This window comes from Argiope bruennichi, chromosome 6, assembly GCF_947563725.1.
Source record: "Argiope bruennichi chromosome 6, qqArgBrue1.1, whole genome shotgun sequence".
Taxonomy (NCBI): Eukaryota; Metazoa; Arthropoda; class Arachnida; order Araneae; family Araneidae; genus Argiope; species Argiope bruennichi.
The window spans coordinates 67,409,976-67,463,743 of NC_079156.1; the positions used below are offsets into that span (position 1 = coordinate 67,409,976).

Sequence of the window (53,768 nt, forward strand, 5' to 3'; positions counted from 1 at the left end):
AATATTGTAATTTACATCTATTATTAGAAAAAGTTATTAATTTTCAAAATTAGAATTATGATCTGTTTGATGTTACTGACTTTGTTTTTAATTTAAATGCAGTGTGCTACTACAAAAATAAAAGAAAAAGATGGATACAGTTATGTCAGATTAAATTGATAAATTATGAATTTGTACTTTTTAACAATTTTTATACTCATTAACATGAATAATAATTATATTACAGGGTGAAATAAAAGAAGTTTGCAGAAGACAATTATTACAACGTATTCAACGTCATCCTAATGATTTTGACTCACTTGAAGTGAAAAGTATATATTTATTTGTTTTCCTCTTTCAGTTAAAATGTTTCATACTTGCAAAATAAAAATTGATGCTTTTTTGTTAGTCTGACTACTGTTAATTCTAATAACAAATATCCTAAACATAAATATTGAAGCAAATACCATTTTTCTGTTGCTTCATAAATTTCAAAATGAAACAGGATTTTATAATAAATGTTGTAAAAAATATAATATTCTTTGATATTCAAATGGAAGAAAAAAATTGATAAATGAAACCTTTGTTATTATTTTTATAAATTTTATTATTAAAAGAACTGCCTTAGTCTTTTTTGAAACTTAAAATTCATTTCTTCCTTTTTTTTATATGTGTAGTAGAATTACAACTACAAAATTAGTTATAGGATCATTTTCTATATTCAGAATGTATTTTAATTCAGGTTTTGAAATTTGTAGTCTATATTGAAAACCACATAGTAGCAATATGTTTAAGTATATCTGTATAAGTGGTTTAAGATTTCATTAATATGTAAAATATTTCTCTTAAAAATTTCATTACTGAAAACTTTTCTGGTGATTTTTTCTTAGTTCAAATCATTTTTTATAAGCATTGATCTTTATCTTATTTATAATTGTTTTTATGATTAAAACAGTTTTGTTCCTTTATAAGAATATTCAGTTATTAATTTCATAGTTTTTTCATTTACTAATTTTATAAATTAATTTAAATTTTAGGATTTAGCTAGGAGTCTAATTAAATTTTGGATGCAGAAAGTGTCCCTTTATTGTAATAATCAGTATGATTTATTATTTAATTCACTTGAGCTGCTAAATAGTCTATATTAAATTCAATATCTTATATTTCAGTTGCATTGAAGACTATTCAAATTAGAAGTCTTTTTCAACACAAAGAAAAACTTGGAAAATGGGTATGTTTGTTTCATGCATCATTATAATTTTTAAAAACTATTCCATTAAAAATATTATAATTGCATATTTTAAAATGCAATTATTAGTAAATCTTGCCACAATTTTTATGGTATTTATGATGCTTATATGTACCAAAAGTGAGCATAAAATTTAAGCAATAATTATTTTTAGCAAAGAGCAGTTTAATTTATAGCATTAAATAATATTATCCTTCAAAGGAAAGAATATATATATATATATATAATTTTTTCATGAAATATAATTTTGATAATCAGTATGGAAAATTTTTTTCTGCACATTGTTTAACTTCGCTTTTGTACTAGTAGTTTCTTGACTGAATTTGTATGCACTTAGGTATACACTTAGTTTGTCTTGTGGAAATATGATAGTTTTTTCCTTTAAAATGTTGCTGAATATAATTACATTGATCATTTAATAATTATCATTATTATAATTACACTCATGTTGATTAATCCTTATAATTACATTAATCATGTAAGTGTCATAGAGCTATAGAAAATCTTAAACAAAATATTCTATCGTCTTTCTTTGTTCCTTATAGCAAATTATGTGAAAGCATCACTTCAATACCAAAACACACACACACGCACAAAAAGATTATTCATTCTGCCACAGAATTAGAAATAACAATGATTCTATTATATATACTTTAAATATGGAAGTTGTTATTTATTACAATTTCAATGAAAATATGCGTAGATTTCAATAAATTGTCAAATCCATATTATTTGCCATTTTTTGACAGTAAAAAAATAAAAGAAATTTTAGGCTCTTTTAAAATAAAATGAAAATTAATAAAATATCTTATTAAATGTTTAATAAATAAATGACCATGGAGATATCATTACAAACTTTGTTACATATATTAACCAGTAGGAGTATTCTTCCCTTAATTTTGTTGCATACTAAGACAATGCAGTGGCAGCTTTTTGGTTCTTTTTATAAATCTCTAAATCCTAAGGATAAAAAAGGGAGGCAACAAAGAACTCACAATAGAAACTGCAATCAGGGTTTATTTCTGCCCCCCCCCCCTCAATCTTTAACATAAATTTAGTCAAGTTGCATTTTGTGCTATGCATGCATACTATGATTTGGAAAAACTGAATGAGTATTTTGGATTATTTTTAATAAATTGATATTTAAATTTGATGCATATTTACAGTTTTGGTTACAAGAGCATTACTAAATATTATTTATCTAAGTGTTTTTGAGTAATCCCATTTATAAACATGTGAATATATATAGACTAACAGAGTTAAATTATTGACAGATTTGGTCCAAAATTTAATTCAGATTTCCAATTTTGATTATAAAATTTGTATTGTTATACATCAAATCTAAATATTTGATGCAATTTATTCATTTAGCTTCTCACTTTTTTTTTTTTTTTTTGAATTATTGCAGTTGCATGCAAGCAGACAGATTTCTTTCTTATATATATTTTTTTAATTTAATAGAAATCTACATATTTGTAAAAATTACAAACCAAATTTCATCTCCCACTTAATGTATTTTTGAATTACCATGCTTTAAAGAGAGGTAAACATAATTCCAAAAGGTGTTCTGTTCTTCATATTCAAAGAGATTTAAATAGTGGAAATTCATTAAAGTTCTTCTGTCAAGTTTCTTAGTGATTACAATGTTATCTGCTTATATACTTCTTATACAAGAAAGTAAAATTATTCTTGAATTTGATCACTATTATAAAGCCAAAGTTGAGTTTTAATATGTTAATTATGTTATATGGCAGAAATTAAATTGGTATGTAAAAGTTTTCTTTACAAAGTCATTTGATGTGGTAAATTTATTTCATTGTCTCATTTTACTATAGAATAATGATGAATAAGTATAAATTTTCAATCTTTATTTTATTTTTAGGAAATTCGAAATAGTAAGGTTGTATTGCCAATATTAATTCAGAAACGAAATAAACTTCTGAAACAATTGCGAGAAATGGACAATGACAGATATTTATGGCTGCTGGAAGAATTGAAATTGTACTACAAACCAAATCCTTTAAGTGTGAAACTTGAAATGTACTGTAAAAAATGGGATCTTCGAAAGTTGACTAAAGAATACTGTCAAAAGATGATTGCTGATAAAAAGGCTGCATACCATGAGGAACTAAAAAAACAGCAAGTTGAATTCTTGGAGGAAAAGAAGCAGATATTAGCTTGGATTGAAGAAGAAGAGAAAGCATTAAATGTTAAACAATAAAATTATTTTGTTGATAATTGGTGTCTTTTATATTGGTTTCATCTCATATGTGAAATAAAATATTTAAAACTCTTTGTGCGTATATGTGTTTTTCAGTGTATCAGAGGTTTTATCATTTAGCTTTTTGTTTTAACTTTGGAATGTTTTATAAAATCAATATATGTTTAACAATTAGTTGATGATACATCATGACCTTCTACATATTTTGAGTCCGATATTTATGTATGCAATTGCTTCATTTGTCTTATAGCCTCTGCCTCTCTCAAAAATGTAAGTTATAATCATGAATATTTCCTTTCAATCTTTATATATGAGATTGAAAATTCGTTTGTTTCTTTAAATTCCAAATTTTTCGTTTGTTTCTTTCAATTCCAAGGAGCGATTCCATGCTCCTTGATGGATTTGAATGAAATTTGATGCACCTGCTCTCTATAAAAATTAACTGCAATAATATTAAAGTTTCTATGATTCTCTAATTGGGAGTTGTAAGATTTTGAATTTTTCTGCCACAACTTATTAACAAAACACCACTCAAATATTATTAGACTAGCTTAAAATTCAAAAAATTATTTTTTTCGTGACATCAATTTTATTTTTATACTATTTTTTTCTGATTTTAATCAATTTTTCAAAATTAATCCAAGCATAATTTTTGTTGATTATCTTTGTTTGTTGAAATTTTAAATTTATTTACTGTTTAATCATTTGTAACCATTTATCAATGTTAATTTTAAATTGCTTATATACATATATATATATATATATATATATATATATATATATATATATATATGTATATATATATATGCTAAAAATGCTTATCTGAAATCTTAAGATTAGTAACTGCTTACAGTTGTTGGTTTTAAAACTTCTTAAGGGTTTAATTATCTAAATATCAAACAAAAATGCTGTCAATGCCAGTGACATTGTTTATATATTTTATAGTTTTGGGATATCTTGTACTTTGATATTATTTGACATAAAGTATGCATTAGGGTAGAACGAAAATTGCCTTAAAAAAACTTTTTTTTTTACATTTTAGTTTGGTAATAGTGAGGAAAAGTTGCCTTTTACGTTCAAAAATTTGGTTACAATATTATATTATCTTAAGGTGCCGCAAAAAGCTTGAAATTTGTAAAAAAATTGAATAAACGGGAATTTTTAAAATGAACCTTTAAAAATTTTTCTTACATTTTAGTTTAGTAATAGTGAGGAAAAATTAGCTTTTAGGTTTAAAAAGAATAAAAGAAAAATTGGTTCTAATACAGCAATATCTCAAATGTCACAAAGAGCTTAAAGTTTGTAAAAAAAATTGAAAAATTTAATAAAATATTTTTAGGAATTTTTCGTTCATATAATGTTAAAAAAAGATGATTTAAAATAACTATATAAGCATTACAACTGGAAAAAATTATTAATTACAAAGTATAATAATAAAAAAATATTTTTAATGTCAAATTTTGCATTTCTTACTTCTGTATCCTTAATGATTACAAATGTTACAGCTGCAAAATGTTTGTTTTTACTTCATTGCTGCATTAAACTTTGTTTTTGATTCAATTTTGGTATATTCACACGTGAGTCAATTCTTGCTTTTATGTATACTTCTCTTGCGATTTAACCACAGACATTCTGAGCCGATTCGGCCACCAGTTTCATAGCTCTTTCCACTGCTTACATGAGACAAGGAAACCGGGGAAAGTCGATAACTGAATCCCCTATACTATTTGGTTCAGTTTCAGATGCCTTCTAAAGTCTTTCGGAGAGTCACTGGAAATATGTTTTAACAAAATAGGTTCAGTTACATCATTTTCAAGCCAGGTGATCATGTCGATTTAATCCTTTGCAACGAAGTTTATCTTTGGAACATTAAACCTCCTGCCTCTGTCTTTACTTTTCGTTCTTGCTTTTAAACACGTCGTAAACCAAGTTTTCTTTGAAATTTACGTTCACCACTTAGCATGGACAAAAGGATATTTTTTGAACAGCAAAGTGCCTATTCTATAATATAATAATCTGTCTATAACGTTCTTGAGATCGTCAGAGAGACAGCGTGAATATGAGATAAGATTAAAAAGATGTTTGGAACCATAAGTTGAAAGTTTTAACTTAATATTAAATCACTTAGGCACCGGGTAGTTTTAGCTCTTCTTGTCTATTTGGTGGATCTGGTTGGTTTGCCTGTTTTTGTAAAGAACACTGTTGTTCTTCAGCGTTGACATTGTCGTTAGTAATCATTTCTGATACACAAGTATTTTTGTTCCTTCTTTATTAAACTTAATTTTTCTCTGTAGTTCCTTACTCTTTCTTGCTTCTTTCTTCCACAAAGCGCTAGTGGTAGCAATATCAATATTACCTATAACCATTTTCCTGTTAGAGCCTTGATCATTTAGAACCTTTTATTCCATAACTGGCGCTTTTTTTTTCTTTTATACAATATCAAATAAACGTCTAGCTTCTCTAAATTCTTTGAGGTTGTAATCAAACTTATCTGAACATTTTCTGCTTTTAGACTTTAATAAATTTCTGTATTTAGCATGAAAAGCTTTTATCATTTCAGACATTCTTTTGCTAGAAGCAACGGGAATAGAAGCTTTTGACTATATTTGTTCTATTATGGGAACTAAAGTGTCACATATTTCACTTACAGAAGGATCCTTCTCTGAAGTAATTTTGAGGTTATGCCTAATATAACAGTAGCACTTTATAACAGATTTGTAAGTAGAGAGTTCAACTTCAAGCAAATCACTAAACTTCCCCAAAATATAAAGCTCCGACATTTGTCTTGTTTTCACTAATTTAGACCGAGCCATTTTTAATCACAACAAAGCACACATGCGCACAAGCTAACAAATCAGTTGCACAATAGACCAAGTAGAGATGCAAACTCAACTGAACTCGGCAAAGCTACTGATTTGAAACCAGACCTGTCCTTGTCACCGGACGCAGACAAATCTCCGCCTTACCTCGATAACAACCTCTCTGATGACGACTCATTGCCATATCAGTGCATTAATATAACTGTTTTTATATTTCTATTCATATGTCAACGCCTATTTAAAGCTTTTAATTTCATAATCAAGGCACGCAAAAATCCTTAAAAAGTTGCAAAAAAATGTATTTTTATGAAACTTTGGCCTCCTTGCGGCATCTCAAGACCTACTCCAATATTTTTCATATTTATAATTTATTTTATCTACACTAAAAAGACAACTTTTCCGCACTATTACAAATTAAAAATCAAAAACTGATTTTTTCGTTCCACCCTAATATACATTCAATGGGTATTAATCCTAAATATCCATAATAGTGTGAAATCGATTGTTGAATTTAAATTAAAAGCATCGTATAAATAAGTTTCAGTAGTCATTTTTAGTTCTACTGATTGACTTATATCTAAACATCAGGACGAAGTGCTATTTTACATAATTCTTTTGTGTGTTTTTAGTTAAAAAAAAAAAAAAAAAAACAGATCATGTATCTAAACACCACCACCAGACACACAGCTGTTGAAAAAAACTCCATTTTCTTTTTCCATCAAATTTGGATGACATTCTATGCATGTTGGGAAGAAATTCACTTCAGACACTTGCTTCCTTAGAGTCATATTTAGTTAGTCACTTTTTAAAGACGTACTATTTTCGTATCCAAAATAATTGGACTATTAAAAACATTTCATTTAAATTCGGGACAAATTCGATTCATTTGGTATTAAAAGTGTTAAATTTATTATTTATATATCAATAATTTGTGATCTGCCGAGCAATATGTGTGTGTGGCAATAGAATTTCGAGGAAGACTAGAAATTGTTTACAGAAAAAGTGATAAACACTTGGCAGTGAGTCATTTTAGATGTGAAAGAGAAGTAGAAGTATAACTTAATAAAAGACGGAGAAAAAAGGATAAAAAATAGATTTTGTATAAAGGTATGAAATTTTGATGAATATGCTATCGATAAATTTAAAAAAATCTTTGATATGGTAGTGGTAATTTTGATTACCATATTTGTATATTTTTACATGTTCACTATGTGGACCTTTTTTCAAACTAAATTTCTTTAACCTGTATTTCACTGCATTAGGAAGAAATTAACAAAACAAAAACAAACAAAAAAGAATCCCTTTGTTATGCTAATGAGATTATTAGAAATATATAAAATAAAAAAACAAAATAAAATAAAAACTCACCAAAACTTGATTGTCCTTCATTTAAAAGTTGTCCTGTATACAGAACAATGATCCAATCCAATACAGACTTTTCAACCAAACATTCTGGCTTTCATTAAATGGGCGGGAACATGTTAAAAAGTGTTATAAACTCACTTATTTTTTGTTTCCATGGTATTTGATGCCTGTGTACCATCCTACTTCAGATCCGTGTCTTCTATCCTACATCAGATCTATGTATACACAAATTACATATCGGACAAAGTCACGATGCTAAGCTCTTATTATTTAACTGACAAGTTTTAAGAAATAAATATTTATGAAGTACAAAAATATGAAATCAAAAATGTCAGAATAACAATCTCTGAACGATCTTTTGATTTATTTATGAGAATGTGTTTTGGTAACAGATTCTTACCATGAATTAATGTTGTTTTTATTGTCTCATGTTTGATGAAAGTTTCTTTTAAATTGATTTTAATTTTTAGAAGATCAAAATGATTTGCAATAGTCTCCAGTCAATGAACTTCTATTTAATGGAATTTTCAACAAAACTTTGACTTTTTACGATATTTATATGCTATTTACACTCCATTTTGGGAAAATAAGTTATATTTAAGGAAACTTTTCGAACCATTTTTTAGATAATTTTTTTCAGCATAATGTGCCTTTTTTAATTTTTTGAAATTCCAACAAAAACCATCGAGTCGCCTACCGTGGTTCCACATGCCCTTGTTTTATTACAGCAGGCACGAGATTGAAGTGTCTAATTTTCTTCACGATAAGGAAGACAACGTGATTACAACTATCCTATAGAACAAGATATATTGTAAAGTGTTACAAAAAATAATACAGACAGTAAAATGAATAATTGAGGATGATAATGAAAAAGTTATTAAAAAATTTCACTGCATTTAAAATAATACATAAGAAATTGCAATTTCAAAACTACGTTACAGATGTGTCATAATCTATACAAGTAAACATTTTTATGGAAAAAAAAAGAAAAAAAAAAAAAAAAAGGAAAAAAAACGTGTTCTTTTAAACCTGTACAAAACAAAATTATAGAATTTTTCACAATTTAGGATGTGTTTTAAAGTCAATAAAGTTTCGTTATGTTCTTTTTTCTTCTTGATTTTATAACTCAATTTGCAAATTACTATTTAACAATTTTTTATAATGAAGTGGAACAGTGAGAAATCGTTAAACAAAGACTCGGCAATATACAGTGATGGCCCAAATTGTGGACTCTTTTGAAAATCATTATGTTTTCTAACTTTGTATGCTTACAGAAAATGTTATTTCACAAAATACAAACTCTTACATATTATTTTAAAGAGAATTTAATGCTGATTTCAGTACAAAAAGCAAAAGTTCAAATATTTGCAAACAAAAAAAGTTATTCTTACTTTAATCTGAATAACAAACACAGTGATGAAGTGGATTGCTATTTGTAACTTTCCTGACAAATCGCTGTTTTGTTCTGGAAACCAATCAAATGTTACTAATTTCTAGCAACAGCTAACATCATGTTTAAAGTTGGAACAAGTCGTTGTATAAGGAAGACTGTTTTTTATGCAATTAAATTGCAAGTTAGAATTTTTGTAAATATTTCTAATATTTAGTCGAGAAGCAATGACATCAAATAAAAGAATATATTGGGCACCTAGGAAGAGGACTAAGATTATTGTATTAATTGACTATGGTCTTTCTTATGCTGAAATTGCAAGTTGATGGTTCAGCGACTACATCTGGAGTTCGAAAATTATGTTTACGATATCAGGAGACAAATTTTAAAAAAAAAAAGCAGGAAATGGCTGAAAAGGGTGCACCACATCTGTTGATGATAGAAAAAAAAAATAGTCTGTCTCCAAAATAGAAGAATGTCTTCAGAGGCCATCAGAAGTCAACTGAATGATGGCGTTTCTGTCAGTTCCAGAATAATCAAAAGAAATTATTCGGTGTTGGACTAAGAGATAGAATTTCTCGAAAAAAAGCCTTATCTCAATTTACAGTAGAGCATAAAAAGATTACAGTGGGCAAAGGAACACATTAATTGGACAAATGGTCAGTGGTCACAAGTTATTTGGAGTGATGAAAAAAAGATAATGCTATTCGGTAGTGATTGGCGAAAATATTCAAGACGTAAAATAGGTGAAGAGCTACATCTTGACTGCATTCAGGCAACTGTGAAGAACTCAGTTAGTGTGATGATTTGGTCATGTATGTCAGCAAACGGTATTGGTCTCCTTCATGTTATCGATGGGACATTCAATGCAAGAAAATACATTGACACTATTCTAGAGCCAAAACTTACAACTTTCATCAGTGATCTTTTTCCCAACAACGCATTATTTATTTTTCGGCAGGATTCATCTCCTTGTCACACAGCAAAAATATAGAAAAAGTGGTTTAGTACAAAGAGACTGAATTGTTATCATGGCCAGGTAACAGCCTGACCTCAAAATTGAAAACTTATGGAACCGTTTGAAAACTCTTGAACATATGAAACGTTCATCAAATAAAAGAGAATTAATTGAGGCTATAATTGTTTCCTGGTATCATGCAATAACGAAGGAAGAGCTTAAAAATCTCATAAGCTCAATGAAACATCGATGTGAAGCTGTAATAAAAAATAAAGGCTACCCTACTAAGTAAGTACTGATAACTCACTGCAATCATCAGTATCAAATGTATCTTGATAATTATTGCTGCGAACTTTTTTTGTATTGCAAATATTTGAATTTTCTTTATAAATTCTCACATTTCCCATTCATTCAAATTTAAAATGAATTTTAAATTCTCTTTAAAACGATATGCCAGGTTTTGCATTTTGTGAAACATTACATTTTCTATAAGCATGCAAAGTTAGAAAACAAAAAAATTTCAAAAGTGTCCACAATTTTTGCCACTACTGTATATAACATATACACACATAGAGAATTAAATGTACACTAAATTATTCAGTTGATAAAGAATTAAATAACAAGGAGAAAAAAGGAAATAAAGAGGAATGAAAAATACAGAAATATTTATTCATAAGAACTATGACATGTCAGTTCAGTAAAAAAGGGGGAAATGAAATACAACAATATTTAAAATAAAAAGAGATCAAATAACCGTACAGAAAAATAATAACAGAGATGATTATAAAAAAGTTCATAAATTTTTTATAGTTCCTTTTTTATATAAAAAAATTAGTTACTTATTACTTACTATACCAATAAAATCCAAATAAATCAAGAAAGAAAAATTTTTATTTATAAATTTTTATTAATTGTACAGTTTTAGAGTAAATGAAATAACCTGTTTTCTTTTCGAGATATTCTTAATAGGCAATTTTTAATCTACTTGAGAATCTTTACTTTTATCTTTCATTTTAAGATAAAGCTACTTCAAATGAAAATTGAAAAATGGAAACTATTTTTATGACGTTCATTTTTCTTCTAAACTATTGTTTTTCGCATTTGATTAGAGATGTATAGGTGATAAGAATTTGTACTTTAAGAACCTGACACTTAGCAACGTCTGATAGTTGTAACTCAGATGCGGAATTGCTCACTTAGTGAAAATGAGTAAGAAAAAGGTATTCGTAACACGGCCAGATTTCCCTCAATGTGGAATTAAACTACTTGAAGAAAAGTAAGCGTCTTTCTATTATATTATCAACTATATGATATATCCAGCCTTGCTCGAAATTAAAGTCATAATATCATATATAATATTTTTAACGTAAAAATTGCTTTTGTATAAAATATTTTAATGCACAAATATTTTTATCATCTAAAATCGTTATCGTCTGCTCTTAATTGAAATTATGTTATCAATTAAACCAAACGATTTTTAAAAAAACCCACCGACAGTTGATATTTTTTCCATAAATTAATATTTGTTACATTAGAATTACAAGTATTATTTTAATTTCAGAAATCAATTTACGCTTAATTTTAAGCATGGTTAAATCACTATTATAAAACTAATAAAAAATATTGTCAAAGGATTTATTAAAATAAAAAATAAAGTTAAAAAAATAGTATTAGAGCAATTCAAAATGTAAAAAAAAAAGATTAAATATCTTGTTAATAGCTAGCTAATTAAATATTTTATTAAATTTTATTCATTCAAAAGTTAACAATAACCATTCTTAAGTTTTAAATAAAAAGTAGGCAAAATTTGGTTTGATTCTGCCCATTTGTTTAGGAGAAGATGTGGAACATACTTAATATAATGTACATAATGTATATAATGTATTTAATATACATATGTAATGTATATATAATATAATGTACATGCAAAGATATAACGAGTTTCATTTACATTATACTTATAAATATATATGTTTTTATGTGTGTCTGAAGTGTTTAGAAAAATTTATCGAATCAGAAATTTGGTCATAGACAATTTCAATGATAATTTTATGCATTTGAATTCCTAATTAGAAAAAGTTTAGTAGAAATTTTTTTTATTTCATATTTTGCGATATTTTGAATGAATTTTCACACACATTTATGTGTAATATCTTTATTTATTGTGCGTCAAACAAAATAAAACAAAATTATGTATCTGAGATTTGAATAAACAATTGACCTTTAATAAAATATGGTATTAATTAACAAAATTTATTCAATTTTGAAAAATTATAGAAATGCAGTTAGTTTTTCTGAAAAATTATAAAAACTACTATTCTTGGATTCGACATTCTAATTTAATTATCTTTTCCAATACTTTTGAAACTATTATTCGTTATTTTTCTTCTCTAAATTAAAACAAGAACGATCGTATTACGTCTTTATATTATTTTTTAATCAATTGCTTTACTGAAGATTTCAAAGGTTTTTCATCTGATATCTGCTACAGAAAAAAGGGATATTTTCCTTTTTCACTGGATTTTTATTAATTTAGTGAGCCACATATCCTTCCAGTATTGATTTGTTAAGGAATCAAATCAGAATGAATGTCCCAAAAATCATGAAAATTATTTTTGCACTTTTTTAAATTCTAATTAGCTTCGTTTATAGCAAATTTTTAATTTTGTTTACTCTCAACACAAACTATTTTTTTAATCTGTATTTTCAGAGATTTGCTCCAATTTTTTACCTTCTGAAATCTCGCATCCGATATAACAGCATCGGTGGAAAAAATCTGAGAAAAATCAATTCTATTTTATTATTTTTATTTCACTTCAGTATTTTCAATTTAATTTATGGTATCGATTTTAATATCTCTGCTACGGTCAATGCCGTAAGAATAAAGTACTAACACTAGACTTCAAAACCTATGAAAAGGTGTTTTAGCCTGCTGTTGTATTTGAAAAAAATTCTACCGATAAAATTTCACGTTTCCATATGTAATTATTAATTTTGGTGGAAATATACTTGATAATTATCAGGAGTCAAATTATCTCAATAATTTGCCATCATGAAAAGTTTCTAATGTAGTCATTGAATTGAAATCTTTTAGCTTTTAATTCTTTGCTCTCTTTAAAAGAGCACCATAATAAGAAATGTCTAATTTAGTTATCGAATTTAAAAATTTCAGCTTTTAACTCTTTGAACTTTCCTAAATTTTATTTCTCGACAGCTAAGAATCGATAAAGAAACTAGTTAGGCCATTTGTATACTAATTAGTTTTTAATTGCTAACTTCTTTGTATTGCTTTGTAATTACTAACTACTAGCTAATGACTAACTAGATAACTTAGATAATAAGTAACGAGCTACAATACCCATTTTGATAGTTGTAGTTGTTAAATCAATGAAATTTAAAATTTATAAATTGTTTAACTTGACTATTAATATATTGTATATTAATTATTTTAAACTGAAATTTATGAACAAGAAATATTTATATTTTTAGAAAAAAAAAAAAAAAAAAAAAACGAAAAAGAAACAAGCAAATTTTTGACAAGTAACAGAAAACAAATATAAAAATAAGTAAAAGAAAAAATTAATTCAAGAACAATACAGTATGGAATAAAATTATCAAGCACAAAAAACAACCAAATCACCGATTAAAGTCAGATATTTCTAGTGATCTAGTAATTTGACTGATAGGCGAACCACCTCATCACCGAAAACCGTTAGGTTATTTAATGACGTAGCGAGAATAAGTGGCTCCTGGGATATAGTATAATTTTTTCGCCCCCAGTGAAACGATTTTTTCACAGTCATCAATGATACACATGTTGTCTTATACATGATATTATTTTTTTCTTCACTTCACGATATTTTGCCCAAAAAAGTAATGCGCATGCCTTTATTTTTTATTGCCGTAACCTTCGGGGCATCGATACTTCCTTGCTCCTGTGTAGCTGCGCCACTGAGTTTATACTAAGCCTATAATGAAGTTTTGGGATGGTTTCCTGCTATTAGATGCTTATCGTTTGTGCCGAAAAAAACTGTTCCGTTGTGAAATAGGATTAAAGAAATGCAAATGTATATTATGCTGCCTTTATTTTTTAGATTTAATGTGCATTACAACCCTGAACCCCATGATGTTTCAAAAGATTATTTGCTACAGCATATCAAAGGGGCAGAAGCCCTTTTCTGTATATCCACTGATAAAATAACTAAGGAGGTCCTCGAAGCTGCAGGTAAATACTTTATCTTCCTTGTTTTCTTTTGGCCCTTTCTTAATTCTTAAAATCCAGTATTTGTCAGATATAATAAATTAATACATTTGCCTACTTTCATTATAATTTATCCTATTCTTTCTAGTTTCTAATAAACTCAAAGTGTCTAGTCTAAACTTTCATATCTAAAAAATAATAATTCAAATTTATATACAGTACACTCCCGAGTATCCGGCCTAATGTGGTGGAATACCGGACATACCGGTAACATACCGGATAGGCCAGGGTTCTATGAACTCAAATTTTTGCCCACCAATTTTTCTTATAAAGCACTAAGCCCTCCATTTATCCCAAGCCATGTCGAATGTGAACGCGGCCGCGGCAAAGTGTCGAGTTAAAATAAAAAGAGCTATACTGGTAGTTTAAATATGCTTATATACTGCACTGCACGTTTCAAGAATTTATTAGAGAAAATGTAAGTAAAAGAATATAAACAGTTCACTTTTTGACACAAATTCTGTAACGACTAACTTAAATGCAGGAAACAAACAAAACATTAAAGTACATCGTAAGCTTAATTCTTAAGAAAATTGTCCCAAATTGCTTTTATTTTTTATTGATAAATGATTACACAGATATGAAAATGTTACCCTACGATATAGTTTTAGTTTTAGTTTTATATAGTTTTTAGTTTTTGAAAAACTCCTTAATAGATGGTTGCTTTTGAACGCCTTGCTTTCCTCATTTAACCCTTTAAAGGACTATTTTTTTCTAGTCATATTATGTTAAAATATTTTAAAGCTGAAATTAGAATAAGAAAAGGGATTCATTTAGATGATTAGATAAATTTAATTCCATTAATTAATTAAATTGGTTCATTAATAATTAAGTATCAAATCAAGACACATCATTTTGTGTAAAATAAAAAACTAAAGCATCTAAGTTTCTGTATTTCTAAAAAAAATTTGTCAGAACTTATGCCAACCTACATAAATTCATACAAAGATTGAAAAATTTGGTGGGAAGCATATTTCCCTCGGCCCTTGAAAGGGTTAATTACGATAAAAGGAAACTAGGCCGGATAGTCGCTTACCGGATACTCGAGAGTGTACAGCAATTTTTTGGAAATAGAGTAGAAAATAAACAGAAAAAAATAGTAAAGAAAACTTGTGTATTTTTAATCGTATGTTACTGGCGAACAATAGTTACAAAAGTATCTCTTAGCTCGTGATTCTTTTTAGTGATCTGTCGATGGGGTGCATTTACACACAAATATTTTTTTTAAAAAACGATATTAAACCCTATTTTTTCTCTGAACGATTAAAAAAAGAGAACTGCAAGGATGAAGATTCTTATGTAAATATTGACCTCGAAACTTCACAGTCATGGGTTGAAAATTACAATGTCTATTTAGAATTCTCACCACTGTTATTCATTAGAATTTGAACCAGCGAGTGTGGTTTCACCAAAACATTAACTAATAAAGAGGCTAATATGTTTCTAATAAAGGTGTTAGCCTTCCTCTCTCCCTGCATAAAGTTGTGGACCTTGGTTTAGGTAGGTAAAGACTGCAAACCAAATTTCATCCATCTAGCTCGTAGCGTTTTTGAGTTATCTTTATCACGGACAAGCAGACGGGTATCTTCCAATCATGTGTCTCTCTGAGTTCTTTCGAACTCAGGGATTTTTTAAACATGGAGATTATTCAAAATCTCGAGTTCGAATTTTTTGACGATTATAATACTTTCCTTAAACTACATATACGAGAAAATAAAAATTATGTACTTATCTCATTAAAGGGCCGCAGCTGAAGGTTGTTGCAACGATTTCTTTAGGATTCGAACACATCGACGTTGAAGAATGCAAAAAGAGGTAAATCTTTGCTTTCACTTTTAGTAGCTATTAAGTTTATAGTAGCCAGTTTTTTAATAATAAGTGAAAATATATAGGAGAAAAAAAAAACATTGAGCAAAGAAAAGAGAATTGTTTATTTATTTATTTTGCATAAAATAGAGCTATTTTCTTCATTTTATAACTCAATGAAGGAAGAGATTATATTAGGGGAAACAAAAATTAATTTTTTTATTAATTAAATGAAGAATAATTGTAAATATTAATATTACATATCATGGAAAAAATTGAAGCTATTTATTATAAAAGCAGTTTGAAAAATGGCAAAATGTTTCATTTCTGAAAACCAAAACCACTACTTTTGGATTATTGGACTATTTTATTCTGGGAAGAGGTGATATAGTGATTAAGAGCATTTTTTTTTTCGGAATTCTTTGCTAATAGCTTAAGTATTTAATCTTCCATCTTTAATCTTTTGTTCATTTTAGTAAAATCAAAGCTGACTGACGCACGTCCTTAAACTTAAAAAGTTATTAAAAAATCTGAAAAAGAAAACTTTACGTATCTTAAAAAGGATAGTACATCTGTACAGGGTGAAGTAATCGGAGTTTGAGTGATTCGTCTGGTTCCGATAAGTGGCTTGTGTTGCTTTACTACTTTAAGGCGTTACATCTGAATTTTATAATATTTCATAAATTGGGAATTTTTATGAGAAAGTTTTTCAACTCTTTCATAATCAAAAATTTTAAAATTACCCTCATGAAGACAAAAACCCATGAAATTTTTCAAAAACTTTACTCAAAAATTGGTTAAGTTTTTCTGAAAAATATTTCAGTAGTACAATTTTTTTTTTATCTTTAATTCGGTTTAATCGAGTCGCTAATTTGGTAAGCATGAAGTTTTTTTATTATATGTTACATAAAATTAAAAAAAAAATTTGAAAACAAGTTCTACTTTATAAAAGTTCCGTCAAAAATATTTTAAAAACAAATGAGTTACCTTATTTTAGCGCAAATTGCTAATTGTCCATTTATAAACCTCGAATCTTAATCATTTTCAAATATGAATCTTCTTAAAATTAATAAACAATAATACGTAAATTTAGATTTTTTGAATCAACTATATGAAATAGATCTTGTAAAATATATACATGAGACAGAATGTTCCATGCTTCGTATTCCTCTTGTAACATACCGATTTAAACATTGCATCATATTTTTGTTTGTCGCAACTACTTACTTCCCTAAAAAAATTCATAATTATAAATTTATTAAAATTAGATCATTTTAGCAATAATAAAATCAGGCAATTTGAACCAAAAATTTAAATCTGATGATTTCTATTTGACAGGAACATTCAAGTCTGCAACGCCGCCAATCCTATTTCTGTGTCTGTCGTAGCTGAGTTTACGATTGGTCTGCTGCTCGCAGTATCCAGAAAAATTGTTACAGCAGCAGGCGCCATTCAAAGGTATAGTTTTTGTTTATTCTCCATTAAATATCTTTCTGGTATAATTAGTATCTTTTTTCAATATGAAATTTTGTAATGCATTGTTTCTGAAATGTCTCAGAGAGGTCTCTGAAGCGTGAAGATTCTTTAAACTTTTGAGATCGAATTTTTTGACAGTTACAATATTTTCTCTTCGTATAAACAAACAAAAAAAAAAAAAAAAAAAAAAAACGAAATTTTGAACCTGTGCTGTTCCTAATTTTTCAGATTCATACTGACTTTAATTCTTGATATTGTTTTAATTTTCCATTCATTTTTTCTTTGCAATAGAGGAGAATGGATTGAATCTTGGACTCCGGATTGGTATGTGGGAAGAGGATTGACAAATGCAACAGTTGGTATTGTTGGTATGGGAAGAATAGGTAAATGGCATATTTTTAATTCAACTATATTTCGCTACATATATGTTGCTACTCCAAAAATACTATAACGTAAATTACTAGACTACAATATGAAATATTCATTCATAAATTTAAATAGGTTGCGTCAAAAGCACTATCAATAGCAATTGCAATTCTGAGATGCAGTTACGCAGAAGAGAAGTTTTAATCATTAAAGATAGAGCAGTTCAATTAAAGAAAATAGTAATGGTGCAGATTCGAAAATATAAAAAAAATTAGCGATTAATTTTTATTTTACAAGTAGATTTTCAATAATTATTCACTGTCGCTGCCGTTATCATTATATTTCTGGTACTGACCTACACAGAAGAAATACTAGTGAAGAATTCACCTACTTTCCAAAAACTCAGGCTGTTACTGAGGGATCCAACTTTTTGATAGAAAAATATATTTCTTCTCAGGTTGTACAATATGAAAAAAAAAAAAAAATCTTCTCGGTAAGCTGTAAGACAAAGGTAGATTCCATTACATTTGAGTTACTATCTGGCAACATAAATTACTGATGTTAGAAACAGTCAAAATTAAAGCATGAAAATCACATTTCAGCTTCTAACTTCTAAGATATTGCAGTTACCGAAAACTTTAAATACAGAAGTTGTTCATCTTAATGAAACGTTAATTTAGCTAATTGGACCTATTTTTCTATCTTCAACATTAAGAAAAATGTAGAGAAATGAAAATTATATATATATATATTCCTACAGGACTAACTAATTTTGTCACAATTTTCACTTTCAACTAATTTGTCACTTTCACTAATTTTGTTTAATATGGGCAATCAATATTGTATAGTATTTTTTTTATAAATTTCACTACATTTTACAGTATTTTTTAAATAAGTATTACAGTATTATATAGTATTATTTTTATAAATTTTACATAACTGTTCAAAATTAAATGCTCTTTGGGAATCAAGGCTCGATAAAAGAAAATATTCTACTGAACTAATGAAAATGGTCATAGATTTCATATGGAATAATATAAATATATTTGGTAGATAAAGCAAACTTTAAATTTATATTGTTAAAATTAACTAATATATATGTTTAACAATAAATCATTTTTTAGTTGTTTGATATTTAGGTTCTGTTTCTTCTTAGGGCAAGCTGTACTTGACAGAATTCTACCATTTGGCGTTTCTAAAGTGTACTATTATGATATATTCTCTCCCATTTCTGCAGGTAAATTTTCATCTTCAATTAAGTTCTCTATATAATTATTTGTCACTTTATATCAAACAATTGCTTTCCAAACATTAAAAGCCAAATGTTGTTCTTTCATAGGTGCCAAAAGAATGAATGAATTTATCTAATAAGAATCAAATAATTCTCAGATATTTTATTAATTTTAATTGAATTTTATTCTAGTTTAGAAGAATTATCTGGTAATGAATATGAGAAAAATATAATTCAAAATTCTAAATTAGTCGCCTTTGGCTACCAGTTGGCTCGCCAGAGTTATTGGCAATGTAAAATTTCAATTGAATCTTTTGTAGGTAATTTAATCTTACCAGAATATTTACAAGGCGCTTAAAAGAACAGAAACATTCTTCATACAGTTTGAATTTTTGGCCCGCACTGCATTGATTCGGCTGTGCTTATTAATTACATACAGTACTGTTTTGATGTGACACCGAACAAAGTAATCATGACATAATATATATAATTTGAATTTTTGGATGGAATAACGGGCCATTTTGACTCGTATTCTTGTTTATTTTGAAAACATTGGCTAAATTTAGGGACACAGAAAAATAAACATGGACAATTTTAACATGATAATACTTACAGAATTTTATATACAAACACAAATAAAACTAAATATAAATCTCATGAAACTAATCTAATAATAAGATAAACTAATCTAATAAGATGTTATTTTCAGAGGAAAAAACATAATGTGCTGAAAGACAGTGCATTTGAATTGCACCAATACTGCTATATCTAAAACACAAATTATTCAAAGTAGAAAATCTTGAAACAAGACTTTTATTAAAGATCACCTTCAAACATTTTTTAAAGGAACTTGACTTTCGTCCGAAAATTGACTCGTTGTAACACAAAAATCTTAAGCCTATAATGAAAGTTATATAAATATAATTATAAATTTTCTAAAAGAAATATTTTTAAAAATTCAAACATTAAGATAAAAAAATTGAAACAGCTAAAAAAGTGGAATTAAATACAGAAACGGCAAATATTCCATTTTCATATAGATCCTTCCATGGATTTTTAAAAATTACCTGCTAAATCAAGGACAATAAATCATGCATGGACAACGATAGAAGCATAAGTATAATAATAAAATTTTTCTTCCTCCAGTATGGATAAAATTAAAATTAAACAATATACAGTCTCCTTAATTCCACATTTCCTTTCAAGGTTTAATCTATGTTTAATTGTAGCAAATATTTAATTTGTGAGGAAATCAAATGGAAATAAAGAAAAATTCAGTGGAATTCAACTGACAACCAAGTGTGCAAGCATAATCTATTTACAGCTGCTAATTTTCTATGCTTATTTTTGGGATTTCTAGGCCCCAAATTCAAATTTATCGAAAAATGTAAGAAAAATTTCTGTCTTACCTTGTCATTCCGGGATCTTCTAAATGAAATAGAATCGAGGTATTCCAAGGTGAATTAGATCGTGAACATGAACATTGAAATCATTAATCCAAGTGTTCTCGTTTTTGTCATCTTTTTTATTTGCAGGACGAGAACACAGGCACAGATAATTATATACAAAATATTTACATATATTTCATTCTAAGTGCACGAATTCTTTACACAGCACAAAACCATCTTTAGTTCCATCATACACTTCATCCATCCAAACTCAAACCTAAACTTACATCTCTTACTCTGTGGGATCATGGGAAATTTTTTCCTGACGTCACCAGCGCGCATGCGCTAAAGGGTTACATGCAATTAGGGTTAAGCCAGGAATCCCAACACTTGTAAACTCAAATTCTTCTTCATCACTGAAATTTATTTCTGTATCACACATTTAGGTATAATTGATATTCCAAAATAGTATCTTTATAAATCTTATCTTTTTAATTGCTACATATCTTTTTTTCAGCTGAAGAGAAAGGAGCTCATTTTACTACATTTGACAGACTTCTAATGAATTCAGATTACGTTATAGTAACTTGCAATCTGACAGAAAAGAACAGGGGAATGTTTGACACCAAAGCGTTTTCAATGATGAAACCAGATGCTGTCTTCATCAATACCAGTAGGTGAGTGAAGAATTAATATCTAAGTAATCTGGAAAATATTACTATATCCAAATAACTACGATTGAAAAATTCAACAAGCTCGAAAACAAGAAACCATGAAAACACAGAAATAAAAACCCAATTGACGCACAAGCACAGAAACTAAACTTGCAGAAATCAATAACACAGAAGCAGCAAAATGAATCGTTATTAAACAACCGCAACAGCAGGTTTAGCCTTAACTTTCAGAAAGAACTCGCTGAAAGTTACGACTCCAAAGAGAGAATTCGCTTTACTTCTACTATTTCCTGTATGTCCACCTCCACTTTTGTAAATCCCATGACAAAGCAATAAAGATCTAAAAGGATTCTTATCTTGGTTCCTAATAGATGTCGCAAAGATTCCAGCATATTTAGAGCCTCCATTTTTGACGCCAAATGGCCACCAAGTTTGCCGCCAACATCAGGAGTCATTAACTCGGCATCCATTCATCATCCGTTGGAACTATCTGTAAAATTCTCTTCCTTACTAAAGGACTAAATGCGCAGGGAAGCTATACTGCAGATTCGAAGGATATTAATGAATGTATAAACATCTCATCGTATCAAATCTGTTAACTACAAGCCTATCAAATTTTATTAATTTCTAATGATTGCTAAAATTGATATATTGATATATATTGATAAGTTTTTAACTGGTGTTTAAAATGAATTCAGTATTTAAAGGAGACTGTAGTAGTAGATTCCTATTAACACGTAATATCGATGTTCCCATGTATGTTGTATATTTTTTAGATTCTTGCCAATACTCTACATGCCATACGATATCATTAACAATATTGCAAAATATCTGGTACCATTAGACGTGGCTTCCTAACTGGGTACTCTCGAAGCAGATAATGGCTGTAACAAGATGTGAAAAGGGTTCGAGTTGACAACAGATTTGCCAACAGTAAATAATAGGACAACCATGAAGTATGTGAATGTTAAGTGTAGGGAAGATTTAATCAGAAAAATTCTAGAATATAATCTGCAGGCAATGTTTGCCTTCGATTTTCTCATATATTTCCACAATATGGTATTTTTTAGGTTTATATATATATATATATATATATATATATATATATATATATATATATATATATATATATATATATATATATATATATATATATATATATATATATATATATATATATATATATATATATATATAATGAATGGAATAGAATATGCATTTTGGAATAGCACCTCTTATCATCGAACATCTTCTTTTATAATCTTTTATATATCTATAGTTCAAGTTTAATGCAATGATTATATATTCTCAGTTTCACATTTCTAAAGTTTTGCTTTCCCCGTTTATATGTTTTAGCGCTCACAGATCCATATTTTCCATACATGATCCATATTTTTTTCCCCAATGATATCTAAAATTCAGAGATTCTCTCAAATATCTGGAGATAATAATAATTTCGTATTGTATGTTTCGTGCATGAAAAGGAAAATAAAATAGAAAAAAAACAGCAGAAAAAATAACACAGGATGCAGGTGTCGGGAAATAGAAGGGCAGCATCTCATAGTAGGCTTTTTGGTTTATAATCAATTCTTGCAGTTTGGAAATGAACTGAGAATAACATGCATATTATAATTAAAAATTATTGTTGAGGGTTTTTTTTACATACTTAAATATATCTCTCTGTGAAGGAAAGAAAACATTCATACTCCACGAATATCTATCTGTTGTTGTTCTTATCTGTTCATGCACATCCCCATGAACAGCAGAGCTATATCAAGTCTATAAAATTGAGTATCCCGAAGAAGTCCAATACTAATTATGGATAAGATCCTACCTGGAGAGGCCCAGACAAATAAGAATGTGATCAAGAGAAACCTCTTCCGTAAAATACTTGGGGCAGATTTCAAAGCGCTAAGATCACTCAGAATATTTCTGCAATCAGGAATCAGAGAGCCCTTGGACGACTATTCTGATACCAGTGATGTACTGGTTGGACAAGACACGTGGTTTTATTTTGGATATTATACCTATCTGTATTTTGTACTTAGAAAATAATCCCAACAGCATTGGAGCTGCCTTGATGAACAGAGTCGCATCTCAGTAAATATCTCTGCCAGCCATAAAATGCATGCAAATTATTTTGCATGCGTCGAGGAATATTGATAGGAAGTAAGAGAATGACACTTTGAAAAAGATAATGCTTTTATAGTTCTTCACTTTCTGAAAAGTCTTTAAATATCGGTTTTATTAGCTTCATATACAAAATAAGAAAATTAAATTCGATTATTGATGATGGATTTAAATATTAAGAGTAAAATTTAATAAATTACTAATTAAATACATTTTTACAAAACTTGGAGACGCTATAGTTCTGTAATTCCTATATTCGACAAGCCTTGGCTCATAATCACTTGAAGCGCCGCTTGCTAAAAATTAATTTTAGTTATTAATTATTTATGCAAAAAGGAATTATATTTATCATTTCAAAACATTTTTTTTTCTATTAACAGTTTGTAATTAATTTTTATAGGGGCGGTGTGGTGCAACAGGATGCTTTAATCGAAGCCCTAAAAAATAAGCGTATCAGGGCTGCCGCAATTGATGTTATGTACCCTGAACCACTGCCAAAAGACCACGAGTTGCTGACATTACCAAATGTTGGTGAGTGTTCTTAAAGACTGATTATTAATTCTTTTTCATAAAGTATGCCATATAAAGTATTATCCATATGGATGTTGAGAAATTAGACTACTCGAATTTAATCTCATATAATACATATGAGATGAATTGGAACATAGAATTCGTTCCACAGAATATCTATAGGACGAATTAGAACGTCGAATTCATTCCACAGAATATCTATAGGACGAATCTGAATGTCGAATTCATCTCATAGAATATCTATGACCGAATTGAAACGTCGAATTCATCTCATAGGATATCTATGGGACCAATTGGAAAGTCGAATTCATCCCATAGAATACCTATAAGATGAATTGGAATGTCGAACTCTAGCTAGACTACAACGACCCACATCAGTGACAGAGCTCAATAACTTTCTTTTACATAAATAACCTACAGTTGCATTAAAAATATTCTAAAAACTGGTGGATAGTCTTTTTCACATTGTAGCGACCGTATCTGCAACAAAAGGTAATCTCACCTCATATTAGTAATTGAAACATTTCCAGAATAAACAAAGTATAAAATTAACCTGAGGCTTTTAATTATATTATCAATCAAGTTATATAATGTTAGAAGTTTAATTGTTATACAAATACAAATGAATAACACAATAAAATTTCTGTTATTTATGATAGTTTATTGCAATTATGTTAAATATTTTATCTATAAATACTATGGTGAATTAAACGTATTTCAAACATTTTACAGAAATGGATGAAATTATTCGAGTACTCAAGATAAAAGAATAACAAATTGTGGGAAATCCTCGAATTTAACTTCTTTTAGAGAAAATTCAGTTAGCTGTAATTGCTTTTGAATTTTTATGATATTCGATTGAAATTTTCGCAGAAATTGCCCTATGTATCTGGCTTTGAAATTATAAAAGGAAAAGCGTGCAATATTTAACACATATTCAGTTAAAAATTATCTAATCTTGCCATATATTTTGCCAGTTTTGTATATTTTTGTTGAAAACTCCATATTTTATTTGCTGAAAAATTTGAGAATTTAAAAAAAATTTTTTTTTTATTTTCTTGAATATGAGTATTATTTTAATTAAAATGCAAATAAATATTGCGCATAACAAACAAAAGAATCGAAGAACATTGCGCAACATTATCAGTTTTCTGTGAAGCAAATTAAATCAAAATCCGTTTCTTCTTTACCAATTTCTGGTAGGCTTCCTAAATGTTCTTGCAAATTTTTACAATAATTAATTAATTAATCAATCTTTACAACATATGAGTTGCAAGTATTTTTTTTCACCATTGATATTCAAAGTCAGCTTCTCCAGTTTTCCTGGAGAATTTCGGTGAAATCCTCAAAACTGAAAGTATCTAGATATTGTTACGGAAATGCCTCAACTAAGTTTGCAAAACTGAAAGTATCTAGATATTGTTACGGAAATTCCTCAACTAAGTTTGCAAAACTAAAAGTATCTAGATATTGTTACGGAAATTCCTCAACTAAGTCCGTAAAATCGACGGGCTCGCTTGTAGTGGGTGCGTGGCGTAACACAATCAGTATACCTCTTTAGCAAATAATTCCGTTTATTAACGCGAAGACAGAAAACACAGCCGAGACGTGCACAAGCAATACACAACAGCACACTTAGAACAAATAGCAGCCAACAAGTAGTCATCGGTAATAAACAACAACCCCAGCACACAAAGCGGCCAGGCATAATTCAGCAGGAGGAGGGAATCTACATAGCTATTCACTACACTGTTATTCTCAAATGACTCCTCGCTTTAGCTGTACCCAACTGCTGGCTCGTTACTATGCGACTGGCTTCTCCACACAAAAGTCGATGCTGCTTCAACACTTGTCTCCAAGACTCAGCGCACGGCTCAATTTCAATCTATTAATCGCTTGAGCTCCTTTCAATGCTTCCGCTTCGCTGGACTAAACCAACAAATTCGTCGTTACTCTACGATTATATATGAGTGCCTACGGCTTGGACAGCGGCCTTTTATAGCTTCCGAAGTAGGGCAGAGAAGGTTCTCAAACAATCAAGCGTAACTCGGCTCCTATAGATCCCATCATCAATATTCCTGAACATTCTAGTATCATCTCTTTTGTCGCTAAATTCGTCGCCAAATGGTTACTAAGCCCGAGGGTTATTGATCCGGCATCCGACCAGCATCCAATAAAGCTGACCATAAAACTATCTTTCCTACGATGGAAAGATAGTTTAGAATACTGTGCTGGGAAGCAATACTACAGATTCATAACAATATTTTCAATCACATAGTTTATGTTCAATTTTTTTTTCTTTCTATCATTGCTGGCAAAAAAGTTATGGTCAACTGTAATCGGCAATCGGTTTTAAACAAACCTGTTTTCTTATAAGCACCTTAAGCTTTTATAATTTTTTGATTTTCCGATACAAAAATTATTTTTCATATGTTAGTACATTAATAAAGGCATGCTTTTTAAAAACTTTCTTAATTTATTATTTGTGTATTTATTCCAACACTTTTTTCTTTCCATTAGTCGTCACTCCTCATATAGCAGCTGCTGAAGAAACAGCAATGGAGAGACTAAGCACTCTGACGGCTGAAAACATCATAGCGGTTTTGGAAGGACGAAAGCCTTTAACACCAGTATACTGATTGAGATTTCTATACCCGAAGCCAATTATTTTTTTGAATGAGTATTAAATAAAAAAGAACTTTCTTACATCGATATTTTTAATTTTTATAAAGGGTGTCCCAAAATTAATGTAAGATTTGAATTTGCCAGCATTCGTGCAGCAAAGTGTTGGCAACACTATTAAAAAAACCATTAGTCAGCTGATAGTTAGGGTTAATAAAAATGAAGCGTTACACCTCAGAACAACATGTTAACGCAAGATTTGAATTAAATAAAAAAAAAAATTCCCTTTAAATTGTTATATTTTTATTGAATTCCTACAGTACACTAGGATACGGTTAAGTATGGAATAACGCATAGGAAAAATGGTCTCCACGACTTTGCTGGCACAAACACACTCTTTTGTCGAAATTCTCCATGATCATTTTGCATAAATATGGCTGAATTTCGTTTATGCAGCGTTGAATTTCCTCCTTCAATGCACGCGTGCTTGTGGGCTTCTTGGCATAGGCATTTGATTTCAAATAATCCCATAAAAAGAAATGCAGTAGTGTTAAATTACACGATCTAGTGGACCAATTATCAAATTTTTGAACTGTGGCCGATACATTGTTGAACAATGTTTCATTTGAAATATTGTTCAACAATGAAAACACATTGTTCTATCATGTAACGCTCCATTTTTACTAACCCTAAACTATCAACAAATGGGTTTTCTTTCTTTTTTCAAAATAAAGTTAACGATACATTACTGCACGAATGTAGGGATGGGGAATATTTTAAGAGAGGTTATTACGTAACCAATATCAAAAAGTCACAAATACCAGTGATCAATACTTTTCAAACAGGGGTGTGATTCAAATCCTTGATACGATCTTACTGGTGATATTTCGATTATAGATTTTGGATCACGATCGAAAGTAACAATCGATACGATATCACTGAAATTTACCGGAGTGGTGACTTCACTGGAAAGTAATAATCGAAATGATTTGTCCAATGGAAGCTCTCGAACAAAACAGAAAAGGAGAAATCTGTGAATGGATTGAAAAGTGAACGGGCCGGTTACTGGAATTATCGTATCATTGAATTGCATATCACTGAAATTTATCGGAGCTGTGACTTCACTGGAAATTGTGAAGTCGCCGCTCCACTTCATGAGAGCAACCTTGACTTTCCGATATTCGCATTTGATGATGCACTATTCCATACAAATCATTTTTAATTCCTTGTGACTTGACTTTGCATATATTCCGTTTACTTCTGGCGCCATTTATTCGTAGAATATAGAACTAAAGAAAACAATTTAAAGAAATGACATATATATTTAATTCAAATTTTTCAGAAAATAGTTTACTCCAATAAAGAAATTAAATAAATTGTTTTTAAAAAAATCAAATTTAAGAAGTAAGCTGAAATAGATAAATTGATTCAATCACACGTTACTTAAATTAGTAAATTAAGTATTAATTACAATTAATAAATTTTATATTTAATATTAAGTAATAATTTTTAATTAATAATATGATTGAAATAACAGATATTTGGAACAAATATTTAAAAATAACAATATTAAAATTATTTGTTATTCAAAAAATCGTGAATTATGTATCTCTACACGAATGGAAGCAAATTCAGATCTGGCGTTAATTTTGGATCACCTTTTACATTACCAGCCATCTATGGCAACCACAAGACTTTCGAGATTAATGGTAATTTAAATTAAATCTCTAATCCATGACTTAATATTCATGTTTATGTCAAGAAAATATTCTTAAGATCAAATTGTGACAGAAATTACATCCGCATTATTTTAAAAGCTTTACATATTTTCTGGAAATTGTCCATATTAACCATCATAATAGATCCGTCCCATGGCATCCTAACACTTAAAAACGTAATTGTGGACAATTACGCTTTTAAGTATATTCAACTATATTCTAAATTTCTTAGTACTGTAACTTCACTTTCATATTAATCATGTAAAGTGAACAGGTATAAACAGAATCCTTCGCCCTTAACTTTGACCAATGGAAGAAAATTACATAATTAAATATGAAATAGTAAAAACTACTTGAATTTCAGTGGAAGAAATCTATTGTTGAAAATTAGGCGAAAAAATATTTTTAAAAAAATTGCCAAATGTCAAGAAAAATTTATTTGACAATTAAGCTGATATAATTAAAAATAATTTTTTGAGTTTCAAAAATTATAAAAATCATTTTTACACTGTAATATTCAAAGGAGATTTCATGGATAAACGCCAACATTTTGCTTAATTTTAATTAATTGAAATTCTAATTTCAACACAACAAACTACAGGGTGTTTATTTAGTCCTAGACCCATTTTGATGTTTAATAACTCATAAAATAATAAAGATAGATTAAAATTAATAACATAAATGGTTAAATAGACTCAAAAAGTTTCATGGCCCTTGTCAATGTCCCCCTTCGTCGCACGGAGAATATCAAGTCGATAGTCAATTTCACGCCAGGTAGCGGCAAGCATGTCAGCATCCATAGAGCCTATTGCGGTTGTAATTCTGGCTTTTAGGTCATCAATATTCGACACTCTCCTCCTGAAAACGTTGTCTTTTACAAACCCCCAAAGGAAAAAGTCCACCGACGTTATGTCAGGTGATCTGGGTGGCCAAGAAATTGAACCTCCTCGCCCAATCCATCTTCCTGGAAAATGGTCGTTCAAAGAAGTACGAACGATGGTACCCCAATGAGGTGGCGCACCATCTTGTTGCAAAAAGACACGTGGCTGAAGCTCTTCTAGTTGTGGAAATACGAAGTTTTCCAACATGTCTAAGTATACGACTGATGAGACCGTCTTTTCTGTAAAAAAGAAAGGCCCAATGACTCGGTCGTGCATTAGTCCGCACCACACATTAACCTTTGGGGAATCCCTTTGTGCCTCACGGTATTCATGGGGGGTTTCAGATCCCCATATGCGCACATTATGGCGATTAACAATGCCAGAAACATGAAAGGATGCTTCATCGGAGAACATTATGCGCTTCAAAAAATCAGCAGCATCTTCTATCCTCCTTAGAATATCTGTTGCAAAGGCCATCCTCCTAGGCCTATCGTTCGGTTCCAAAACTTGAACAATTTGAACTTTGTACGCATGCAGTCTTAATTTTTTCTTAATAACCTTGTACACCGTCGAAATTGGCATATCCAATTCTGTTGCCGCTGATCTCACAGATATTCTAGGATTGTGTAAAAATGTCTCTCTGACACACTCAACATCAAAATCACTTGTGCAAGGTCGTCCGGAACGTTTCTTATCTGCGATACTTCCAATTTCTAGAAAATTCTTTTCCCACCGCCAGATGCTGTTTTTGGATAAGAGGATCTTTTTGGTAAATTCTTCTGAAATTTTTCTGTGCTTGCACTATCGATTTCGTTTCTATGAACCACCATAAAATCTGTGCTTTCTCTTGTGGTGTATGCATTCTCCTTAATATCCGCTCGAATAAAACATCACATACAAAAGTACTACATAGAACAAACACATCAAAAGTAAACATAACATTGCAATAGTTGCCAAAAACAAAACAAGAGAAAAATGCAATTAATAAGCAGACAATATTTAGAAAAGTACAGATATTTAGACTGGAAAATGAAATTATCTGAAATTAACCACACGCGCAGACGATATTTACAAAATTAAAAATATTCAAACCTGAAAAGAAAAATATATGAGTTATTCCATCAATAAATGCCATAAGTTTGTTTATATCTTCATTATTTTATGAGTTATTAAAGCGAGTTCGCAAATTGTACAGACTAAGTCTATGACAAAGGATACCGACGTGCTCTGATTGGTTGAAGCCTTGGCATCTTTTTGGCAATGTTTTGCCAAAAAGAGGCCATACCGAAATATATTTTTATAAAAATAAATAAAATTTGTGAATTTATCTCCCTCCCCCTATTTTTCACGGTTTACATGTAATATTAGTCTGGAACATATATACAGCAGAAAAGATCAAATCCTGAAACCTAAATTCAGGAAATATAAAAATTACAATTTATTAAAAATATTTTTGGTGTGTGTTTCTTCTTAATATTATTTTGATATAACTAAAAAAAATTAGCTACGAAATCACATATTCCGTTAAAGCTTACATATTTATACGATTTGGGCATTAAGTAATCATCTCCCCATATGCAGTTGATGGGAAAGTAACAAACGTTCAGCAACAAGTTTCAATGACTGCATAAATTATCTAATAAAGGCACGAAAATCATAGAAAAATAAGAATTATTTAATTGCTGCATCATATGTTGAGTAATTACTTTCATTTAGTTTTTATACTTCTGTGCATAAACAACATTAGTTACTTGTATTACTAGTATTATTAGTAATATTTATTATTATTATTATTAATTAGTATTAGTAGTATTACTAGTAATATTTAGAGAAAACAATTATATTAATAAAAATTAAATCGTGTTGATATTCACTCGTATCTTCCATAAAACTAATGAAAGGTACAAGGTTTGAACCAAATAAGCGATAATTACACTATTATGAGTGCAAAACATTGCCAAAAAGATGCCAAGGCTTCAACCAATCAGAGCACGTCGGTATCCTTTGTCATAGAGTTAGTCTGTACAATTTGCGAACTCGCGTTATTAAACATCAAAATGGGTCCGAGACTTTATAAACACCCTGTATATAAATGAAAATAAGCTCATTACCACGACACTAAAATCATAGATCTGCACATTTTTTTTGTACCAGATCGGTCAATAGAAGTTATCCAAAATGAAATACTTGATTTTCTGCATTATACTTAAGGTCTCATACAAAATGCAAATTGTGTTGGTAAATAAAAAATATTCCTCTCCGTAAACTGGAAAACAAAAGTATTTAGAAACCTTTACATTTAAGTTACTATCTGGCAACATAAATATTTGATGTTAGAAACAGTCAAAATTAGAGCTTGAAAATTATTTTTCAGTCCCTAACTTCTAAAGTATTGCAGTTATCGAAAAACTTTAAATACAAAGGTTGTTCGTTTTAAAGATATGCTCATAGGATTTATTTTTCTATCTTCAATATTAAGAAAGTTATAGCGAAATGAAAATTTCAACGTCTCTACCTCTCACCATTTCCACCCCCTTATAGCTATAGCTATACTCTGTTTCACCCTAACTTGGCAGTAGTGTATATTCTAGGGATGCCGAATCACAGTCGCTGTCACGGGAACTGGGTTACTTTAAACTATAAAGTTACTAGAAATGCAGATCGCTGGCGGAACTTTATCTCGCAAATTTTTCGCCAAATAGTAAATATTTATTAACTTTATTATATTACCATTTTTAATCAGAGAATTAATTTTTCCCTTATTTTCATTATTTTGTTCAATATTATTGATACATTATTTTAATAAATCATTAAAGTTATTTCATTTCGTTTCATCGTTTCTCAAAAGAAAACACTAAATCTTTCAATATACTGTAAAGCGTAGATCGGTTAATGTTTTTAGAAAATATATCTGTATCATCGTTCACATCTTTTAAAACTTTATATAATGTTGGGATCTCATTTCTACGAATAAATGCATGGATTTTTCGTCAGATACAGGATAATGTAATATCATCATATTTTAATGTAAAATCATCATTTTTACATCATCATATTTACTTTTTCATAAGATGACCTGAATGTTTACCTACTGAGCCTGGTCGCTTCTTTCCAGGGGTACTTAAAGGACTGGATGCCTTTATTTCTGTTTTCATGTTGCACTTTTTGTTGATTTCACTCGTCTTGAAGGTGTGCACAGCGTATTCGTTGATAACACTTTTTCTTTTTCAGACATTTTAGAAGTGAATAGAAATGACGAATCGAATAAATATTCAACAATCAAAACTAATAACTACTAATGTGATTAATAGTATCAAAAATATCAGCTGGTAAAAAAGCGAGAATAAAAAAGTACGAAAGATGATAATGTTTGGGAACTAAATGAAGCTGATTTGGCGGAGACGTAAAAGAAAAGCGCGCCAAATATTTGACCTTGAAGACCGGTTCTAGCCTAAGTGGAATCCATTATGTCAAACGTTTCGTTTTATTCGTTCGCTTTATTTACAAAATACTTAACAGATAAACACTTCTAACTTGAGAATAATTTTAAATACATACTGATAAAAAAAGGATTTCAATAATTTATGATATTATTTGATAAATTTCTAAGCATTTTAACTATTTTAAAGTCGGAATTGATGGGGAACTCTTTCCCAACGCGGAGCGTCACGTTTTCTGCCTTTTACAATACTGCCAAGTTAGGGTGAAACAGAGTACAGATGGGACATTTACGAGCTCGTTCGAGATTTTTACATTTTTAACAACATATTCCAAGCTCTTTAAAATTCGAAACAAAATTACTCTAGTTATCATGTTCTCAAGATATATATATAATTTAAGTCCTAATTTTTTAAATTTGCACATATTAACTTCGTTCTAAAATGTTCTTTTATTTCCCGATCCCATTCCACCTTTTATATTTAATTAATGCTACACGAGCTCTCTCTAAAACTGCTGAAATCAACAAGTTCCCACACTCCCAGTGAAAGGTTACGAATCTGTCAAGCTAAGCGAATTCTTTTAAAAGATACCTAAATTTCTCTTACCTAAAACGACACGCGTCAGCGAAATTTTTATCAGAATATCATAGTATAAAGTAACTGCAAAAATATTACACCCTCTCTTTCGCTTTTTTTCTCGCTCTTTTGCTTTTGTGTTGCGCTGTAGATTGACGTATCTCCTCGCTTCTTACTTGTACATAAAATATGTCTCCCGGGATGGAATAAAAGCAAAGTTTTAAAATTTCTAAGTGTCTTCTCTCTCTTCGGCGAAGCTGCTGCTTTAAAAATATATTTTTTCATAATTCTTTAGTCTTGTCATGAGAACACACCTCGTTTAATTTAATAATTACAAGAATGCCCTTTTGATAAGATAAAATTAGTATGAAATAAGTAGTTTTACATGAATAACATACAGAATTGCTTTTTTTTTTTCATAAAAATATTTTAACACAAGGAGAATATCTATTTTACTATATATAATATATGTAAATTAGGAGAAAGTTTGGGATGGGTTTTTTAAACTATGCATTCAACACACAGAGATAAGTTGTTGCTATTGTTTTAATGGTAACTTACGAGTTTTATACAAGAAATCTAATCACTAAATAATTAAAATAAAATTTAAAATTCTTCCATGTATGCGCCAATATGATCTACAAAGCCACTTACTAATTTCACATATATAAAGTTTTTTTATGTAAATAAATGTAATATAGAAGTAATACTTTAATAAAAAAAATTATATATATTTTTAAATGACTGAAAATGTTCATTTCATTCAAAATGACTCATTTTTTCTATCAGACTGAAAATGTTCATTTTAAATTTTGTATGTAATGCAAATTCTCTCCAGTTTTTCTTTCGTATGAATTTTTGAATAAATCTTCCATTAAAATTACAATAAAATGATTTACCACATATGTTTTATCAATGAGTGTTTTTGCCTGTCTAAATCATCATGTATCTTGCATGTGTAAGGCTTTTTATCAGACACTTTACATTCACATGTTTTGATATGATTTGTATATTTCAACATTTCTTGATAAGAATTAAGAAGCCTTACACAGAAAGGTATGTATGCAGACTATAACCGAATGTTTGTGTTCCAAAAATAATACCACATCCAACATGATCATCTGACCTTGAACCATTTGTAAAAATAGACATATACGGTGAAAACTGAAACTTGCGAACCAGAAAGAAAATAAACAAAAAATCGAATCTACTAAGTTTTTGAAGCTAAAACTTGAAAAGTGTGGTTTTGAGCCAAACGACTTGCCAATAAAATTGAAAAAAAAATCGGCATCAAGAAATTCTGTTTCCTTGGGGTTAGTAACACAGGGTAATGTCCACAAGGACTTGACGTCGATTTTTGGAGGCATTATTAATAGCCCAGATGTCAAATTACGTCTGAGGATGAATCTGAGCTTGAAATGAGTTGTGAAGATTTGGCAACTTCAACAATTACGTCTTCTCGCATCTTTTCTATGCCAGTCTCATAATGAGTACCTTCCTCTGTAGGAATTGTTGCGGCATTTGGTCCAAACTTCATGACCATTTTTAACAAATTTCATCCCGTTTGTTTTGGTGTTCAAGGGACCTTCCTGACACCTAACATTCCCCTAAAATTACGCGGTTATAACTGTACTCGGAAAGGTGCAGACACAGCATCTCATCCTTCAGGTAGTGTCTGCATCTTCACTTCGAATTTATACCACAGCACACCCCTCCCATTACACACTTCTCTTCAGGTTGTGGCAGTTCAAGTTCACACACGAATATTTTTCGCAGTCTACTGTATTTACTTACCGCCTCATGATATTATTCGTCAACAAGATCTTAACAACCTAGTGGGCCAGCTTCCTTCGCCTTTTATTTTACTCGGCGACTTCAACGGACATTGTACTTTGTGGAGTTGGGATAGTACAAATTCTCGTGGGCAACAGATAAAGCAGTTTATTTTTAATAACTGTCTCTGTAATGATCAGAAGGCGTACTTCCATGAACCCACATGTAGGTTCCATAACCTTGATTTGCCCATATGCTCACCTGAACTCTTGCCATTGCTGACCGTTGAAGATAGCAAAGATTTGTATAAGAGCGATCACTTTCCTAATATTGACGCCCATGCTGATAGCGGGCCAGCTATCAGCATGGGCGTCAATAATAGGAAAGTTGCGACTTTATGTCCTCCATATTACTTCTCCTAGCGGGCAGATTGGAAAGCTTTTTCGCAGTTAACAGATATCATTCACGCTATGATCAATGCATCAAACTTATTAGAAGCAGTACAACATGTCTTTGATACTATTGTGGTGAAAGCTTATAAGCAAGATAACAGCTACGAGACACGAGCAATTGCTTTTGTCTTGTTACTCGGCTGCGAACCATAAGGTCCCGGGTTCTATCCTCGCTCATAACAATCCGCTGCACTATAATGAATACCGCTAATAACACCATTCCAAAATTATCCCCGAGCCTACGAAAATTTCGCGGACCGTGGTGGAATGAAATCTGTCACGACAGTCATAAGAACCAAAGGAAGCTGCGGAATATTTTTAAAAAGTACCCGACAACAGAAAATCTTGTTACTTTCAAAAGAGCCGAAGCGCTAGCTTGTTGCATTCGCCGTCTTAATCAGAGGGAATCTTGCATATTATTTGTTTCTTCTATAACATCCTATACTTCTAGTAGAACTTTGTAGAGGAAAGTAAAGGCTGCTAATGGGATATATAGTGAATCCTTCATCTCTATTTTAAAAACAGGAAATCAGATGCATTACTCCCCATTAGATGTAACCAATATTCTTCGCCAAGCATTAGCAAAAGTTTCTGCAATAGATTCTTATAGTCCTAAATTTCTGGCAATTAAGAATCCCACGGAACGGTTGCTATTGCATTTTAATTCCTTCCTTTTATACAACTGTGAATTTAGGATGATTGAATTGGAAACAGACTTGTCTCAAGCCCGCGATACAAGTCTTGGGCCAGATGGAATAACATATAACATGCTTCGCCAATGGAATGAAACTTCACTTTCCAAACTACTATTTTTATATAACAGAATCTGGACGGAGCAGAAATATCCATTGCAATGGCGTGAAGTTATTGTGATTCCAATCTTAAAACCTGGCACAGAACTATCAAATCATCTGAACTACAGGCCAATTGCTCTTACCAATTACCTTTTTAACACCTTCGAGCGCATGATCAATATTCTCTTGATATACGAATTAGAGAAAGGATGGATATCCCCATTGCAGAGTGGTTACTGTAAAGGTCGATCTACCTTTTGTTACTGGCAACCCAAATACACAATAAATTTATCAGGAGGAAACACCTAGTCTCCATATTCTTCGACATAGAAAATACATATTACCGTGCCATTTAGTGCCACTAAAATTACCATTTTAGTTTAATTGCTTTCAAATGAACTTGTTATTATGCATATGGGCATTCCTAATTGAGTTTGATTCCCCTGACATCACAGCACCATTAAAAATGCAATTCCTGGGTAATCTATCTTTTAATTGAAATATCCCTTTCTTATACTGCATGTAAATTGTTAGCTTATTATATATACAATTTAGCTTTCAGTAAAGGAAGAAAATATCATTATTATATATTTCATGAAGCACTGAAACTGATCTCAACTTCATTATAATAATAAAAAACATTATTCTAAATTCTGTAAAAAAAAGGTTTACTATTCCAAAAAAATTGCACAATAACTGCTTTGGTAATACAAAATATGCATACACACAAATACATGAAATACAAATAGCTTAATTTTGTTAAAAAATGACAAAATCTTGTTTAATTTTTAATTAATTAAAATTTTATAAAATGCTCTGAAGAGCAAATTCTTATCAACCAAAGTTTATTTGTGGTCAATTTGGTAGTACAAGGACAAATGATCAGGCTTTTAAGCACCTATGCAGAAATTTTCTTCTTTATTATTAGTAGAAATAAATTACTGTTGCGTAAAAGATGAGAAACAAAAACAAGATACATTAAATGCCAACTGATATAAGAAATATATATATATATATGTGTATATTAAGTATAATTTAGAACAATTAAAAAATGGTTTTCCCTTCACTTCAAAGGAAGAAGACACATTACTTATATTTCTATTCTTTTGCTTTTTTAAAAAAACAATGATTGGTGGCATTTACTTTTCATGAAATGCAATGTATCTTTTCAAGAATAAGCATCAAATATAGTATAAATCTTTTACACCAGTCTTACAATTCGTTTAACAACAAATTTTACTTCTGAATAACATGTTACTTCAATATTACTAAAAAATATTACTATTATTCAATTGTCAACTGTAAAGCTACATGGTACTGAAACTCGTTCAAAAAATGTTGCTTTTATTTTGAAGGTTTTCTTCTGTTTAAAATTTCACTAAAAACTCCTTGTAAATATTTTTGCGTAATTAATCATAGTGTATCTATATATAATTATTTTCTTAACAGATTTCAACTGTGTTTACTAAATGTAGAATAAATTAAGTACATCTAGTTATAGAAAATAACTATTTCATCTATGCATTTTAAAGTTATATCACACTCCATGAAGGTAGAAAGCGATGGCATATTGGTTCAGAAAGAATGTATAGTTGTCCCAATCATAGGAGGTATCATAGAGACAAAACATAGCTCCATTTATGTTTTTTTTTTCTTCTTTTTTTTCTTTTCAAGTTTTTAAAATTAAATATGATGAAAAGGCAAAAAATAAACAAATAAATAAAATGTATTTAGTATTACCAATAATTATTAAATAACTGATTATAAGTGAGGGTAAGAAAGTACTAAATTTATTTTTCACATAACATTTTATAAAAATTTAATTGAACAAGAAAACTATTTCTATCCATTTTCTTATATATAACATTATGAAAAACAAATAGTTAGTTACAGCAATAAGAATTTTTCACTGATGTAGTTTACATTCACAAAAATTCTGTATTATATGTTCATTTCTATATATCTGCATGTATTCCAGAAGAAAAAAATGTGCTTCAATTCTATTTAATAGTTACAAGAATATCCTTTTGATAAGATAAAATTACTATGAAATATTCCTAACACAGTTTACATATGGCTTTACATGAATAACATACAGAATTGCAACTTTTTCTTTCATAAAAATATTTTAACACAAGGAGAATACTTACATTACAATATATAATATATGTAAATTTGGACTAAGTTTGGAACGGTTTTTTTAAACTATGCATTCAACACACAGAGATAAGTTGTTGCTATTGTTTTAATGGCAACATGAGTTTTATACAAGAAATCTAATCACAAGAGTATTAAAATAAAATTTAAAATTCTTCCATGTATTAGCCAATTCATTTTACAAAGCCACTTACTTATCAATAATTTCACATATATAAGGTCAGCATGTATCCTGCATCTGTAAGACTCTTTATCAGACATTTTACATTCATATGATTTGATAGGTATCTTTTAACATATCTTAATAAGAATTATGGTAAAGTTCCTTGTCAAAATCACATTAGCTGTCAAGTAATTCACTAAAACTCCTTCTTGGCAATCTACAAGAAATCAGGATCACCATATTTAGCAGGAAATTGCCACAAAAAAAAAAATCCTCTCTTGATAGCACCATAGTCTTAAGTCAAGTCTATCTCATTTAAGTGAAATTAGTTTAGAAGATATTTTATCAATAAACAACTTTTCCTTAAAATAATTAAATGTGCCTTATTTAAATTTCTAGAAAAAATCCATTTACCACATTTTTTATCAATAAGATTTTTAAAAGTGTAAATGAATAATTTTTTTTTTCCATCTTTACAAATCAGTATATTTGTATAAATTTGATTGAAAGCAGTTTTTCATACACTTTGTAGGTACGAGGAATTTCATAAAAACTGATCTCCAGCAATTTTAGAATAAATAAATGTTGTTTCAAAATATATATCAATCAAATTCTTTAATTACAAATTGACTAGATACTATGCAGTGCACATTCATACAGATCAAAAGTTTTCTAGATGAGTCACTAAATGTTGTTTTAAATTACCACTATGAGCAAATTTTTTACCACAAACATCACATGAAAAATTCTTTTCTTTTGTATGAACCAATAAATGTCTTTTCAAATTACATTGGAAATTAAATTTTTTACCACACACTTCACATGCATAAGGCATCTCATTCGCATGATATTCTAAGTGTTTCTGTAAATAACTACTGAATAAAAATGCTTTAGTACATATTTTACATGTATAAGGCTCTTTATTTGAATGGGTCAATGCATGCAATCGTAATGCATAGTTAGTTGGAAATTTTTCACTACATACTTTACATGAATGAGATATTTCCTTCAAATGAGTTAGTGCATGTGTTTTTAAAACACAATTCTTAGAAAAACTCTTGTCGCAAATTTCACATTTATAAGGTTTTTCATTTGTATGAACCAGTAAATGGCTTTTCATAGTTGCCTTGGCAGAAAATTTTTTACCACACACTTCACATGCATAAGGCTTTTCTTTTGAATGGACATTTAAATGTCGTTTTAATTTACCTTTTCCATAAAATCTTTTAGCACACACTTCACAAGCAAAAGGCTTATCTTCTGCATGAATCAATAGATGCTGTTTCAAATTACCTTTATGTGAAAATCCTTTACAGCATATCTCACAAATATGAGACTTTTCTTTGGTATGACTCAGCAAATGCTGTCTTAAACTACCTTTAAATGAAAACCCTTTGGCACATAGTTCACATACATAAGGTTTTTTATTTGTATGAGTGAGCATGTGCTTTTTTAAACTATCCTTCAATGAGAATCCTTTGGCACATAGTTCACATACATGAGGTTTTTCATTTGTATGAGTCAGCATGTGCTTCCTTAAACCATTCATGACTGTGAATCCTTTGGCACATAATTCACATACATAAGGTTTTTCTTTTGTATGAGTCAGCATGTGATTTCTTAAACTATTCTTCACAGAGAATCGTTTGGCACATATTTCACATACATGAGGTTTTTCATTTGAATGAATCTTTAAATGAATTCTTAAATTATTTCTCTTAGAAAATCCTTTACCACATATATCACATGTATGCAGCATGTCACTGATATGAATAAATTAATGTGTTTTTAAAAAAATATTCGCTGAAAACTCATTTCTATAAAGGTTTTAACATACGGCGAAGATATTTCCCTTACGGTGGATGGTCAGGATATCGCCAATTTGTTTACCTTTCATATCGCAAAATCTGTCTACTGCTAATCTCCGCACGGATTTCTCTGGTAAATCTGTGTGAAGTGATTTGCGCAGTAACATGCGCTTGATGGCTTATAAGCATTTATGGGTTGTATCACTATGCCATACGAAAACGCATATGATTTTTACCTTTTCTTTTCGAGCAATTTTGATAGTATGAAATTGTAAGAAAAAAAAATTGTTAAAAAATATTAAAAAAAGAAAAAAAAGATTGTTAAAAAATATAAAAAAAGAAAAAAAATTATACGAAAATTATATTAATAATTAATGAAAACGTTGATGTAAAGATATAAAAAAAAAGTAAGAGCTGACAAAGAATATTACTTACACTTTATTCTCATTTGTTAATGTTTAATTGTAAATTTATTTGCTTGAAGTGTACAATTTTTTTCTAGGAATCCCTACCATATAATTCTATGCTATTTTGAACTCAATACTGTAATTTTATCAATTAACAGTATCTTTAGTAATTTCATGCTACCGAATAGTTGGTATATGCATTATTTTCAGTTAAACCAAAGAAATATTCCATTAAATATTCAGGATCTGTCGGTGAGAATGGAATGAAAGTAGGTTCTAAAGAGTTCAAGAAATAGTTTACTTAAAAAAAAAAATCCGAACTTTTTATTTGGAATCCACTGAATATTCATTATTAAAAAAAAAATGCAACACGAAGAAATTCGTACAATAATTAGCAGAAGATGAAGAGATATTGACATCCATTGATAGTCATCAAAACCAAGAAAATTTATTTTCAGAATAAAAAAAAAAAGATATTAATGTTTATGTGAACTGTCTTCTTTTTGTGAACTGTATTTGAGCAAATAAAATCTTTAATTTTTAAAAAAAATAATGGTAGAATTTTTGAATTTCTAAAATATGTAATTAACATCTTCCATTCAGTTAAAAAATTATTTAATTCCTATGCTCTTGTGAAAGTTAATAAGGATCAATTCATTTTCTCAGCTGAAATATTGTTCAACACATTATATAGTACATTTGAGGGAATTGCAGAATATGAATGATTCTTTTATTGTTTAATGTTTTAATTAATAAATAATAGTGAAGTTTTTATTTTTAAAATTAATTGCACATTCACCTCACAAAATCGCCTTTTTAGCATGTCTGTGTGTTAAATTTGATTTTCACAATTTAATCTATAAAATGCCAATACAGACACATTATGCAATTATTCGATTTTTTTTTGTACGTAAACCTGTCATTATTAATGAAAAATTAAGAAAATTGATGGGACAGCAATATATCCCAGGATATAATGTACGGAATGTATGGACAGGAATCCTACTAACGAAATCAGCAAACTACAGATATTCATCAAACAGAAAAAGCGAATAAAGAGCGATAAATTAGCCATAAAGTACACCTGTGTTTTAGGTTTACCATACAGCAAATCTCCACGTGACGTCACTACACACATTTTTCCGTGCGCGTTTGTCCACGAAAGTGTAGACGGAATTTGGCCGTGTGATGAGGCTTTTAGCAGAAAATAATGCAATATGCAATTTATCTAGAAAAATAATGATGAAAAAACACTGCTAAGAATGCACAAAACGATTGATGAATTTATAATTTTTTCTCTTGCTCCACTTTTGTTGTTGTATGAGGATATTACACAGCACTTAAATTAGTTTCTTCCAAATCAGAAGTGCAGCCGTTTAGAGATATTGACAGATAATAGTTTTTTTTTTTTTTTTTTTGCATTGAGGAAATTCCCATTTTTACCTTTTACCATTTAAAATTCAATTTCTGAACTTTCTACATTTAAATAAATCACCGCACAAAAAAAAATGTTTATACTATCTTAAAATAAAAAAAATAAATAAATGTTTATACTATCTTAAATTTTTAAAAAAAAAAAAAATCTTGGCAGTGACATTAATTCTAATTTCATGCAAATTTTCTTTCACCTTTAATCAGTTTTTCAAAAAAAAAAAAAATGTGAGGTGATATCAAAATGTTAAAACTAGTTCACTCTCTAATCACGTATATCATTCACGTATTTCTGACCAATGTTAAGTTGCTTTCTAAAGAGATTTTTATTTTTACTTTAAATACATAAAATAAAATTTAAAAAAAATGCACATGCAAAAATTAAACAGTTTTTTAAAATTATTTAAATTTCTTTAACTGTATGACCTACTTTTGTCTCAATTCTTTGACTCTTTTTATTAAAAAAAATTGTAACGCGTTCAGTTGACATACCATCTCTCTTTGGTAGGCATACCATCCTCAGACTGCTTTTGCGGAGCTTCTATTAAATAAATTTTTCTCCATTCCTCCTCCCTACTTTTTAAAATTTATTTTATTCTCCTTGAATCTACAAATCTTTAGTTTTTACTGTGCATTTTAAAGCTTCTATTTTTCTTTGCACTCAAAATCTTCCATATAAGTGCATTTATTTTGTATTTTCTCTCAACATTTTTAGGACCAGAGGTTAAAAACTTCGAGTTCCAATAATCCGCAAACAATCCCTGAAATCAAAAATATCATCTCTCTTTTTTCATTTTTTTTTTCAGGTTGAGTTCTTTGAATAAGATTTTATTTTACTTGATAATTTTGTCAGTTTTTATTCCATTACTATGTGTTATATCGCAAAACTAATGTTGTCGTTTGTAATTCTCTTCAGATAATTACTCATTTCTTTCTGGTGAACACCATTTTATTTTCGGACACATTTTTTGTGCCACTTCATGTAGACTATTACAGATTAGGACACCTTTCACAATTGGTGTCACGTCCAGTTCACAGAATCGTTCTTACACACTCTACGTTCTGATACAAAAAAGGAATTAACAGAACTTTGTACTCGACAGATTAGCCATTTATCGGCGTGAACCTGTAACATCGTTTATATTACAACTTTAATGTGATAATTAATTATTTACTAGGTTTAAGAACCTTAAATAATCTAGTATAAGAATTCTAAAGTTGTTAAATGAAGAATATGTTTTTTTTTGCTATTTTTTTTTTCAAACAAATAAAACGAATTAATAGAGGTGAAGTCACAGATACTGCGGCTGGCATAATGTAATTCTAAAATTATGCTTATGTAAGATATTATAATGCTTATAATTCCTTTATAGTTTGAAACTTTATGTTTCTTAAAATGAGAATATCAGTTTTACTAAATAATTTTCAACTATCGCAGCTGCTCAAAACGTCATAGACAACGCGAAAAGATTTTTAAAAAACAAAGGCAGACTATTTTTTTATAAAAATGTGAATAAAACATTTTACTTATTATTTCCTAAACAAAATTAAAAGAAATTTGCGTGGTTATATCTGATTGCATAAATTAACCTCCTAACCTTCACTGTTATGATCAATGAGAAACAGTTGTCAGCAGAAGGTGTTATGTAATTAGATTATATAATAAGAAAATATAATATTTCATACCCAAGATATTTCCATTTACCGAGTTAGTTTAATTAGATGAATATCCGATTTTGGAACTCATTCAACATGCTTTCTGTTGTAAGATATACCATACAAGTTTCAACAGTAGGCAAGTGATGAGAATGATAACTAAGCTGGTATTCTTCTCCAAATTTCCACACCACACCAATGAAATCATTTAACAAATTTAATTAAAAAGAAACATCCTTGATGTGTATTCTACCATTTTTTTCTCAAGAGACATGAAATATTTATTTCAATGTAACATAAATCATAAAAAATTATCCTATAACATTGATGAAATCATTTATTAACATTTCATGCTCCGTGATTGAAGTCTTAAAATTTTCATCTACATCTTATTTTTTCTCCCAATATAGCTTCCTACCATTTTCCGCGTCAATCATTGTTATTGTTTTAAACTATGTTTTCTCCCTATTTATCCATTTTTTTTTCAACGCAATCCAAGACTTTTAATTTTCTCTTATACCACAGAATGTGAACAGCAGAGTAAAACTGTTTACATTTAGTTGATTTGATGTTTGAATTTTTCTTGTAGAAAAATTGAATATATTTTTATAATAATTTCTTATTAAGTTAAATTATCACTTTTTGTCATGAAGGATGAAACTTAATATTATATAACAAATACATAGATTATTTATTAAAAATTTATTGATTTAATTAAATTAAATGAATGTTAGAAGGTAAGTAAAAAAAAAAAATAACTCTGTGAACCAGCTGATCACCAAAGGTGACAAGTAACAAAATGAGTATCGTTAGGGTTAGGATTTAAGTTTAAGGCTAACCGAAACCTCATATATGCTTTTAAGATAGATCTCACCCTCGAGGGAACTTGCAACCCTAGAAGGCGCGTCTCCAGATGGTGGATCGGGGAATGCCACCTATGAGTGGTAGGAAGGACATAAAATACCTCCTGTGGAACAACAGGTAGAAGTCCAACCTCTTTGAGGCAATGGCGATATCCCTATGGCAAGTGCAATATATCATAATCATTCTCTTCACCGAAAGACTTGAGACCCTTTGCACACAAAATTGCCTTTTTCTGGAAATCTTGACCAACTCGTCCAGAATTTTACCACGAAAATACAGTGTGCAGCAAAAGTCTCTATCCCAAGAGGAACAAGAAACAATAAATGGATTCCCTATTGGAAGGACCATACCATCGATACTATGATGCAAGAGAGAGATTCACTCTGCAAGGAGCTCGAGACAGATAATAGAGATGAAAACAGAAAAAAGCTAATTAATATCAGCCAAAAAATTGAAGAAGAAATCGCTTCCAGCAAATCTGAAAAATGGACTGACTTCTGTATCAAGCTTAATCCTAGAAACGATTTCCAACACTGGAGAATTATAAATGTCCTCAACAATCGTTGAACTCAACCCACAAAAAATGATCAAGCTACCTCAAATGTTATAATCTCCTGTGGACGTTCGTCCAAAACTGATAAATATGCAGCTAACTTGCCGGCGAAGCACTACGAAAAAGCAAGCAGATTGAGTTTTAATACAGATGACAAGAAGCAAAGAATATGCTACAAACAGATGATAAAACAAAGCAAACTGGTTGGACAGAATGACACTTTTCCAACGAACTCACATCGGAAGAACTTGACAGTGCAATCAAAAACCTTAACACCCCCAAAATCACCTGATATTGACCTTGTTTATGGCCATATGGTCAAACATTTTGGAGTCTTTGCTAGGCTGAATTTTCTCCGGATTTCCAACCTTTCTCGGAATACAGACAAACTGCCTACAACATGGAAGAAGTCCATCATAGTTCCTATTCTAAAATCTGGCAAGGATGCCTCGTACTGCAATAACTACCATTCCATATCACTAACTAGTACCCTATGCAAGTTGATAGAAAAGATTGTCCATACTAGAATTATGACCCGTCTTATCAAGCAGAATGTGTTACATTCCTACCAGATAGCATATAGAGCTCAGTATACAGCACGGTCGACCAACTTTTCTATCTGGTCCAATCAATCATTGATGGACTTCAAGACAAACCTCACAAGAAGACAACTGCAGTTTTCGTCGATCTCTCGGCAGCCTTTGATCGTGTATGGAGACGGAAATTCATCGAAATTATCCACGATGCCGGTATGTCTGTCAACTTCTTGCTCTGGATAAATGATTTTCTTAGGGAAAGAAAATTTGTAGTGAGAATAAATGGAAAATTCTCCAAGACACACAGACTATCGGCAGGAGTACCACAGGGCTCGGTTCTCAGACTTCTCCTCTTCCTTCTCTATATGAACACAATTCACGGACACATTGGCAATAGAGTTAAGATAGCTTGCTACGCAGATGACATCGCAATTTGGCACACTCATTCTGATATTAAAACCTCTGAAAACGCCTTGAACATTAATTTAGCTAACATTGAAGCTTGGGCTCTACAGCTGATGATCAATTCTGAGAAATCTAATTTATGCATCTTCACTACAGACAGAAAAAACAGAAAGGCCTTCCAATCTAATATCAAGATTTTCAACTCTGCAATTAAACAAGTTGCCAGCAGCTACCCTAAATATCTTGGTCTTACATTAGATATAGAGCTGAGATTCACCAAACATATTGAGACAATTTCACATAGAGCATAAAAAAAGATCAGCATTCTAAGGAAACTTTACTGGTCAACATGGGGATCCAGACCAATGACGCTCCTCAATACACATACTAACCTCATTAGACAAATTCTAGAATATACAGCATTCATATAGGCTCCAGCCATCATCATTGGGGCCGTCTCTTCCACAAATAATTTTAAAGCAGAGACTGAATGTGGCCAAGTGCCACTGGAAAAAATTGGCTACTATGAAATTTACAAATAAAATCAGGAGCTGCCAGGAACAACATATCTCAAACGTAGCTTTTCGCAATTGGACAGCAAAGAATAGACTGAAAAGATCTTCAACACTTAAATATGATAAGGATATCAGAAAAGACATCAACCTAGACCACACCTCTCATGACACAACTCAAGAACCATGCTTTGCTGTCAAGCCACCCCCATTTGTTAAGATTAACTTGGATGTCTCAGAGTCATGTACAAAAACAGAACCAAAAGAAATTATTAAAAGAAAGAGTATGGAGGCAATCCTCAAGCTTGCGAAGCCTAATTTTGTCACCGCCTATATAGACGGTTCTTCTCACACAACATGTGACAGAAGATCAGGGAGTTTTTTTTTGTTTTGTTTTTCCAGACAAAACAACTTCAAACATAAAGTCCCAGCGGGCAAGATTGCCTGTAACTTCACAGGTGAACTTATCGCTATCAAAGAAGCATGATGGTTTCAGACTTTATGTAGAATCCACTCACTGTCCAGATGGATCCGGAGCATATTTTTAGCTGCCGTTATATTATTTCAGCTTTCTTCAAAACAGACATTGACTGCACCAGGGATATTCTTTATTCTGATAAAGCTGAAGATTTGCCCAGGGCTGTTCTGCATGCTTTCGGCATAACCTAATTGTCCACCTTCTCCCCCCCTTTTTTTCTTATTTTTCATTGCATTAATCACACGACAATAACAACAATCAGGACTAAGAATCAGGAAGATCAGGGCCAGTCCCTGTTTTGTTAATCAATCTATCATTCATATATTGAATAAAAATGATAGAAGAAAAAAAAAATAATCAAAGGACAGAATAATTAATTAGTGGGAAAATAGAAATTTTAATGACACGTTGGTACACAAAATCGCACCATTCCATTATCAAAATTAAAAATTCTGGTGGTACAACATTTGTATCATCCATATGGAAAAAAAGGTCAATTTTTAAAAAAAAATTTTTTATTAATATAAAATGATTTGTAAAGAAAGATATCAAATCATAAGTTTACTTCTATATTTGGGCATATATGTAAATTTAAATCCATTAGTGGTAAATGTCATTAATTAATATTATAATTACAAGATTTTTTTTTTTTTTTTGAAATGGCAATAAATTTATTTTCTCACATCCTACATGTATCTTTGGATAAGTTGTATAGTGTACTGATAAATTTTCTTTGAAATAAATATTTATTAATAAAAATGAAAATTCTCACTTCACAATGGTCAATAAATATAGTTTCAAAATAGATTATAAAAAATTCTTTTATAATATACTTTCATTAATGGAAATACATTCTTGTTATAATTACCACAATATACTTTTACATGTTTTATTTAAGAAACTTGTTCACGATACACTTGACATAAAATGAAAGTTTTTCATGTATGCATTGGTAAACATACATGTATTTCACCATATGTGTTATACAATATACTTCTTATATACAATTCAGCATTTTCCATAAAACCATGAATTGACAGTTTACTTTTTACAATTTATGTTTTACTTTTTACATTTGAATTTTTATTTGATACAATTTTATAAATATTATTTCAATTTATTCAACAGTGAAAACATTTATGATTCATTTCAAATGCTTCGCCATTTTCTTCCTTATATGTTACCATAAACAATTATGAAGTAATCTTTTGATAAAGATTTTAATTGCATATTTCTTTTGCAGTAGTGGTATTTCTTATATGACTGAATACATGCATTTTAAATTTTGCATGCATTGTCAATCATGCAGACCATAAATGTTATATTCAATGGTAAAAATTACAATGCAACATATCTAACTTCTGAAACTAGTTTCAAGAATTTTGCACCTTTTATAGAAAAACAATACTTATATTTTGAATAAAATTTTAAACAATGCATAAAAATTTTCACATTAAAAATACATGCATAAATAAAAGTTCAATAATCATTCATAAGAAGGAAGATAAGTTAGAAAAAAAAAGTGTCATTTTATCAATGCTTATCACAAAAGAAATTCAAGAGCTTGGAAATTCTTCAGGAGAAATTGATAAACATTTCTCGATAAATCATGTATCATTCACAGTTGCTTTTCTAGAAACCCTTTATAATTCAAAATTTTACTTCAGATTTAATTCTTTAGATTTTACATCATGAAAACAGGCATCTTTAAAAGTGAAAAAAATTTCAGCTTAATAATAATAATTAAAAAAAATAGAAAGCAAATTTAATATTAAAATAAATGAAATTTCAGTAAGTATGGTATCACAAATTCTTTATTATTTGTACATTATTTAAAATAACTCACTTTGATAGTTTAATTCTTTAAACTGAAAAAAAAAAAAAAAATCAATACAAATAAGTGTTCAAGTAAAAAAAAAAAAAAAAAAAAAAAAATTGCAATATTCATTTATGTATATTGAAATTTCCATAAACTGAATTTTCATCCAGACATTTTTGAATTCAATAATTAGAACTTTCACTGTATATTTCACATTTACCTCAGTATTTGAAATATATGAAGCTTTTCATGTGTTTACATCAGTGAATGCTATAAATTGCTTTCATTAGAAAATCTTTTATCACATACTTCAGATGCAAAAAGATTTAAACACAAGGTTTTTCAAATTTTTCTTCTATGAAAAAATTTTGATGCATATTTTATATACATATTTCATTTGAATGAGTATGCAAGTGTTTTTACTTCAGTTGACTGAGAAAATCCTTAGTAAAATATTTCTGCATATGAGACTTTAACACAACTGACAATTGAGTTTTGAAATTAATTTTCTTTATCTCATAAATTAAAAATTTGATTTGAATGAATTGATAAATGACAATTATAATTAAATTTGTAATTTTTTTTAACATACTTGACAGCTTTGAGGCATTTCATACAATGGACTTTGGCATATTACGAGTAAATAAATACCAAATTACTTTAACAAGCATTCACACATAGTGGATTATTATGGAATAATGGGATTATTATCCTTATGAGTTAGTAAGTGTTTAGTTAAACGACCCTTTTGAGAAAACCCTTTACCACAAATTTCACATAAATGGGATATTTCATTTGTATGAACTGGTAAATGCGCTTTCAAATAGCGTTGTTTAGAAAATTTTCTACCACATACATCACACATATGATTCTTTATCCTCGTATGAGCCAATATATGATCTTTTAATCTGCATTCATATAAAAATCCCATCCCACATAGTTCACACACATAAGGTTTTTCACATTGATCAGATGTTCCCATTGTATGAGTAAATAAATGTTTCTGTAATATGTCTTCATGTGAAAATCCTTTATCACATTTTTCACATGTATAAAGTTTTTTATTTGCATGAGTTCGCATGTGCATTTTAAAAGACCTCTTACGTGTAAATACTTCAGAGCATATATTGCATACATGTTGTTCCACAGTATGAATACGTAAATGTGTTGTTAAATCACGCCGATGCGAATATTTTTCATCACACCATTTACATCTAAAGGGCATTTCTTCACTATGACTCCCTAAATGTGTCATCAAAGTATTTTTATTTAAATATCCTTTACCACATATTTCACATAAATGAGGTTTTTTCTTTGCATGTGTCTTAATATGCAATTTTAAATTAGATTTGGTAGAACATTTTTCTCCACATATTTCACAAAAATTAAGATTTTTCTTTGAATGAATTAGTAGATGCTCCTTTAAATGATACTTGAAAGGAAATTCTTTATTGCAGACTGTACATTTATATTTCAAATCAGTGTTTTCATTTGAAAAATTTCCAAGATGTGCATTAAAAATTTTTCTGTAAGAAAACATCTTGCTCAATAATTTCAGAGATACGGTTTTACTATGTAATGGATAAGATGAAAAAATTGTGGCGAAAATTATTAAGAGTTTTACCTCTGAGTGACAACGTAAAAATTAAATCATTAATTCTCCGAATAAATTTCACTGTCAGCTTCTTTATAAATAATTGGAATATTACCAGACATCTGGAAACCGTCAATTTGTTTACATCTTGTGTCACTACTTCTTTCCGTGTCTCAGGAAGAAATCTAATTTGCGGCCATTTTCGCCCAACAGGTTGCTAAACAGCTGTTCAATCAACCTACGATCATTGAAACCGGTAAAATTTCATGCGTACAAACGAAAGTGATATGACTAAGAATCAAGATAGCCTTCCCAGCGTTTTCAATCTCGTAGTGGATAATCTTTGGTCCAATTATATCACATGATTATCAGCCGAAAGCTGCTGCCATGAGGGGAGGGGATACATCCGACATTGTGTATGGTCGCCAAGAGGGGAATACTTACCTTACTGTGGATGGTCCGGATGTCGCCAATATGTTTACTTTTTGTATCATCAAACCAGTTACTGCTAATCTTCGCTCCTCAGTATGCCATACGTTACTGCGCATACCGCATCATGCAGGTTTACTAGCGAGAGAGAGTCTTGCGGAGATTAGCAGTAGCTAGGTTTGGCGATACGAAAAGTAAACAAATTGGCTATATCCACCGTAGCGGAAGTATCCGCATCTTTTTTTTCATTGCCCTAGTATTGCTTAAAACGGGACATTATTATAAATAAACTGAAACTGAACCGCATCTTTTTTCAATGATTATCTAAAAACAAACATGTATAGTTTTTTCATGAAGTGTTTCAATGTAAATAGTAATAAAATGCATTATGAAATTGCATTTTACTTTCCAGATTGTAGGAATAAATCGAATGCTATTGAAAGGCGAACGTTTTTATTCCCTTAAGTTAAAAGCGAATATGAAACATTTCTTCTACATTTTTGAGAATCGAATTCCGAGTGAAAAACTTATCACTACTAAAGTTCCATTTCCATTTTTTATATAAATAAAATGGAAGTGGGAAGGTTTTTAGGAGAGATACATAAATAAAAATCAAATTCAGAATATAAAGATGGAGGTAGCTATCAAGGAAAATGATTTTAAAAAAAATGGTTAGTGATAAATGTATTGAAGGATTTGGTATCAGTACTAATGTTCAGATTCAAACTTGCTGTGATGAGAAACAATTTAAGTGTAATGTGTGTGATAAAGCATTTTCTTCAAAGTGCTATTTAAAGAGCCATATAGTTATTCATACCAGTAGTAAAGCATCCATATGTAATGTCTGTAATAAGGCATTCACCTTAAAATGACATCTTCTTACAAATACAAATGAAAAACCATATTCTTCTGTGGTATCCGGTAAACAATTTTCACAAAACAGTAATTTAAATAAAAATTATCAAACTCATGTTAATGGAAAAGCCCATCGCTGTGATATATGTGGTAAAGAATTTTTTCGGAAATGTTATTTCAACGTCCATTCTCGTATGTATGAAAAATCTTATTCTTGTGATGTTTGTAATGGAAAATTTTCTCGGAAATATAATTTTACACATTCATGTTCATACAAATGAGAAACCTTATTCTTGTAATGTTTGCAATATGCAGTTTTCTCTAAAGTACTTTAAATAAACATTTTCTTATTCATACAAAAGAAAAACAAAATTCATTTAAACCCTATTCTTGTGAAGTTTACAGTAAGGAATTTAGTTCAAAAAAAATTTAAGAATTTAAAAATTCATGATTAAATTTAAAAAATTTTATAAATAAACAAAAGCTTTATTTTTATAAAATGATATTTTGAAGAATTTTTTTTAGAATGGTTACTTTGATATAAATTTTCATACCCTTAAATAAAGAAACTAATTTTCTTAAAAATATTTATTACTATACATAGATGCAATATATAATGCATGTTGTGACAAATGCAAGTATTTTTATCACAAAGGTTATATAATTGTTCTCCAATGAATGACATGCTCAATTATTTAGAAGTATTCATTATAAAATTTTCCAGACATGACAGATTCTAATCATAGAGATTGGAAGGTCATAGATTTATGACCTCATCTCCACAGGATTCATCTTATATATAAACTTTATTGAAGACCAAAAATTTTCTATTTGTGTAAGTTTGGAGAGATGTTATAAGTAGATGTTTGTCCTTGTTATTCTATTCTGCTGCAATTCAGAAAAACTAAGACTGTTACAACAGAGTCCTCAAGTAGTTTAAAATAGGACAGAGATTTGATTCAATTCAGAACTTAGAAGTTTTATTTATGTTCTTCATTATGCAAAAGAAAAACCTCTTAACTTTTTTTATTTATATAAGATTAAAATACTAGAGTTAATTTTTAAAAATTTAAATTAATAGGCAAAAAAAAAAAAAAAAAAAAAAAAAAAAAATTCTAAATTTTTTAGTGAAATATGTTTAATTTCACCAACTATTGATGCTTCATTTTTTTTACATATGAGAAGTGAATTTCTGGTCTTCAAATTTTATTGTACAATTATAATAATAATTCATCAGCCTACTATTCTTAATTTAAAAATTTTCTATTACATATAGTTTTTTAACAATTCAAATTTTTGTGTCTTTGCATGTTTTAGATTAACCAAAAATACTTCATTTTAATTTTTTGTATATAGAGTAAAAGTATTTTAAGCATAAAAAATCCAGACTATAAGATTTTGATGCATCTTCATGGTTTAGACTTCTCTGTGTTAAAAAAATTTTGAGTGTATGTCAGTGAATATAATAATCCCATAACTGATATCCCTATGGGATTCCTATATAGATAATATTTGACATATAATTAAGTGCCAGGATTATAAAACTGTATGAAATTTAAGATCAAATTTGGCAACTGACATAGTATGCTGATATATCTATTTATGCATATGTTAAAATAATAACTTCAAATACATAACTAGCAAAATAAATTTGAAATGCAATCTTAACAAAATTATGGATCTAAAAGATGCCCAAAAATGCATATTTTAATCTATATAGTTAATATAAGATTAATAGTTAATATAATTATTAATAGTTAATGTAAGATTAACCAAAAAATGTAAGCTTAAATATACAAGAATGACAAGGAGAGAACCTTCCTAATGGTTTAAAACAATTGTTTCCATTAAGCTAAAAAGGCAACTTGAACACATACATTTGCATCACATGTTCCCAATTACTTGGTAATACAACGGATTTATACTAACAAGAGCTTCATAGGATTAACTGTACTATACTGCATATAGTTTATAACAATTTTCAAATTTTGCCAATACGTA

The 53,768-nt window shown here is 29.5% G+C and overlaps 3 protein-coding genes across 3 annotated transcripts in view; 2 read left to right on the forward strand and 1 right to left on the reverse strand.

Moving 5' to 3' along the window:
* LOC129972252 (28S ribosomal protein S15, mitochondrial-like) overlaps positions 1-3,521 on the forward strand; it is a 7,261-nt gene extending 3,740 nt beyond the window's left edge. Inside the window, exons 4-6 of the mRNA XM_056086317.1 lie at positions 227-311; positions 1,149-1,210; positions 3,111-3,521. Of these exons, the coding sequence (XP_055942292.1) occupies positions 227-311; positions 1,149-1,210; positions 3,111-3,449 (486 nt within the window). The 3' untranslated portion in view covers positions 3,450-3,521. The remainder of the gene's footprint in view (positions 1-226; positions 312-1,148; positions 1,211-3,110) is intronic.
* A 7,589-nt stretch (positions 3,522-11,110) lies between these two features.
* LOC129972238 (glyoxylate reductase/hydroxypyruvate reductase-like) lies at positions 11,111-26,758 on the forward strand. Its single transcript, XM_056086293.1, has 9 exons — positions 11,111-11,257; positions 14,076-14,206; positions 15,985-16,057; positions 17,387-17,506; positions 17,816-17,907; positions 19,047-19,127; positions 21,027-21,186; positions 23,714-23,844; positions 26,365-26,758. Exons 1-9 carry the CDS (start codon positions 11,187-11,189, stop codon positions 26,481-26,483), a joined length of 978 nt encoding a protein of 325 aa, XP_055942268.1. The 5' UTR covers positions 11,111-11,186; the 3' UTR covers positions 26,484-26,758.
* An 11,222-nt stretch (positions 26,759-37,980) lies between these two features.
* On the reverse strand, positions 37,981-40,424 carry LOC129972219 (gastrula zinc finger protein XlCGF8.2DB-like). The gene has a single exon (XM_056086257.1). It carries the CDS (start codon positions 40,177-40,179, stop codon positions 39,082-39,084), a length of 1,098 nt encoding a protein of 365 aa, XP_055942232.1. The 5' UTR covers positions 40,180-40,424; the 3' UTR covers positions 37,981-39,081.
* Between the last annotated feature and the right edge of the window lie 13,344 nt (positions 40,425-53,768).

Coding starts and splice junctions, on each gene's coding strand:
- LOC129972219 (XM_056086257.1), bottom strand. CDS start 40,179: ATGCTGCATACATGTGATATATGTGGTAAAGGATTTTCTAAGAGAAAT.
- LOC129972238 (XM_056086293.1), top strand. CDS start 11,187: ATGAGTAAGAAAAAGGTATTCGTAACACGGCCAGATTTCCCTCAATGT. Junction 14,207..15,984: donor GGAGGTCCTCGAAGCTGCAG/GTAAATACTTTA, acceptor ATCTCATTAAAG/GGCCGCAGCTGAAGGTTGTT. Junction 21,187..23,713: donor GTCTTCATCAATACCAGTAG/GTGAGTGAAGAA, acceptor TAATTTTTATAG/GGGCGGTGTGGTGCAACAGG.